The following is a 61,046-nucleotide window of genomic DNA, read 5'->3' as shown; positions in this document are numbered from 1 at the left end:
CTTAAGAAAGATATTCAGTACATCAGAATAGAAGTGAAATAGGGTCCTAGGCTAAATTTTTTTATCTTATTGTTTGGTTTTTCTTTAAATCAAGGAATTGGTTGTGAGTATCGACAAGTGAAATCGCCAGGCTCAATCCGAGAGACTGTTGATACTAGTTTACTGGAATTGTATTGATCCGACATGTGGTTTTTGATGTCCTGTGAACTGGTATTCTTTTTTATAAGTTCTTGTTGATTATGAGACTGATAAATCGTGAACGAATTGGATTTTTTTACATGTTTTGGAAATTTTACAGTTGAATTATATTGAATTATAGCTTTAGAAGACAATTCAGCATGCATGCAACTCGAAAGGCATCATGGCAGGGTAGTATATTTGGAGTAGCTACTTGACCCTATCATGATGCCTTTCGAGTTGCGAAAGAAACTGAGAGGTGAATGCGCTGTTTGGGATTTTATTATATTTGATAATCTGTTGGAAAATCTTTAACCACAAAGATTAAACAAAGAAATTATTATATGTCATTTATACAAAATAATTCCAGCTTTGTTGGTGACTTTCAACAATGATACTTAGTTCATCTTAGTAGTATTTGTCAACTCTGCATTTCTAACCCCAATTTTTTCTCACAAGCATTTCATCGAACATCTATGCTTCACCTGAGATGACTTGTATCTAACATTACACCTTGAATCGTTGATGGTCCCGATAGTCCCTTGGTCGGTTCTTCTTTCAATGGACCCTTATTCAAGTCAACACCTCCACATAATTCAAAGTTAGATTAGAATTTTCCATACAACCCCGACTGAAAAGTTACGCTGGAAATAAGAAGAGAGAGAGAGAGAAGAGAGAAGCGAAAAAGGAAATTCGAGATCGAAAAGGAATTTGGGGTTTAGAATGAAATTAAGGACTGTGTTGCAAGTTTTAAAAGTTGAGGAACCTAAATACAAGTGCTTGAAAAGTTCAGTGACCATATTGCAAACGTACTAACAACAGTGTAATGGCGTCAAACGGTCGGTTACATCGGGGACCATATTACAAACAGACTAAATGTTGGGGGGATTGTATTGCAAACGTATTAAATGTTGGGGGACTATATTGCAAGTTTTAAAAGTTGGGGATCTAAATAAAAGCTTTAAAAAGTTTAATGACCAGTACTATACTTTACCCAATTAAAATTTGAACTCTAAAAATGAAAAATGACTAATTATTTTGATAATTTTATAATTTAGATCCTAATTTATTTATTATTGTCATTCTTCTTTCCTTTTAAGTATACTTTTACTAAATTTAAATCGCATGCTCTTAAACCATCATAAAATAATTATGTGCTTTTTATTCATCTTTTTAATAATAATTTTTTTATTTTTCAATTTAGCCCCTTAATTTTTCATGATTTATTTATTTATTCAATTCATCCTTCATTTTAAGTTTATTTTTTTACTAAATTTGAATCTCACGCTCTTATACCGCTATAGAATACCTAAGTATATTCAATTCTTATTTTTTACTAAAAATATACTCTCTTTTTTATTTAGTCCCTTAACTTAACATTTTACTCAATTTGGTCTTTTAATTGCAAATTCTTTTTTCCCATCAATTCTTCGACTCTTTTATATTCTCATCAATTCTTTACTCTCAAAATATCTTCTTTAAAATATAATATTGTAAATATATTTTATAATTTTAGATCTTATTTTATATACATTATAATGTTTAAAGAATATATATATATATATATATATATATATATATTATATGATTAGAGAAAATCAAAAAATTAGAATCAATCCTTACCATAATACTATAAATAATTATAATAAAATTTGTATAGGAACTCGAATAGCTATACTCAAATTTCTTAAACTCAACTTGATTTGAAAAAATTCCAAGTTAAGTTCGTGTCACAAAATATGACTCGTCAATTTAAATAACTCAAAATTTTTTTGACTCGATTTCACTAAACTTGTTTGAATGTTCGCCCCTAGTTTCAACGACTATTGCATCAGGTGGATATTATTATTTGGTAACAAATAAATGGATTTCATCCATCCTTACTAATCTACTCTTGGTACCCGATGATAGAAAGAAATCCCCACAATAAAAAAGAAAAACCCTCAAATTACTTTAAAAAAAATTGTAACACTCCTTCCTCGTATTCATTTATTGAATACGAGTCGAAGATATCACACAATATATCCAATATACTATCAAATCTATTTCGATAAAATTTATCTCGTTTACTAATTTAGTTAAAAATAAACTTACCAAGAATTGATTAAAAACAATCTAATCATTTTTATTTTAAAAAGTCTTTTCTTTCAATATAAAACCTAAATGAATATTTACGAAACATACATGAATATTTATCAATTTCATTTAATACCCTCACCTGTAGCTGTAATGATTCTGATAAATCAAAATAAACTTTGTTTATACAATCGTATACCAAATATGTAACCTAGTCTTTCAAACAACCTAACATCAACTTATTATGCTAACTTTTAGAAGGTAATACAAAATAAAGCCAACCACTGAAAAACATATACATTGTCAACTAAGAAATCAAAATACATTAGGTAAGATGTAGTTACTGTGTTAGCTTGGAAAATTGATGCTTAGTTCCTCCTTTCTATAACACTATGATCAACCTTGACATTATGTAAAGACTCAAAATGTAACCTCATGAAAAGATTTAGACTTGTTCTTTTTTGTTCTCCTTACCTTGACCAAGCTTCAATGCTAATTTTCTTTTTGAAGCTCACGGCAGCAGCAGCAAATTAGAGAAAAAAAACTTGAAGTTCTTTTTTTTTATTTAGTCAATTTTACTATTAATACGTAAAATGAATTTAAAATTCTTTTTAATTTAAAATGATCATTTCGCTCCTAATCATTTCACTATTAATTTTTTTCATTCAAAGGCTGAAATTATACCAATAAATTAGTAGTTTACAATTTTGCCCTTATAAGTTTTCAAAATATCAATCATATCCTTTTTAATCCAACGGTTAAGATTTAACATGGAAATCATCTTAAATCCAATGGTTCACATTAAATCCTATTTTTAAACATAGGAAATAACTTCTTTGTCCTTGCTCTATTATCTAGCAAAATTTCTTAAAGTTTCGATTCAATCTGATTATCCGATTTTTTTCGAATTTTAACACTTTATAGCTTTTGACACAAATTTCATACAAAAAATCAGAGTATACCGGAAACGTCATTCATTGGGTAAAATATTCATTTACGGGGAAAATACATATTTTTCAAAAATTACCATTTAGTCTATGAACTTTGCCAATTTTATACTTTAGCCACCAAACTTTCACGTTATTCATTTTGGTCACTAGGCAAAAATTTTTGGGTATTACAAAATCAATTGAAATTTTTTTTTTTTTACATTTAATAAAACTTTTAAATTAATTTTTTTATTGATTAAATTCTTTAACCAATAATTTATATCATCGATTACTTTGTGATGATAACAATTAATATATAAATGATACTATAATAGAAGCATTAATTGAACTTTTTTAAAAGTTTGAAAACTTAATTATTTTATAAAATTCGAGGAATTAAATATTTAAAATCCAACAAGGTAAGTGAAGAATCTATTAAGTAGTCCCATGGTTAAAGGAAATATTATGTTTTCTTAAGGTTTTAAGTTAAAACAATTGTGTCTGCAAAGTATATATATCATTAATGATTACAAAATATTAATAACATATACTATATTGTAATCACTCAAAATTATTTTAAAAGACACTTAACCATTCAATAGAATTTAAGACCAAATATTAGTATAAATTGACATAAATACACGTGTAATGGAAATCTAAATTTTAATATATTAGTATAAAAAATATTTTTAAAATGTTAATAAATATTCTATTTATTTTCTAAAGTTAAATATATTTTAGAGTAAACTATACCATTATCACTCAACTAATTAGTTTTTTACTTTCACTATTGATGTTTTAATTTTGTCAATTGGACTAACTAACTATATAATTATTGTCAATCAAGCCACATGCCGTTAATAATTGACGAAAGTGTTGACATGACAGTTAAAAATTAGTATAATTATATATTTAGTCCCCAATAGTTATACATTCTATCAATTTGATACTAATTTTAATTTAATTTAATAAATCTAATCCTCTAATCAGATTATGACACATGTCATCATCGGATTGGATGAAAAATTAGTAATTGAAGAAGAAATCACAAGGAGGGGAGTTAGGAATCAAATTTATGTCATATGGTTTGTACATCATCACTCGTACCATTTAGCTAGACCCTATGCTTGGTTATAAAATGCAACATTTGGATTAGATATTATAACAAATAGCAGAAAAAATGAAAGTAAAAAATAATTTTAGTTTTAACTTAAGAAATAATTTTAAAATTTTAAAATAATTTCATATATATATTTAACTCAATTTAAGTTTTCTTAATATTTCATATATTTTTAATAAAAATAAATTAAGTTAAAGATATATAAAATCATTAATAAAAAATTAAAATTATTACTTAAGTTAAAAAATAATCATTAAAATTTTAATTTTTAAATAATCTTGAGTTAAAATATATATGTAATTATTATTTTTTTTAAAAATTGTTACTTAAGTTAAAAAGATTTAATTTGATGATTATATATATAAGTTATTGTTAACTTTATCAAATAATTTCATATATTTGTTAATAAAAATAAATTTAGTTATATATATATATATATATATGTGTGTGAGAGATTATTAAAAAATGTGAAAATTATTATTATTATTATTATTATTATTCCATTCATCAGAATATGTTATATTTTATATGTTGCATTTCATAACCAATTAGTGGTTTTAGTCCAGTGGTTTGGGTGTTAGTATATAACCCAATTGGTAATTTGACATCATATGATTGGGTGAAAAATAAAATAATTAAGTTAAAAAATTCTCCATTCATGGTGTGACATGTGTCACAATATGATTATATAATTTAATTTATTAAATTAAATAAAATTAGGATCAAATTGATATAGTGTATGACTGTTGAGGAATAAATATATAATTATATCAATTTTTCATCACCAATTAACGGCAAGTCGCTTGATTGAAAACAATTAAATAATTAGGTGATATAGTTGATAAAATTAAAAGATCGATGGTAAAAATAAAAGGTCTTAATACTTAAATGGTCATGGTATAGTTTACCCTATATTTTAAAAACAGTTATTATTCTCTTAAAAAAATCCATTTTTATCGTTATCCAATAAATTTAATCCCACGTGGGTAACAAATGGCACAGATCAGATACATAGCCCAGTCAAATATAGATATAAGGCCGATGGATGATCTTGTCGACTTTGCCGGTTAGATGAAAAACCCGTCAAACCCACCGGCTCCAGGAGTTTGATCATTTACATTATTCCTTTTCTTTTTCCTTTTCTTTTTCCTTTTCTTCTTTCCGCCGGGACGGGAAGAAAAGGGGAAAAAAAGGAGTAAATCAGGAAGGGTAGAGGAACGCTCGTAACGAGCAAAGGCCCAACGAGCACTGATGTTTTCCTTTGCCTCCCTTCTAACTCCAATTCGCATCTTGCTATGCGAAATCGTAATCCTTAACCGCTCTTTGAATTCCAAAGCCAAACAAGGCATTAAGCCGAAAGGCAGGGATATAAAAAGGGAAAATATGATACCGCGATCTGTCGAAACGGTCTTTTTCTCAAAGGATCGAGATTTTGGAAAACCACACCATTTTTAATTTATCTCTCAATTGATTAATTTTTAATTAAAAAGTAATATGATTTTAAAAAACCTCTCTTTTCGAAAATTTAGAAATTACTTTGTGATAAGAAAAATATATGGTTCGAAGAGTCGCCACCAATTTTTTATTAAGGTGTGATTGGACACCAAAAAATATTTTTTTGTCATTTTAAATAAAAAATTAATTTTAATTAAAACAATAAATGGAGGTCCGCGTTATCAGAAAATGAGTTCGGGAGTCGGTTACGCGTGGGGAAAGATTAGCACCCCACAGCGCCCAAAATCGATACCTAGTCGATTAATTAATGTCTTTGCAATGAAACTTACAAATTCGATTTTAACTTGATTTATGATCCCACAAAACAACAACATGAATTTTACAATATTCAAAAAGCACCAAAACAGATTAAAATTACCTACCTTTTAGAAAGATAAAGAATATTCAATTATTTAAAAATATCGAGACCATATCTTAGATGAGGTATAACAACATTTTCTCGATAAATTTAAATAGCCGAACATTTCTTTTTCTTACATTCCCAAATTTTAAAGTGATGAATCAATTTGTAGGTGTTACTAATGGAATATACTTCTAATTTGAAATCGTCAAAAGCGGATATCTAATACGTTAAGACAACCCACTTAAAACAATTTTAAATTAAAAGGGTATTACCCTTAATCAATTATGTAATAATGTCAAGTTATGCACGTGAAGATAACATGTGAAAATTATTGTAAAAAATGTCATACGATTTGTAAATTAATCACTTGTATACTCACATATGTAAACATATCAATATGCAAAATAATATAACTAATTAAATAAAACCCTAATCATGGAGTAACACATATATCAAAACATTTAATGCTTCCATACAAAATATATATAATAAGATTGTATACATAATATTAAATGCAAAGTCACTTTAGCACACATAATTAGTATATTACACGTGGAGAACACTTAATGATTCCATACAAAACATATATATAATAAGATTTTATATATAATATTAAATGTAAAGCCACTTTAGCACAATAATTAGTGTATTACACGTGATATAAGACATAAGGCATCATTTGTACAACAAGCATTTATATATATATAGAATATATATAAAAAGTCCTAAATAAACATAGATTTACACATATATTAATTATAATATGATGTACATGTACAATAATTAGTAAACACGAAATAAACTATATGCACAACATGTATGTAAATTTATTTTATATAAATATTAAGTCACATGTAAACCACCATAAGTCATGACACAGAAAAAATGCAAGTGACCAAAATATAAATTAACATAATTACCAACATTGAAATAAAAAATAAATCCCTAAACATGTATAGGATTATAATGGAAAAAATTCAAAATGACAAACCAAATGTAAAAACAAACAAAAAAATAACTTGACTCCAACCAGGGATCAAAATAAAATATGCGTAAAATATGAATATGAAATTAAAAGTTCATGAAACATGTATTTTGAGGACTAAAACTTAATTATTTCCAAATAAAAGCCTATATAAATAACCAATATATAAAAAGCTACAAAACTACTTAATTAAGACACCAAAAAGCTGAAATAAAATGAAAAAAGAATATGATAACAGTACTTAAAGCATAAATGCACGTGAACTTTCAATAAACATTTAATATAAAAAACTTATTTTAAACTAATTTCATCCTAAACCTAAACTAAGACACCCAACAACCTTTCATTTCTTCTCTAATATGCGGCAGATTCTCCCTCTCTCCCCGTTTTAATTTTTTTTATTTGTTACTTTGTTTCTATATGAATCATACCGGTGGCCATGAACCACCATGACCACCACCCTACGCCACCCCAACGAGGGACCATTCTCCTTCGAAACAAACCAAAATACCAATCCTAAACCCCTATTTTCTCTAAACCGAACCTTTAAACTTTCAAAATCCCTCATAACCGCAACCTAACACAAAGAATGCACCTTGAACACTTCGACGAACGCTTGGTCATCGGTGAGAGCCTTAAATCCGAGGTAAACTCTTTTTTTCCTTATTTTTCTCTCTTGTTCTTCGATTTTTTTTATTATGCTCGAAATAAAAATAAAAAATAAGAACAAAATACATGAATTTTTTTTATGTTTTATTGCTTTCGTGTTTTGGAAAATATACTGAAAAGAGAACCCCCTCTTTCTGTTACAATGAAAATTCCCCCTAGTTGATCTAAAAATTTCTACCTTTTTTCAAACTATTTTTCACCCCACTTGTCTGATGAAAAAGCCTCACCCATACAAATTGTTTCCTTCCTTTTATTGTGATGAATCCCTGTTGAAAACCGAGAACCCCTTTAAAATGTAATCCTTCCTCCTCTTGTTTTCCGAATCAGCCCCATTTATAACATATTTTTGGTTGCTTAGTATTGGCTCTTCCACTAATGCCCGAATAATGGTGTTTGAGTAGGATTTTAGTGATATTTTAGTAGGATTTTAGTGGCATTTCGGGTGTTTATTTGTAATGGTTTCTCCACTAGATTTGATCATGTTTAAAAATTTATTTAGTGGATTTGGTTTGGTTGATATTGATTTGGTTGTTTTCAACACATGCAATGACGACATGTGACTTCAATGGTCGGCGTTCACTGTTTGCAGCTGATCGACGTTCACTATTGCGGCGGTTGGTGTCACTGGCGGTGCTAGAAACTATTTAGGGTTAAAACCCTAATTTAGTTTAGATCTAATAAGCTTGGGTTGGTTTATGGTTTTGGGTCTGGACCCGGTTTGCTTCGGGTCGGGTCTTGCTGTATTGGATCTGGCATCTGGGTTGTTGATCCGGGCTCCTGATCTGCTGGGTTTTGGTGTAGTGGTGGGTCTTGTTGTAATGTGGGCCTGCAAACATTGTAACCAAAATTAATAATAATAATAATAATAATAATAATAATAATATCAATTTTTTTGGACCCGAAAAAAAAAACGGTTGTCTACAGTTGTCCCTCTTTGCACATTCTTGTGTTAACAAGAATAGGGCAAAGATGAAAAAGACAACCAGTTTTTGTCCGGTTCTCTTTTTTAGCATTTAATTTAAATATCATTCATTGTAAAATGTTGATCCCTCGAGTGATACGTTGCTGATTCATCTCCACTTATGATGAATCATGATCTTTACTGAAATCTTTGCTGATCTCTGGAATTCCTGTCAAATATAAAAATATGAAATGAATGCAAAGAAATTTGTTCAAAGAAGAACTATCTCAGGTGATATAAAATTTGTTTTAAGAGTCGTCGCTGATTCAAAATGTCATGAATCAAGCAACGGAAATGTTGAAAACATTCTACCCGAAGGTTTTATGAATGGCCCGAAGGACTTATCATCTTGCTCGAAAGGCTTTCAGATGACCCGAAGGATTTAAGCATCATGCTCAAAAGACTTACTGATGACCCAAAGGATTTAAAAATCAAGAAACCCCCGAAGGCTTAGTTTCTTAAAATCTCATTTGAAAACATCCTGCACTGAAGGTCTTATGGATGGCCCAAAGGACTTACAAATCAAGAAACCCCCGAAGGCTTAGTTTCTTAAATTTCATTTGAAAACATCATGCACTGATGGTCTTATAGATGGCCCGAAGGACTTACAAATCAAGAAACCCCCGAAGGCTTAGTTTCTTAAATCTCATTAGAAAACATCCTGCACTGAAGGTCTTATGGATAGCCCGAAGGACTTACGCATCATGCTCGAAAGACTTACTGATGGCCCAAAGGACTTACTCATCAAGAAACCCCTAAAAATCAAGCTCAGTTTCTTACTTGTCACCAAGGAACCCCTATATATCACGTTGGCCCCTTAAGTGTTCATCAAGGAACCCCTACATATCACGATGATCCCTTAAGCTTGTCATCAAGGAACCCCTACATATCACGTTGGTCTCTCAAGCTTGTCATCAAGGAACCCCTATATATCACGTTGGTCCCTCAAGCTTGTCATCAAAGAACCCCTACATATCACGATGGTCCCTCAAGCTTAGTTTCTTATAAAAATTCATTGAAAATCGGTATCAAGAAACCCCTGAAAATTAGGCTTAGTTTCTTAAAAAAAATCTTTTGAAAACATCATGTTGTTTGGGTAATGTGACCCCACATCAAAGTAATTATTCTTCTTGGATTGGGCTCCTCAATTCTTGAGATTCTGCCAATCGAAATATAATTCCCTTCATTCAAGGCTTGAATTCTGTCTTTTTCTTCTCTTCTTTTCTTGGAAAATCTATTAAAAAAATATGCTTTGATGCATGAAATATAAATGCAACATGTAATGCATGACTTTTTTATATGCAAATGATGTTCTTATGAATGCAAAAATGTTGATGCAATCTTCATTTGACTTCAAAATGGTAAACTCGGTCTTCCTTCACTTAGTCAAAATGTCATTTCAAGTTGGCATTCTGATGAACCATCTAATCCACTTGCATCTTTGTGTTTTCTTTGTTTTATTAAAGTCTCAAAAGAAATGTTTCATTTGTGGAACTCTTGTCGTAGTCAGAATTATGATCTTGATGCCCCATTTTGTCCTGGATACATCACCTTTCTTTGCTTGGACTTGTCAATAAAGCTTTCATCTTTGAAAAGAGAATTGATCATCTTTGAAAAATATAGATGTAGATATGCTAAACTCAACAGAGATTAATTAGGAGAGCAGATTTTGTTCTAATTTGACTCTTGAAACACATCACAAGGAATATTTATCCTAATTCCTTTCATATCTCCATATCTAATCAAATCTCGAACAAGACTATTTGGACCATATCATGTCGAGGTGTATAACAACAACCTATCGTTCAACCTTAGTTGGCTCCACTAGTTTCTTGTTGTTAAAATCTCAGCTCCCCTTCTGTGGAAAAAAAATCTTCATCATATCTCACTTATAACCTTGGGGTTGAAGAAGTCAAACTTTATCTCAGATCAACAAATGGAAATACCATATGATCGCAACATTGGTTCAACACCATAATCATTGGTTCCTAAAACATTTGATAACACATTAATCCTTTCCTGTGGCTTCTGCCCAGATTTCTCAATCAGTGATGCTCTTTGCGTAGTGTTCAGAACTTTTGTAGGATGTCACTTAAGAACAAAACTCAGTGGGAATATAAGTGGGACGCTTTGGTTTGCCAACATCGAATTACCAGAATAATGCAACTGTATGATGAACAAAACAATTATGTATAGTCAGCTCCACTATCATTGTTTCACTATTTTCATTCTTCATACCTTTCTGTCTCATTGGAAATATTTTGCTCAAATCAATGATCTTTCCATAAGATGATATAGGCCTTCAGCATGCCCCAACATTTGTTGATATGAACGTTCAAAATGTATTCAAAATTGTTTCTTGCTAATATGAGCCTTCAAAATGCCTCAACATGAGCTTTCCAAAATGCCCCACATGGATCATGTTTGTCTAAAATGGGAATTCAAAATACTCCAATATTTTATTTCTAGTTGAAATGGACTTTCAAAATATCCCAACCTTTTCATGCTGGTCTGAGCCTTTAAGATGCCCCACATGAATTACTTTTGTCTCTTCATGCTGATGTGACCCTTCAAGATGCCCCACATGGATTACTTCTATCTTTTTCATGCTGATGTGAGCCTTCAAGATGCCCCCACGTGGATTACTTCTATCTTTTCATGCTGATGCGAGCCTTCAAGATACCCACATGGATAATATGGACCTTCAAAAATATTTCCAACCTTCAAGTCAAAAGGCTCACTCTCAATGTCCATTGAATTTGAATCTCATGATTCCCACGAGGTACAACTTTGATAATGCACCATTTATGGATCATTGTAGCTCTATTTGTGCTCAAATCTGTTTATCTTGAATACTTTCATTATGGTGTTACTGAACAACAATTAAGTAACTTAAAAGATTCTCTTCATGTTGTCATAAACTTAAGAAGTGGTCAATCCTTCTAACAGAAATGTCTGAGATATGTGCATCTTCTGAATAAGGTGATCATCTTCTTTTTGACTGGTCGCATTCTTGCCTTTTTACTATACACTGGGATATATACTCCTTTTGAATGAGATAATCATCCCCTTCTTATCAGGTTGTTGATAATGTCACAAGAGAGTGTTACAAGTTCTCTCCTCCAGCCCTCCTAATCTTCCGTACCACTTGCTTTTAAGAGTGTGAAGTGCTTCATCATTTTGGCATCACCTATTATTTTTTCTCCAAGAAACAGCTTATAAGATATCCATCACTCAAGAAATCAACTTGTTTATTTGCTCCGGTCCAAATATCTCAAAGAGACGTCTTTAATGAGGACCAAATGGTTATGAACTTGGTTCATAGATCATTCCAGATCATTCCTTGGCATGCACTCTTTAACAAATGAACACGAGTGTCATGGTTTTTGGCTACTTAGGATTTCATACACTTTAAAAGATCAATTTAAAGTAATACCAAGAAATCTTTTGTGTACTTTCGAACTATGTTAATCTACTTATAAGACACTTATAAATGCATAGAGTTGGGGTTTGAAATGATAAAATTGGAATTTTACAAAATCATGGCAATCATAATAAAAATCAAGAAATAAAGTCAAATGCCTCAAGCATCACCAACATGAATGTTCCTGAACCAATCAACTTGATACAATTTGGAGCGCTGAGGTAAGCTTCTATCTAGAAGAACGTAAATGTTGCCAAAATAGCTCCTTTCAAAACCTCAGACTCTGGAGGGTGTTTTACTTGTCTGGTGCCTATCAAAATGCATTCGAGCTACCCTTTTAGATTTTCACCTCAATTCCCTCTTTTAGCTTTAAAACGATCTTGGTGGATTATCGTTTTGAGCCCCTTTTCGATCTTCCTCATTCTTTTTATTACTTATTCTTTCTTTTTTTCTTTTTTTTTTCTTTTTTTTCTTTTTTTCTTTTTTTTTTTTTTTTTTTTTTTTTCTTTTTTTTCTTTTTTCTTTTTTCCTTTTTTTCCTTTTTTCCTTTTTTTTTTTTTTTTCCTTTTTTCCTTTTTTTTCTCTTTTTTTTCTTACTTTTTTAGTGTAATATTTCTAATCAAAATTATTGGGCCACTCAACTTATCTTCATCGATCTCTATCAAAAATAACACTTCTCTGGAAAAGGCCTTATTGACAACCTGTGGTCCTCGCTCCCTTAGGTACCTATTTCTCACGGGAATCTTTATGAATTGGCAAGATCTTTTCAATCACTAGATCACCTTCTCAAAACTTTTAATCTCGCTTTGTTTGCTTCAAACACATCTGTCCCTGGCGAATAGCTTCTGAGCACTTTCTTCAATGAGGTTGAAATGATTGCGTTGAGCTTGGGCTCATTCAACTTGGTCTTATCTTTATCTATGTCAAAACTTGAAGTAACAAATCTTAATCATGGCGGGTAAGGCTAAATAGAAGCATAATGGTCCTTTGTTCAAACACATACTGACGTTTGACATGCATTCATGATGAAAGACGATTTCTTATGAGAATTCTCATTATCTTCCTCACTTAATTCCAACCATATCCTATATACGGCCACTCTTATCCTCATAGTGCAAACCTCAAATTCCATTAGTGCTAAAGAACTATAATCTACTAACAAAAAAAATAGTATACCTTTTTGGAGAAATTAACACTGTCTCAATTCCTGTCCGATGGCTTATCAGAATAAAGCCATCAGGACTCGTTATCTTATTCAAATTTTTCCATAGTGGATATGTAATGCCCCAAAAATTTATTTAAGGATTAAATTGAAAAGATTTAAAAATATGAGGATTTATTAAATTAAATAATGAAAGATGAGGATGAATAGGATTCATAGCTTAGACTAAATTGTAAGAGATGATGATTAAAAAGATATTTTGGTCATTTGGATTAAATTGAATTTAATATTCAATTAGTGGGGAATTAAGATAAGAGATAAGATGAAGAGGGGAATAGGAAGTCAACCATTTCATCTTCTTCTCTTCTTGCCGTGGAAAACTCTCCCCTTCAGCTCAAAGGTAAGTTTTCAATTTAATGGTTATTTCCTTTGATTTTTTATGGGGATTGAAGCTTTGTGTACTATGGAAGCTAAAGGAAGGTTTAAATGAGATTAAAATTAAGTTATTGATGAGATATTAGAGATTAAAGATAATGGGTTTTTGAGTGACATGATGAAATATGAAGGTGTATGAATGTTTTATGGTAGATTTGACTTGTCATCAAGTTAATTAAGAAATATGAAGTGTTAGAATTGGATTTAGAACATGTTGAAAATTGGGTATGATTCTTGAATCTCATGTAGAAGATAAGATTTTGAGGTTAAGGATATGATAAATGTGCATAAATGAGTTTAAATGAAGGTATTTGAGTTAAGGGTATGAAAGGGTTTGAAATATGGAGCATTTAAGCTGGAATGAAGTGAATTTCGTACTCAAAATATAAATTCTGGGCAAGGTGCATCGATGCATAAGTAGTGCATCGATGCACACCTAAATAAATAAACATCGAATGCACTGAGTGTATCGATGCACAGGTAGTGTATCGATGCACTCCCTTAAGATAAAAACATCAAATGCATATAGTGCATTGATGCGTAGGCTGTGTACCGATGCACTAGTGAGAGGATGCATCGATACACTATAAAATGTACCGATGCATACATTAAATAAATGAATGAAAATAGCTTTTCTTTTAGTTTAAGAAATTAAAGATTTCAAATATACTAATAAGTGATATTGAATGTGTCTTTAATGGATGCTTGAATAGATCAAAATCAAGCTTCTGAGTCTATCAAAACGAAAGGCAAAGACAAAGTAGCTGAGTAATCGGAATTGCGTATTGGAAATAATAATAAGGTGAACTAGGTGAGTGAATTTAATTACGTACGTACATGTGATAGTAGTTAAAATAGCATAATCTATTGATGTGTGTATAGTGATTACCGAATGGCACTTTGTGTGCTAGAATGATAAGGAAATCATACTGAGTGTATGGATTTCCATATGGAGCACTGAGTGTTCTAAATGATAAGTAAATCATATTAAAATTATGGATTTCCAGATAGGGCATATTATGTGCTAAAATGGTAAGGGAATCATACTGAGTGTATGGGTTTCCAAATAAAGCACTAAGGGTGCTAAATGATAAGGAAATCATATTGAAAATATGGATTTTCAGATAGGGCATATTATGTGTTAAAATGGTAACAAAATCATACTAATGGTATGGATTTTCGAATAAGGAACTTTGTGTGCTAAAATGAAAAATGAAGCATACTAAGCGTATGATTTTCCAGATAGAGCATTGATAGTGCTAATATTAAAAGAAATTACATGAATTGTATGAATTTCCTATGGAATGTATGGATTCCAATAATGATTGATAAATGAGTTATTGGCATCGGTAATGCAGATTATAGTATATTCATTGGAATTAAAGATTCCTTGGAGAGTAATTATTAGAAGATAATTTGTATGTAGAAATGTTATTCGTGATTAATTATGCCTCACTAAGTAATACTTAACGTGTGTTTATTTCGCGCGTAGGTTGAATACAGCTTGTAAGGAGATATTTGGATATTCAATCAAGGTCGCCTCATCAGTAACTGTATGACATAATGAACTATTTTAGTTATATTTTAGTCGGCATGTAATAGATTTTAGTAAAAATGTTTTAAATGAATTTAAACGTATTTATGTAAATGATAGTTGTATAGTGATGCACGGTTAAATTTTTATGAGTTTTATGCATGTTTGCAGAAATTACTGTAGCAATACTGTAGCAGTGTATCGATGCATTGTAGCAGTGCATCGATACACATTTTTTATTCGAAATTTTGGTGCATCGATGCACTATTCACGGTACTATGGCAGTGCATCAGTACAGTCATTGTTCATTGTATATTGTTCACTATTCATTTAAAAAAATAATTAGTTTTAAATTTGTTATAACGAAGCATAATGCATATAATATGATATTATCATAATATCATTTACCATTTTAAAGTAAATAATTCTAAATCATTTTTGAAGTGGAGATGGTTTTAGAAATTCAGGTGACATCTATAATCTGCATATGTATAATTATACAGATTATGGGTGTTATATTTATTGGTATCAGAGCTACAGGTTTAGTCGATTCTAGGACTAAACCGAATTTGTTTTGAGTTAAAAAGGAGTTTACATGCCACTAAAATGTCATGGTTACTGATAGGTTATAAAAAGAATATAATAGATGTCTCTCCTTACTAACTTAAGTAATATTTGAATGTATGTTATAATAGATGTTGGATTTTATGAATTCGAGAAGAGCGGCTGGACAAGAGATTAGAGATGGATTAGGTAGCGAAAGTTATGAAGAGAATAGTGAACATTCGATCCCATCGGAGAATGCAAGCGTACAGGTACCTCAGGGTATGCATGTTCCGGAGTTTGGTGCTTTTATGCAAGCTCTAGATGCTATCCTATAACGAATCCAACCTTCTCCGACTCCCCCTGCTCCTTCAGTACCAAGGATGTTAATTCCAAAGGAGTTAAAAAGTTTGGGAGCTTCTGAATTTAAAGGAGAAGAAAGTGAGGGTTTGATGGACGCAGACTTATGGTTGACTGATGTTAAGGTGATGTTGGAGAGTCTACAGTGCCCCGATCATGAAAATTTGGGTGGAGCAGTATCATTACTCAGAGAATCAGCTCGAGTATGGTGGACAAATACGACGATGTATGCGTCGCCCGAACAAGTGAACTGGAAGTTCTTTCTGGACGAATTTAAAAACAAGTATATTGGGGAGTAATTTATGAGATCGATGTTGTTGAAATTTCTAAACTTGAAACAAGGCGATCGAGCAGTGCATGAGTATGAAGCTGAATACAACAAACTTATATGATATGCTACCGAAATAATACCTAATGAAAAAGCTCGTCGGGATTGGTTTATTGAGGGCTTGAGGCCTAAGTTGAAAGAAATGATGTTGGCCTTAAACTTGTCCAGTTTACAAGAGGTTATAAACAGTGCAAAGGTCATTGAAAGAGCTCAAGAGGAGACATTAGCAGCAAATCAGAGTATTTCGACGGGGAAAAAAATCAGAACGTCTTCATTTGCACAGTATGCAAAAAAGGGCAAGGGCTCAGGTTCTCAATTCACAAATAGAACTGATTATTTTGTAGCTTCACGGAAAACTAAACAGTCTCATTCCTATGCTGTTAGCTCAGGAGGAGATCATAGAAAGAAATTTATGCCAGACGTGTGGTAAGTCACACGGGAGAGCATGTAGGTTGCTTTCTGGTACTTGTTTCAATTGTTGTGAATATGATCACTTTTCTCGAAATTGCCTGAAGAAGTATGGTGATAAATCCGTACAATATGAGAGATCTGTGGCAGCACCTAATAGAAGCAGAGGAAGAGGAAAATCAGGCGGTCAATCTGAGGCTAGCCAGAGACAAGAAACTCGGGGAGTGGCCCGGGTATATAATATAAAGACTAAAGATGATTGTGATGATCCGGAGATTATAACAGGTACATTTCATCTTTTCGATGATCCTATTTTTGTTCTAGTTGACCCTGGTTCGACACACTCATATATTAGTACCAGGTTGATTAAAACTCGAGAAATTCCTTTAGAACCAATCTATAGTGAAATAATAGCAGTAAACCCTCTGGGGCATAGTGCAAGGGTAACTAGAGTATGTAGAAAATGTCCAATTAAGATTCAAGGGGTTGTATTCTTAGCAAACTTAATGGAGTTACCTTTTGATGAATTTGAAATCATTATGGGCATGGATTGGTTGTTTTCGCATCATAGATGGGTGGATTGTCATAAGAAGCGATTATTTTTTAAAGATGTGAAAGGCTCCGAAATGGTAGTGATTATTGAAAAAGCGAAATCACCCTCCCGTGTGATATCAGCCATGACGGCTAAGAAAATGATACAAAAGGCTGTGTAGTTTTTCTAGCTAATGTGGTAGATACTCGAATACTGAAAGTGATGTTAAAGGATATTCCTACAGTTAAGGAATTTCCAAAGGTATTTCCGGAAGAGTTACCGAGTTTACCTCCAGATTGCGAAGTGGAATTTAGAATTGAAGTTCATCCGGGTACTGAACCTGTTTCTATGGCTCTGTATAGAATGGCTCCAACGGAGTTAAAAGAATTAAAAGCACAATTGCAGGAGTTGCTGGATAAGGAATTTATCAGACCCAGTGTTTCTCCTTGGGGAGCACCTGTGTTATTTGTGAAAAAGAAAGATGGTTCTATGAGGTTATATATTGACTATCGTCAATTAAATAAGGTGACGATAATGAATAAGTATCCTCTTTCGAGGATTGATGACTTGTTTGATCAATTGAAAGGTACATCAGTATTCTCAAAGATAGATATGAGATCGGGATATCATCAGTTAAAGATTGAAAGAGATGATATCTCTAAGACGGCTTTTCAAACTCGGTACAAACATTATGAATTTGTGGTAATGCCATTTGGATTGACGAATGCTCCTACAACATTTATGGACTTAATGAACAGATTGTTTCAACTATTTTTGGATCAATTTGTAGTAGTGTTTATAAATGATATCTTGGTTTATTCCAAATCAAAGGAAGATCATGATACTCATCTTGAGTAGACCTTCAGATACTTCGTGATAAAAAGTTATATGCCAAATTGTCCAAATGCAAATTTTGGTTATCTAAGATTTCTTTTCTCGGTCATATAGTGTCGGCAGAAGGCATTAGAGTGGATCCTAAAATATTCAAGCCATAGTAGATTGGCAATCTCCAAAAAATATTACAGAAGTTCAGAGTTTCTTGGGACTTACTGGTTATTATAGAAGATTTGTGAAGAAATTTTGAATGTTATCTTTGCCACTAACCAAACTGTTGCGAAAAGATGTGCCATTTGTTTGGACAGAGAAATGCCAAGAAAGCTTTGAGATGCTAAAAAGAATTGTAACCGAAGCTCCAGTGCTTGTGCAACCTGAGTCGGGTAAATAGTATATAGTTTATAGTGATTCATCCCATAATGGATTGGGTTGTGTGCTGATGGAAGAAGGAAAGGTTATGGCTTAGGCCTCCAGACAATTGAAGAATCATGAGTGAAATTACCTGACGCATGATTTAGAATTGGCTGCAGTGGTTTTCGCTCTAAAAATTTGGCGACATTATTTGTATGGTGAGCGTTGTTATTACACGGACCATAAAAGTCTAAAATATTTATTAACTCAAAAATAGTTGAATTTAAGGCAACGAAGATGGATTGAACTTCTAAAGGATTATGATTTAGTTATTGAATATCATCCGGGAAAGGCTAATGTGGTAGCAGATGCACTTAGTCGAAAGACTTTTGCAGCTCTAAGGGCTTTAGATACACATGTGTCATTTAATGATGATGGTGTTTTAATTGCTGAATTAAAATTAAAGCCGATATTTCTAGATCGAATTAAAGAGCTATAAGGTCGAGATAAGAAATGTTTAATGAGGTTGAAGCAAGTTGAAAATGAGGAAATTAACGATTTTGAAATAAGGGATAATGGATGTTTATATTATCAAGGAAGACTTTTGTATGCCCAAGGATGAGGAATTGAGGAAAAACATTCTTTGCGAGGAGCATTACAGTCCGTTGACGATGCATCTCGGTGGAAATAAGATGTATCAATACTTAAAGAGTCGCTATTGGTGGCCAGGTATGAAAAGAGTTGTAACCGAGTTTGTAGCAAAATGTTTGACATGTCAATAAGTGAAAGCTGAACATCAAGTACCTTCCGGACTACTACAACCAATGTCTATTCCTGAATGGAAGTGGGAGTGAGTTATAATGGATTTTATTTCGGGGTTACCTTTGTCACCAGGTAAAAAGGACTCAATATGGGTAATTGTAGATCGATTGACCAAAACAGCTCCTTTCATTCCAGTTCGAGTAGATTAATCGATGGATAAATATGTTGAAATGTATATAAAAGAAATAGTTAGATTGCATGGAGTGCCGATATCGATAGTGTCTGATCGAGACCCAAGGTTTACCTCAAGATTCTGGAAATCTTTACATGGGGCATTGGGTACTCGATTGAATTTTAGTACAGCTTTTCATCCGCAGAAAGATGGGCAATCAGAGAGAGCTATTCAGATATTAGAGGATATGCTGAGGGCATGTGTAATTGAGTTTATGGGATCATGGGAAAAATATTTGCCTTTAGCGGAATTTGCGTATAACAATAGTTATCAATAAGGTATTAAGATGGCTCCATATGAAGCTCTGTATGGGAGAAAATGCAGAACACCATTAAATTGGTTTGAATTAAAAGATTGAGATCTGGTTGGGCCAGATTTGATGAAAGATATGGAGGATAAAGTGAAAATTATCCAGAGTAATTTAAAGATAGCTTCGGATCGACAGAAGTCGTATGCAGATTTGAAAAGGAAAGAAATAGATCATCAAGTGGGAGACAAAGTGTTTTTTTAAAGTATCACCTTGGAAGAAAGTATTACGTTTTGGGCAAAAAGGAAAACTGAGTTCGAGATTTATTGGACCGTATGAGATATTGAAAAAGATTGGACCTGTGGCTTATCAATTAGCCTTACCACCGGACATGGATAAGATCCACAAATGTTTTTCATGTATCAATGCTTAGAAGGTACATATCAGATCCTGCGCATATTATCACTCCTGAGGAGATAGAGATTCGACCAGACTTGATTTATGAGGAAGAATCGATACGAATTTTGGCAAAGAAAATCAAGGAATTACGTAACAAAAGGATTCTGCTAGTCAAAGTGCTTTGGCAGAATCACAAATTGAAAGAGGCTACCTGCGAAAGGGAGGAGGATATGGAAAAATAGTTTCCACATCTTTTTAATTCAGGTACTCCTTTAAAATTCGAGGATGAATTTTATTAAGGGGAGAGAATTGTAATGCCCAAAAAAAAATTTAAGGATTAAATTGAAAAGATTTAAAAATACAAGGATTTATTAAACTAAATAATGAAAGATGAGGATGAATAGGATTCATATCTTAGACTAAATTGTAAGAGATGATGATTAAAAGGATATTCAATTAGTGGGGAATTAAGATAAGAGATAAGATGAAGACGGGAATAGGAAGTCAACCCTTTCATCTTCTTCTATTCTTGCCGTGGAAAACTCTCCCCTTCATCTCAAAGGTAAGTTTTCGATTTAATGGTTATTTCCTTTTATTTTTTATGGGGATTGAAGCTTTGTACTATGGAAGCTAAAGGAAGGTTTAAATGAGATTAAAACTTAGTTATTGATGAGATATTAGAGATTAAAGATAATGGGTTTTTGAGTGACATGATGAAATATAAAGGTGTATGGATGTTTTATGGTAGATATGACTTGTCATCAAGTTAATTAAGAAATATGAAGTGTTAGAATTGGATTTAGAACATGTTAAAAATTGGGTATGATTCTTGAATCTCGTGTAGAAGATAAGATTTTGAGGTTAAGGATATGGTAAATGTGCATAAATGAGTTTAAATGAAGGTATTTGAGTTAAGGGTATGAACGGGGTTGAAATATGGAGCATTTAAGCTGGAATGAAGTGAATTTCGTACTCAAAATGTAAATTCTGGGCAAGGTGCATCGATGCATAAGTGGTGCATCGATGCATAAGTAGTGCATCGATGCACACCTAAATAAATAAACATCGAATGCACTAAGTGTATCGATACACAGGTAGTGTATCGATGCAATCCCTTAAGATGAAAACATCGAATGCATATAGTGCATCAATGCGTAGGTGTGTACCGATGCACCAGTGAGAGGATGCATCGATACACTATAAAATGTACTGATGAATACATCAAATAAATGAATGAAAATAGCCTTTATTTTAGTTTAAGAAATTAAAGATTTCAAATATACTAATAAGTGATATTGAATGTGTCTTTAATGGATGCTTGAATAGATCGAAATCAAGCTCCCGAGTCTAGCAAAACAAAAGGCAAAGACAAAGTAGCTGAGTAATCGGAATTGCGTATTGGAAATAATAGCAAGGTGAACCAGGTGAGTGCATTTAATTACGTACGTACATGTGATAGTAGTTAAAATAGCATAATCTATTGATGTATGTATAGTGATTACCGAATGGCACTTTATGTGCTAGAATGATAAGGAAATCATACTGAGTGTATGGATTTCCATATGGAGCACTAAGTGTGCTAAATGATAAGGAAATCATATTGAAATTATGGATTTCCAGATAGGGAATATTATGTGCTAAAATGGTAAGGGAATCATACTGAGTGTATGAGTTTCCAGATAAAGCACTAAGGGTGCTAAATGATAAGGAAATCATATTGAAAATATGGATTTTCAGATAGGGCATATTATGTGCTAAAATGGTAACAAAATCATACTAATGGTATGGATTTTCGAATAGGGCACTTTGTGTGCTAAAATGAAAAGAGAAGCATACTAAGTGTATGGTTTTCCAGATAGAGCACTGATAGTGCTAATATTAAAAGGAAATTACATGACTTGTATGAATTTCCTATGGAATGTATGGATTCCAATAATGATTGATAAATGAGTTATTGACATCAGTAATGCAGATTATAGTATATTCATTGGAATTAAAGATTCCTTGGAGTGTAAATATTAGAAGATAATTTGTATGTAGAAATGTTATTCGTGATTAATTATTCCTCACTAAGTAATACTAAGTATGTTATTTCACGCGTAGGTTGAATACAGCTTGTAAGGAGATATTTGGATATTCAGTCAAGGTCGCCTCATCACTAACCGTATGACATAATGAACTGTTTTAGTTATATTTTAGTCGACATGTAATAGATTTTAATAAAAATGTTTCAAATGAATTTAAACGTATTTATGTAAATGATAGTTGTATAGTGATGCACGGTTAAATTTTTATGAGCTTTACGCATGTTTGCAGAAATTACTGTAGCAGTGCATCGATACATATTTTTTATTTGAAATTTTGGTGCATCGATGCACTGTTCACGGTACTGTAGCAGTGCATAGGTACAATCATTATTCACTGTTCATTTTAAAAAAATAATTAGTTTTAAATTTGTTATAACGAAGCATAATGCATATGATATGATATTATCATAATATCATTTACCATTTTAAAGTAAATAATTATAAATCATTTTTGAAGTGGAGATGGTTTTAGAAATTTAGGTGACATCTATAATTTGCATAGGTATAATTATATGGATTATGGGTGTTACAGGATATGCACAACAGAAACTCAGGGATTCATAATCGTCTGGTGCACTACTAGACGGAAAATCTGCTTTGTCACTTTCTTTTAATGCTTTTCAGGCTCACATACATAGTGTCAGACAATATTTTCTATCGCCAGTTTGTTTGTAAAAGTTAGTGACTCTTTCAATCACATTAGGGAACAAGTTTAGATGTTCACCAAGTAGTAAGGAAACATGTATTGTCTGTATCTTCGAGCAACTCATGACTTCTGGATCAACGATTATCAGGTCTCGTGATTGGCGAGCTTCTTGCCCCTAGTACTAGATGAGTCTCCTATTCTTCCTGCCTTTTTACGTTGCCACCCTCCGTATATTTTAATGAACTTCCAAAGGTCGTTAAAATAGAGGATTAATAATCTATTATGAACTTGTGTACTACCACCTCTCAATCCTGTCATGCTTGATAAAACTGGGAAAAGATGATCTTCACGAAGTATTGAAAATCTTTAACTATCTCTTTTCTCCTTTATTCTCAGACCCGAAATCTCAACTTTTTATCCGCTAGATAAGACCTGATTACTTTACATTTCCACCAGCCTCAATAATTCATTAAAAACCTCGTATTCTGCCTTTTTTCACTCATAGGTTTCTACTAAACACAAGCCACTCGAAATTTATCTCATTATTAGAATCCAGAAACATTTATGTTATTAACGATTGAGACACCTGCCAAGAAATTTTGGAGCGAATATATACATTTGAAAACATTAATAAATGTTTGTATGGGATGGAAAAAAGAATACTAATAATAATAGAAATGTCGAAAATGATAAAGAATGTAAATAATGAGAATGTATAAAATGATTGCCCCTTGAAAAATAAATGAAAACATATTTAATTGCCGAAAAGTACAATTAACATAGCATCCCTTACAAAAAATTCCTTAATGCTCGCGGGCAAAAGCATAAGAGATAATTCCAAATATTACTCTAAACTTCATCTAAAAACTACAATAAGATCCTTCATAGTCCGATTGTTTGATGGAAAACAAGGCGAGATACCAATCACAAATTTTATTCTCGTCGCCTTCAAGCATCCTGTTCTAGATCCTCAATTGGATCTTCTTCCTTAGTTATATCCAACAACTGTGATTCAGTGTTAACATTCCCAAACTGGAAAGTATTCTTTGTATTCTCTTAAAGACTACATTCTCTTTTCAGGTTGGCATTTCTCTATTCTCTCTACCCTTTCAACTCTTTCTCCCTACCTTTTCAGCTCTTTCTCCCTTGATTGGAAATTGGACCCAAATTTAGATCAAAATCAATTTTCCTTGGTGACGATGGTTTTGGCCTGATTCTAAGCATTTATTGCAGTTGTGATTAGTGGAGTATTCGTCAGACTCTCTAAACTGTCCAGAGCCCCACTTATCATCAAGAAATCTGATATAGGTGTTTGAGGAGTTTCTAGGGTTGCATCTGCCCAAATCATTCTTAAACATGTGGGCCAGTCACAGATTACATCCATTGGAGCCCTTTTGTTTTGATTTTCTTTCCCATCTTCTTGCGCCACGTGTTCTCCATCGGATTTGGCTACACTAATATCTGTTGGAACAACGATTTCCGAGCATTGAGCCATAACCCCTTTCTCTTCTACCTTGTACCTTTGAATCTCTTGTTCTAAAAGGATCCTGGAACTTTCCCTCAAGGTTGCTAGGAACTTTAGCTAAACAATATGGGGCTCCAGTCTGTTTTATCCAGGGAACCTCTTTATAGGTCCACTTCTAATTCAGAAGTTATTGTGGCTGGGCACATCGCGGTGTAATCAATCTGGATGTGGGAATTTTCGAATGCAATTCTTCACACAAAAAGTGGAAGAGAGGGAACTGAAAACCCTGCACTTTTTTTCCTCATCTATTCCCCATGAGTAGAGGATACTTAGCGATGACATGAGAGATTGATCATTCTTAGCTTTCTTGACCAGCACTCGGTCCTATTCTATGCGCTTCCTCTTTGAGTAAATCTTATCTTATTGATTCATTGTTAGTCCTTTTTCGACCACATCTGATTTTTGGAGTTGGCTTGAGATATCTTGCTCTTTAATAGGTTCTCGATTACCTATCAGTGTCATTTCGACTGCCACTGTCATTCATAATCCCATTCAAAGCCTTTACATCAAAATCTTCTAATGTCTTCTCTTCATGGATCAAAACATTTACCATTTCTATTAATTTGGTCATCTGTCCTCTTGATTTATTCTGGAACCTTTTTGTTTCGTCAATAATTTCTTGTTGGGTCCTTACGAGTTGTTCCTGAATTCTCTCAATCTTACTAACTCATGTTAATATCTCATTCATTATTTTCTATTTTTCCATAAACACACCCCGAGTAACTTTAATTTGCTTTCAGAGCTTTTGTCACAGTATCCTTCACGAGTTACTCTCACGTTTTCATGATTGATGCATGTAAAAATGCTTAAATTAAAGTAATACAAATGCAAATGTGCATGCAAAAGGTGTCACTCCAGAGTGATCATCTTAAAACAACTTTCATTGAACATAAAGGTTTTGATACATTAAACAACTTTACACATAAGGAATGACTTTAACTCCTAAATTCTCTATCTCTCTCAAAAGCCAAGTTAATTTCCACTCATTTTCGGGTGTTGAGTTGTCCATCTGGCCCAATTCTCTTGCAAAGCCAACTAGATCAATCAACTTGTGAGCCAAATGGCTTGCTTGAATCATAGCTTCTGGGGTATTTCCTTGCAATTCTTTCTCCAGTGTTCAGCGTCTTTTTTCATTTTAGTGACCCATGTTGTCCACTCTTCTGGGGTATTTCCTATACTTACATTTTTAAAGGCTAGACTGATCATTTGAAAACCATTACGCATGACTTCCATCTCTCTATTCAGTTTATTGTTTTTATTCCTCAAATGACGAACTTGAGTTTCAACCTTTAGTAAATATTCTTCCTCTTAGATGCCCCTACTGATATCATTACCTTTGAACACTTTTGGCTCCACCTTAACAGGACAATCAGTCACCAAACCTAGTCAACCTTTTATTTCGAACTCCAAAACTTCATGATCCGAAAGATGTTGGACTCGATGTTTGAAGGCGGTGCAATTCTCAATGGAATGTCCTTAAGCCCCGGCATGATACTCACAACGAACATTGACATCATACCAATTTGGATACGGAGGCTGCAAAGGCTTCATATAATGCAGGGCCACCTCCCGGGTCTCTAAACACTTATCAAACAACTCCTTATATAATATAGGGATATAATCAAAGCGATAGCCACCTCTCGGCTTGAATTGAACTGGAGTCTTCAGGTTTATTTCTTTAACGCTGTAAGTATACTCTCAAATGCCCATGAGTTCTAATTGTATGGTTTCTTTTCATCTTTCTGGTCTTCTACAGTTGTCACCATTTTCTTGGGGTCTCCAGACAACTTGTTGATACGAATGGTGATTGTGCGTAATTTCTCATATTTATTAGAATTATCTTGTTCTAAAGTAACCCTTTGTGTACTTGACATCATATGACTGTTTTTATCGAGCTCAATCTTTTCTTTTACAGAAGTCTCTTTTTCTTTGGCCAAAGCAGTTATTCTATCCATCATCTTGGACATTTGTTCCCTTATCTCCTTTATCTCATTTTGCTCTTCGTTGGACATATGATCCTCGAGCACATAGCTCTCCTTTATTCTCGGAGTTTCCTCAGAATGCCATTACTTAGATGTGTTATAGTTTACTTGATCATGAAACCCTTTGTTCATCATGAAAACCTTTTAATGTGATGACCACTCACAAATCAACACCTTGATTATGCCATGAACATGTGATGCAAGCAAAAAGGAAAAAATAACATATAAACTAGTTAGTACGAAAAATGATAATAAGATAACAAGAATTATTATAGAAGCAAATAAGTTAATAAGCAAATTCAAAACGAGAATGCGAATGAAAAATGCAAATGCATAAGGTGTTAATTCCAAAAATGACCACCATATAACAACCTTCATTTAGACAACAAGATTACATTACACCATGCAGTCAAAATAAAATTATGATTCTTCATTTTTTTTATTTCCTTGAGTTGTACTCCTAAGTTGTCAGTGTACTTTATCACACTTAATGACGTCGAATGTTGAATCTGAGATCTTCATTTTTACTTCAATGTAAAGTGGTCTTCATATCTTTGTGAATGGTCTTCTCGTCCTTGGTATGAATGTATCTATCTCTTAAGGGAATATCTCCATCTTGATGCCTTTAAAAGTGGTCTTTGATCAACTTCAAACTTCTTCATTCATCGGATGTTTTTCTTTATGGATCGGTCTTCAATCAGTTTCAGATTTCTTCAGTCATCGGATGTCCCTCTTCATGAATTGTTCTTCAATCAGTTTCAAATTTCTTCATTCATTGGATGTTCTTCTTCATGAATCATTTAAATGTCTTTGAATCTCCTGATTTTAACTACATGGTTTAGAATTTCTTGTCTCAATATGACTGGTCTTCTTATTAGTCAATCACTTGCGAATTAACACCTCGGATGATATGAAGATGCAAATGCAATAAAATCATAATAAAATAGGCACAGGAAAAAAATGGGCTAGTCCACATAAGATAAACACCAAGATAATAAATATTGTAAACATCAAATAAAACCTACCTTCACATGCTGGCTACCCAATCATGCTTTAGTAGATCCTACCCCAAACAGGATTTCTACCCACATTCTTTGTTTATCCTAACCTCATGTCATCTAGTTCGCATGCTTATTCGAAAAATTAAAAGATAACACCAAGATAATAAATATTGTAAACACAATAAACCTACCTTCACATGCTGGCTACCCAATCATGCTTTAGTAGATCCTACCCCAAACAGGATTTCTACCCACATTCTTTGTTTATCCTAACCTCATGTCATCTAGTTCGCATGCTTATTCGAAAAATTAAACCTAACTGCATGATCTCTAGTTCGCATACATTTATTCGAGAAATTAAAATTTCACTAAAGAATGCTCAAATAAGCTTTTCCTTGTGTACTCTCCTCACAAAATCATATGGTATGGCCAAGGCCGTATCTGGGTTCTACGTTTACTACATGATGGGTTCGGTTCTAAAGTAAGGGGTCCTAGAATCGTCATTTGCCCGTGCCCCCTTGGGCTACTAAACCCTCAATCATGGCCCATCACAGGCTTTCGGATCGAGTTCAATTCAAGGGGACACACTTCCTTATGTCATTGCGGAGGTGAAAATCTCACGAGGATCATAAGGCGTGAGCCCAATGAGCGTTTCATTATCCCGCAAGGAGGTGAAAACCACACGAGGGAGTAGTTTCTTACTCCTACTTAAATAGGACGAAGCGGGGTTTTAGCTCATGTTATGCAAATACAGTTGTGCAGTGTGTGAGGAAAAGAGAAAACAAAGCAAACAACACTGAATAGAAAACTCGAGACCCTGAACAATTATTTAATCTAAAAACATTAACAAACATATCAGTACAACTATTTAGTGGTTAAGCAAATTAGAGTCAAAATGCAAACAAAACTTATTTAAAACCAAACAAGGGATAAAAAACCAAATTACAACGAACTTGTAATTTTATTTGCAAAGACAATTTATTAATCGACTAATGGCCTGACTCTCTAAAAGTCCCCAGCGGAGTCGTCAAGCTATCGAAATGACATTTTTCTCAAAGGAGCGAGATTTTGGAAAACCACACCATTTTTAATTTACCTCTCAATTTGATTAATTTTTAATTAAAAAGTAATGTGATTTTAGAAAACCTCTCGTTTCGAAAATTTGGAAATTACTTTATGATAAGAAAAACATACGGTTTGAAGAGTCGCCACCAATATTTGATTAGGATGTGATTGGACACCCAAAAACCTTTTTTGTCATTCTAAATAAAATAACAATTTTAATTAAAACAACAAATGGAGGTCCGCATTATCAGAAAATGAGTTCAAGAGTCGGTTACGCGACACAATGCCCAAAATCGGTACCTAGTCAATTAATTAATGTCCTTGAAAAGAAACTTACAAATTCGATTTTAACTTGATTTATGATCCCCAACAAAACAACAACATGAATTTTACAATATTCAAAAGCACCAAAACAGATTAAAATTACCCTACCTTTTAGAAAGATAAATAATATTCAATTATTTAAAAATATCGAGACCAGATCTTAGATGAGGTATAATAACCTTTTCTCGACAAATTTAAATGGCCAAACATTTCTTTTTCTTACATTCCCAAATTTTAAAGCGATGAATCAATTTTTAGGTGTTACTAATGGAATATACTTCTAATTTGAAATAGTCAAAAGCATATATCTAATATGTTAAGACAACCCACTTAAAACAATTTTAAATTAAAAGGGCATTACCCTTAATCCAATTATGTAATAATGTCGAGTTATGCACGTGAAGATAACATGCGAAAATTAATGTAAAAAATGTCATACGATTTGTAAATTAATCACTTGTATACTTGCACATATGTAAACATATCAATATGCAAAATAATATAACTAATTAAATAAAACCCTAATCATGGAGTAACACATATATCAAAACATTTAATGCTTCCATACAAAACATATATAATAAGATTGTATATATAATATTAAATGCAAAGTCACTTTAGCACACATAATTAGTATATTACATGTGGAGAACACTTAATGATTCCATACAAAACATATATATAATAAGATTTTATATATAATATTAAATGTAAAGCCACTTAGCACATAATTAGTTACAATGATACAAGACATAAGACATCATTTGTACACAGCATTTATATATATAGAATATATAAAAACAAATCCTAAATAAACATAGATTTACACATATATTAATTATAATATGATGTACATTACAACAATTAGTAAACATGAAATAAACTATATGCACAACATGTATGTAAATTTATTTTATATAATATTAAGTCACATGTAACCACCATAAGTCATGACATGAAAAAATGCAAGTGACCAAAATATAAATAACATAATTACCAACATTGAAATAAAAATAAATCCCTAAACATGTATAGGATTATAATGGAAAAAAATTCAAAATGACAAACCAAATAAAAACAAACAAAATAACTTGACTCCAACCAGGGATCAAAATAAAATATGCGTAAAATATGAAGATGAAATTAAAAGTTCATGAAACATGTATTTTATGGACTAAAACTTAATTATTTCCAAATAAAAGCCTATATAAATAACCAATATATAAAAAGCTACAAAACTACTTAATTAAGACACCAAAAAGATGAAATAAAATGAAAAAGAATATGATAACAATACTTAAAGCATAAATGCACGTGAACTTTCAATAAACATTTAATATAAAAAACTTATTTTAAACTAATTTCATCCTAAACCTAAACTAAGACACCCAACAACCTTTCCTTTCTTCTCTAATATGCGGCAGATTCTCCCTCTCTCCCCATTTAATTTTTTTTATTTGTTACTTTGTTTCTATATGAATCATACCAGTGGCCAAGAACCACCATGACCACCACCCTACGCTACCCCGACGAGGGAGGGACCATTCTCCTTCGAAACAAACCAAAATACCGATCCTAAACCCCTATTTTCTCTAAACCGAACCTTTAAACTTTCAAAATCCCTCCTAACCGCAACCTAACACAAAGAATGCACCTTGAACACTTCGACGAACGATTGGTCACCGGTGAGAGCCTTAAATCCGAGGTAAACTCTTTTTTTCCTTATTTTTCTCTCTCGTTCTTCGATTTTTTTTTATTTTTTATTTTGTTCGAAATCAAAATAAAAAAATAAGAACAAAATACCTGAAATTTTTTTATGTTTTATTACTTTCGTGTTTTGGAAAATATACCGAAAAGGGAACCCCCTCTTTCTGTTACAATGAAAATTCCCCCTAGTTGATCTACAAATTTTCTGCCTTTTCTCAAACTATTTTTTTGTCTGATGAAAAACCCCAACCCTTACAGATTGTTTCCTTCCTTTTATTGTAATGAATCCCATGTTGAAAACCGAGAACATCTTGAAAATGTAATCCTTCCTCCTCTTGTTTTCTGAATCACCCCCCATTTATAACATATTTTTGGTTGCTCAATATTGGCTCTTCCACTAGTGCCCAAATAATGGTGTTTGAGTGGGATTTTAGTGGCATTTCGAGTGTTTATTTGTAATGGTTTCTCCACTAGATTTGATTTTGTTTAAAAATTTATTCAGTGGGTTTGGTTTGGTTGATACTGATTTGGTTGTTTTTAACACATACAATGACGGCAGGTGACTTCAATGGTCGGTGTTCACTGTTGCAGCTGCTCGACGTTCACTGTTACGGCGGTTGGTGTCACTGGCGGTGCTGGAAACCATTTAGGGTTAAAACCCTAATTTAGTTTGGGTCTGATAAGCTTGGGTTGGTTTGTGGTTTTGGGTATGGACTCAGTTTGCTTCGGTCAGTTTGTGGGATTTGGGTTTGGTTGCTTCGGGTCGGTTTGTGGGTCTCGGGTCTTACTGTATTGGATCTGGCATCTAGGTTGTTTATCTGGGCTCCTGATCTACTGGGTTTTGGTGTAGTGGTGGGTCTTGTTGTAATGTGGGCATGCAAACATTGTAACCAAAATTATTATTATTAATAATTCTAATAATAATAATAATAATAATATTATATCAATTTTTTTTGGACCCGGATAAAAACATTGTCTACACGATCCAATTTAACAGAGTTGTTAAGGGAGTATCAGATTCGATCTAAGCACGATTGGGCATCTGTTTCGTTTTTCGCGTCAACCTCCAATCCCACATCTTCTAGGTAAACCTAATTTCATGATTTGCTTTTTCATTGTTTAACTCTTTTTTTTCCTTTTTTTTTTAAAAAAAAAGTTTTACTGTTTTGAACATAAGGTAGGGGAATTTGGAATTTTTTTCATGGTTTTGATTGGATATCTTCATGTGTTACGAGCTCTCTGTGAAATGTTTTCGCTCGAGCCTCTATGGAAGCGTTACCAATTTACTTACATAAGATATGCTTTTATAGTAGAGTTTGGTTAAAATTTTCAGCTTTAGCGATTCTGACATATTTTTAAGTTTCTTCTGAAGTTGTATCTTGCATTTTATTTTCTCAATCAATTGTCATGCTAAGAATTGCAGGAAAATTTCCTTGAAAGATTCTTCTACTAGTTAAATTATTGGTTTGATAATACATTAAAAGTTTGGATGGTCAAAGAAAAAGAAATTGATTTTGGATTTTCATATGAACTGCTATTTAGTCTTGATGATGTCCATCAGAAATTTTGAAATGAGAGAAAGAAAATTAATTGTTGATTCATTTTAATTTTCATCAGAAATAGAAATTAGGTGGCTGAAAGAAGCCTGTAGCGGGGATGGGGATAAAATTAGAGGATTTTTCTTGCTTAAAAAAGGGATGAGTGTTAGTTTAGATTAATACTGCACAACTATTTAAATTAAATTTTTAATACTGTTATACTGCTATTTTGTTGCTAACCTTTGTTTTTGTACTTTTATTTCTGTAATTTATATTTTTCAAATGACCGAGCTGGGAGTTTGATTCTGTAAACAAACTGTATGATGGTAGTAGTATATGTTAATGCTTAGTTCTTGTCATTCACTCAGCTATTATGATTGCGTATCGTGTGTGTCTCGAGTTTCTTCCAAGCTTCCATGAAGTATCTGTAAGAGCATAATGCACCAATTGCTTTCCAATCTGATGGCAATTGGTGCATTATGCAACTGTCTGGATTCTCTCAAATTATGTGGCCGAATATGGCCTTGGTTTGCCCTAAAAAACTCTTGATCGGAGCAGATCTAGAGAAATACCTTCGGGTATTTCGAATGTTTCGTCGGCACGTAGCGTCTCCGGTCACCGCGTGGTTTCCTCGGTAAGTTCTTTCTCCTTCCTTTCTTTCTGTTTTGTTTGCTGCTGAGGGTTGTTGTTATTTTTTTTTCTATGTTTTCTGTTGTCTGTTCGGTATCTCTTCGTTGCTCTCTCTGGTCTGTTGGTTGCTGTCTCCTCTTTCTGTTTGTTCGTCGTTGTTGTGGTCTCTTGTTCTCCGTTGCTCTTTGTCTCCTTTCTTTTTTGTAGGTGAGCCGAGACTTTATAGCTTCGATGAAGCTCTTGTCGGACCGGTCCCAGAGGGGTTTCTCGGTGAGTCACCATAGCTATGGTGGTGACTCACCATAGAGCTCGACGTGGGCGGATGTTATCATGGAAGCAAAACTTTTGGAGTCTTCTATTGGTGGCGTCGTGGCAGCGGCAAAGCAACGTGGAGGTGATGGCAGCAACAGCGGCGGCCGCAACAGCGGCGGCCGCAACAGCGGCGCCGCTTGGTCCCTAGGGTATCATAACCCTAGGGTTTCTTGTTGGAGAGCTTTAGACCGTTGGATCTGGCCAGATCCAACGGTGGATGACATTGGCGGCTAGATGATGATATGTAAACCCTAACTAAGTTTAGGGTTATACATTTGGGCTCTATAGGGCTAGGTGGGTCGTCTGGATTGGATCCAGACATGGGCCTCCATGTTTGGGCTTGTAATTGATATTTTTGGGCTTGTAACAATATTTGTATTTATTTAATAATAATAATAATAAAATAATAAAGTATATTAATAATAACAATAATAATAATAATAATTTTAAAAATAATAATTTAAGTAAAATGAAAAATTAGTGTTTACAGCTGCCCACTCTTTGCTCATTTTTGTGTTAACAAGAATAGAGCAAAGACGAAAAAACAATAATTTTTCATTTGGTGGGATGGAAATGTTTGAAAACACCATGCACTGAAGGTCTTACAGATGACCCGAAGGCTTTGAAAACATCATGCACTGAAGGGCTTACAGATGACCCGAAGGTTTTGAAAACATCTAGCACTGAAGGGCTTACAAATGACCCGAAGGTTTTGAAAACATCAAGCACTGAAGGGCTTACAGATGACCCGAAGGTTTTAAAAAAATCAAGCACTGAAGGACTTACAGATGATCCGAAGGTTTTGAAGACATCAAGCACTGAAGGACTTACAGATGACCCGAAGGTTTTAAAGACATCATGCACTGAAGGGCTTACAGATGACCCGAAGGTTTTGAAAACATCAAGCACTGAAGGACTTACAGATGACCCAAAGGTTTTAAAAACATCAAGCACTGAAGGACTTACAGATGGCCCGAAGGCTTTGAAAACATCAAAAAGCTCCCGAAGGTTTTTTGGAAACATCATGCACTGTAGGACTTACAGATGACCCTAAGGCTTTGAAAACATCAAAAAGCTCCCGAATGCTTTTTGGAAACATCATGCACTGTAAGACTTACAGATGTAGGAAATAGTTTAATAAGTAAAAAAACTAAGGAAATCGTTTTCTTACTTTTCAACAATTTCATTTTAGAAAAGATAAAATGAGAAACTATGGAAATAGTTTTCTCATTATTTTTCAAAATAACAACATAAAAAAGCTCCCGAAGGCTTTTTGGAAACATCATGCACTGCAGGACATACAGATGTGGGAAATAGTTTACTAAGTAAAAAAACTAAGGAAATCGTTTTCTTACTTTTCAACAATTTCATTTTTAGAAAAGATTGAATGAGAAACTATGGAAATCGTTTTCTCATTATTTTTCAAAATAACATGTTGATTGGGTAACATGCCCCAATCTCAAGATAATGCTCATTTTTTTGGATTGCGTCCATCTCTTCTTCAGATGTTTGTATGATTCCTGTATTTGTGGTTTTGAATACCTTCTTCGTGTAAGGTATTTTTTACCATGAATCTTCTTGTTCTTCCGAAGATCTGTAAAACTTCATGTTTGAATGCACTCAGATGTATCAATGTAATGCATTGTCTATTGTGTAAATGATATTCTTATGAATGCATGAATGTTGATGCAATCTTCATTTAACTTCAAAGTGGTGAACTTGGTCTTCCTTCACTTCATCATTTATTGCCAGGGTTACCTCTCGATATCAGTGTGGAAACTTATGCTATCAAACTTTCATTTCTGTAGAATCATCTGATCAACTTGTATCTTTGCGTCTTCTTAACTTCATTTAAGTCTCAGAAGAAATGTTTCATTTATGGAACTCTTGTCGTAGTCAAAATTATGACCATGATGCCCCATTTTCTTTGGTAACACCGGCTTTCTTTGTCTAGACTTATGTAGAAATCCAATAAAGCTTTCATCTTTGAAAAGAGAATATATCATCTTTGAAGAGTGTAGATGTAGATATGCTTGACTCAGCAGGGATTAATTAGGAGAGTAGAGTCTGTTCTAATTTAACTCTTGAAACACATCACAAGGAAAATTTATTCTAATTCCTTTCATGTCTCCACATATAATAAGATCTCGAATAAGGCAACTTGGACCATATCATGTCGAGATGTTTAATAACAACCTGCCGTTCAACCTTAGTTGGCTCCACTAGTTTCTTGTTTAAAATTTCAGCTCTCCTTTTGTGGAAAGAAATCTTCATTATATCTTATTTCTAATCTTAGGGTTGAAGAAGACAGACTTCATCTTGTATTAATAAAGGAAAACCATATGATAACAACATTGGTTCAACACCATAATCACTGGTTCATAAAATATTTGACAACACATTCTTCATCTCCTGTGGCTTCTACTCGAATTGTTGGTCAATGAAGCTCTTTGCATGGTGTTCAAAGCTTTTATATGATGTCACAAGACCACTTGAGAACAAAACTCAATGGGAATACAAGTGAAATGCTGGTGTGACCAAAAAGTTGATCAAATTCTCAAGATATGCTAGTGATGAATTGAATGAGAGATACCAATTGATCTTGATATTGTCTCAGGCAAGGGTAAGTGTGATATTGATCACGTTTTCTTCTGTAATGAGCATTGTAGAAATTAGAAACACCTCAGCTATAGGATCCATGTACAGAAAGATATCCGTGGATTTCTTGCTGTTGGGGATAAAACGTACACGATAAAACCCAAAATAGATAAAAATTCAGTTCAGCCTGGCTGGCAATGATAGCCCAGTAATAGCGGGAATAACAGTAATGTAAGTGAGTCGAGTCTCCCTTTCCAATATCATCGATTAAGCGAAAACTATTGTGAAAACAGCTTTGTAATCCCAACAGTATGGTTGAAACTAACTGCCATGAATCTCAAAGAAATATTTCCAATCATCACCGACACACATAATACAAAATTCAAAGCTGAGATCTTGAGGAACTGAACCCTGGATCGAGTAGTCTACCTGGGGATCATCTTTATTCATGCAATCATGATGTAGTTTATCAAAGAACACATTGTCATGTGACACATGGTTTAAGAAGATTGGGTATTTAAAACCATACTTGCTGAGTATATATTTGTTCAACAACAGGACCCTAATGCAACTGCATGATGAACGAAGCAATATAGTCAGCTCGACTGTCACTGTTTTATCATTTTCATTCTTCATATCTTTCTGTCTCATTGGAAATATTTTCTCAAATCAATGATCTTTAACACATGATGATATGGGCCTTCAGCATATCCCAACATTACTAAAAAAATGCATCAACAGTCCTAATTCTGATTGAAAGGGGCTTTTAGCATACCCCAACATTGGTTTCTTGTTAATGTGAGCTTTCAAAATGCCCAAATATTCATACTGGCGTGGGCCCTCAGAATGCCCCACATGAATCATTTCTGTCTGAAATGGGCTTTCGATATGCCCCAACATTTGCTAATACAAACGTTCAAAATACAACAATATTCCTGATTCTATTTGAAAGGGGCTTTCAGCATGCCCCAGTATTTGCTTCTTGTTAATCTGAGACTTCAAAATACCTCATATGGATCTGTCTGAAGTAACCTTCAAAATGTCCCAACATTCTATTTCTGGTTGAAATGAGCCTCCAAGAATACCCAAAATGACCCACTATTCTATTTTTGTTTGAAATGGGTTTTCAAGATGTCCCGCATGAATCTGTCTGAATTGGACCTTTAGAATGCCCCCAACCTTCTAAACTGTAAGGCTTACTTCCAATGTTTGTTTGATTTCAATACCGTGATCCCCACGAGGTTCAATTTTGACAATGTACTGTTGTGGGTACTTGTAGCTTTATTCATGCCTCAAATATGTTTATCTTGAATACTCTCATTCTGGTGTCACTAAACAGCAGTTGTCAAGTAACTTGAGGAAATATCTTCATGTTGTCACAAACTTAAGAAGTGCTCAATCATTCTGACGGAAATGACAGAGATATGTGTCTTTTGAATGAGGTGACTATTTTCTGTATCTGGAGGGATCTAGTCAGACAGAGCAGTAAAAATAGCTTGGTAATCTGTTCCAGGCTGACACAGTGGATTATTATCTTTCAGTGAAGGCCATCTCTGAAGTATACTTTTCCATAGGAGAGAAAGCAATTTATGCAAACAGTAATCTGATGCACTGGCAAGACTACATATACAATGGTACATGCTCTTTGAAAAATCCACACCCATGCAACATGTTGATTCTGATAACAAATCATCTGATTATGAAGTGATCTTTCAGGATGATTTCACAGATATTGATAGTTCTTTCTGATACCAAGGGAATCCTGAATTCTGATTCTGATTAGGAGAATAAACTGTTATACTTGACAAAAATGGGATTCTCAGAGGCTGAGGCTTCAATAACCATGGAGAGATGTGGTCTAAATTCATCAATTGCAGAATTGACAGATTTTATATGTGCTGATCAAATGCCTAAGGCTACTGACACACTTCTTATGGTAGAAGATAAGAAGTCATTATGCAATGATCCCAATTACAAGCAAAGGCCAAACTTGGGATATGATTTTTGAAAAGGAAGAAGTAGAGGAAGCTCGAAAAGAAGCTTCTTAATGAAGACGATCATGCAGTTCATCTTTCAATTCCAATGATTGGTTCTGGGGTTCCTACCAAACCAGATCAGATAACTCAAAGAACACTTCCAGAAGATGCTATTAGGTCTCCTTATTTCTACTATGAGAACGTGGCACTTGCTCCAATTAGTGTTTGGACCGAAATGTCACGGTACTCATACGATGCAGAGCCAAAATTTGTAGATTCAAAGTATTTTTGTGTTGCTTCACATAAAAGGGAATACGTTCATAATCTGCCCATTGAGAATAGATTTCCTCTTATTATGCTTCTTCCACGCACCATACATGATGCTTTTCTATTGACAAAGAAATGGTGACCTTCCTGGGATCCAAGAACCAAGTTGAACTGTTTACAAATGTGTACAGGAAGTCCCAAATTGACAGAAAGGATTCGTAAGGCTCTTGAAACTTCTCTGATGATGAGCCACCTTCGAGTATTCAAAAGTATGTTCTTGATGAGTGCCGAAAATGGAATCCGATATAAGTTAGAAGGCATAAAGTTGTTCCGCTTAAATCTGATGAGGTAGAAATGCTTCTAGGTTTCCCTAAAAACCATACACGAGGAGTAGAATCTGCTAGAGACATGTTCCCTAGTAGTATCAATGTCTTGTCTTTTTTCTCTAGGATCAGTGATGCATAGGTTACCTTCTATTGTCTTGGCATACCTTTGAAAACAGATGTGCAAGAACTGAATGGTGATCAGTTGGAGCAATTGATGAGTAAATTTGGCGAATTTGACCTTGTCGTCGATGGCATCCAATGTAACAACCTTAATGGAACAAATAAACATCATCAGGATGAACTAGAAGATTTTTATTGGTGCATTTTCTTGCAATGACTGCTACAGTGACTTCCTCTTCTGCTGCTCCAAAATACGCACTACTATATCCCACTCTTCCCTAACCATGGAAAGGTTTAGCTGGTGGTAAAACTGGTTATCTCAACTTTTGGAATCTTGTAACCAATGTTACCCTATATAAAAGGCCTATAAGGGTAGATTCTGTTCCAATGTCTTATTCTGTGCCATAAGTCCTCAAATTCAAATTCAGCAATCTTCTGAAGGACATAATGAATATCATCTTGACAAAGAAAGTGATCGGCATAGAAGAAGTAGCAATGATGTATCAAGACTTGAGCCAGTATCACAGTATAATCAGAGTGCAAGTAGTGACTTGTTCATTCCCATAATACATCTTAATGGGACTTATAGCTCTGTGATGTAATCTTCTAGAGAACAAGGATTGATGGCTGGGGAAAATAATTTGTCTGGTGATGCTTATCGCTATCAGCATGAAATAAGCGATAATCTTTCCTGATGGATTGCTAATGATGTCACTGGAGAGCGCCACAAGTTCAATTCTCCAGACTTTCTGGCTTCTTGGACCACTTGCTTTCAAGAAAGTGAAATGTTTCATCATTCTGGCCTCGTTCATTCTTTTTCTACAACAGAGGTAGAATAAGCAACAATTGCTTCAAGGACCTTCCTCATTTGAGACTGTCCTGTTTGAAAATGTTTTTCCTCCTTTCTTTATCGAAGAATGAAAGAATTTTGCAAAGTAATGCCCTTCTCAGGTTCACAATAGAATCAAATCATAAGCATGAATTCAAAGAATATCAAAAGAATTAAAAATTCTTTAATGTTTGGAAATTATAACTCTTTGACAAGTATCAAAATTTGGATTGGTTTCAGGATGGCTTTCCTATTTTCTATGGTTACATCTATTTAAGATGTAACTCCTCTCTCTCTTTGTGAACTTTGTCACATGCCTCACTTTAAGGACTTGGTATTTTAACCGGATACGTACAAAATGATGCAACTAGGATTGCCAATTACTAGACCTTCAAGAGTCTTTCCATTTCAATTCTCTGGAATCTTTCATTTAGACTCATCTAATCAAAGTAGTGCGAAAATATCGGTCTAAAAATGAAATTTTTGGGTGCTTGTGTGAAGCTGACTATAACAGGTGTTTCGTAACTCCCTTAGTCATTTGTTAACACATTTGCCATTTTGGCTAGCTGAATTCAGCTTTATTGTATATAATAATATAATCACCTTTATCAGGTTAATTGAAACTTATCCATAAAGCCGGGGCTATTAACCAATTGCTCTAGAGGGACAAATTTATTGCATATAATAGTATAATAGACTAGCTAAATATTATCCATAAAGCCAGAGTGATTAACCAATTGCTCTAGAGGGACAACTCAATCTTTATTGTATAATAATATAACATGGGTGTTCAAATCCAATTTCTTAAGCTTGTTAAGAAGAACCTGTTATAGTCTAGGTGTTTTGGTGGAATTCAGAAAATCTCTTTGTTAGAATTCAATTCTCAAGAAACTGACTTAAACTAGATTTACCTATTTGTGAAGATTACGTTCATCATTGAACGTCATCAATAGAAAAATACTCTAGTCGGTTTTGTAATGTAATACACCAATGATGCCCCATGTTGTACGCTCCTATATATAAATACCAAGCCTTTTTGTAATTCCTTTCAATAGGAGAAGGTTATCTCATATTTGTAATAGGATAGTGTTTGGGTGTATTTCATCTGAGGTAAGGTCAATGGTCCTTGTTTTTCTGGTTTTCAAACCTGATATTCTGTCAAAGATTATAACTCTAATCATGAAGAGCTTTTTAATCCAGTTGATATTCAAAGAACTACAAGATTGCAAATTTGACTGAATGCTCATAACCATAAAAGCAATACACATTTATTTATTGCACAAAAGGTGGAGAAAGGAACAAAAGAACAAGTTCAAACAAGATGCTGAAAATAGAAAGTACTATAGAGGTAGATAACACTTCCACTTGTTTATGCATCATGCCTCATTATTCCTATAATGTTGGGTATGTAATAGGATCAGGGTTCTTTTCTTCATTCCCCCCCATTTCTTGATCATTTCTTGTGTCAAAACCCCTTTGTCAACAAGCATCTCAATTTCTTTTAACAGTGGCCTACAATTGCCTGTAGAATTCCCCTTTACCCCCAAGTGGAAATTACAAACACTATTTTGATCATAGCTATGAGCAGAAGGGTTTGATGTCACTTTAGTTGGTCTTGGTGTAATGTATTGACCTTTAACCAAATGAGGATACAAGTCTGAAATGGAAGTTTGGAACATTTCCAAAGTTTTTCTTGATCGCATGACTTTCTTTGGTCGATCCGAACAGTTACTCGCTCTTTTTCTTTTGCAATTGCGAGGACTCTGGATGCGACACTCATTCACATGATCAGCTTTTGCTTTTTGATCCGTCGGGCTCCTAGATGTGACTTTTGAGTTTTCATCATTGATTACATTCTCAATTAAATCTCCACTTGTCACAAGATTCTCAAATTCCTTCGTCGGGTTTGCCTGCATTAACTCGAAGAAAGGCGCTGGAAGGGAATCACGAAACATATGTGATATTTCTTCTTCTAATATGGGAGGTTGAACTTGTGCTGCCACTCCTCTCCATCTTAAGGCGTATTCTTGAAATCTTTCATTGGTTTTCTTCTTTACTCTTCGAAGATCCATACGTGTTAGAGCTAAGCCTTTAACATACCGATATTGTTCCAAAAATGCATCAGCTAGATCAACCCATCTCTTGATCTGTTCTTGGGTCAACTGATTGTACCAGACTACTGCTGGGCCAATAAGGCTATCATGGAAAGAGTGAATTAACAGATCATCAGAACTTAAATATCCTTCCATTTTCTGCAAAACATTCTCAAATGGATTAAGGGACAACTGGTGCCATCATATTTTTCAAATTTTTGCATTTTGAATTCATGGGGAATAATCAAGTCTGGACCCAAGCTGAGTTCTCTTGCTTCTAATTCTTTGTGGGAGGCATCAACACTTTTCATATTTCTGATTGTTTCATCCATCTTCTTGAATCTTTCCTCATACTGTGAATAATTAATGAGGCTATTCTTTGGGTTCAATTGGGATGCCCCAGAGTATGTTATCTTTCTCGACTCTTCAATATGATAGCATGGTTGCTCTTTATCAATTATCTCTTCTTTATTAGATGTCAAACACTGAATAATTTGATTTGATCCATCTGGTACTGAATCTGATGTTTCTTTCCTTATATCCTGATATAACCCTGTCAATTGTTCTGGCCACTGATCTTGTAGTCCCTCATAAGATTGCTCCATTGTTTTCATGATGATGGTAAAGTAAAATGAATGAATGACCTTGGTTTTACTGTTACAAAACCTTTCATTAATTACTTACATGTTTTTATATTTAATGTATATAACAATACTTTAAATAAAAAAAATGTAATGTAAATGCGAAAATGCATAAATGCCAAAAATAAAAATGCAAAATGTGCAATTCAAAGATATAAAAAGTAAGAATACAAAATGAAAATGCACAGATACAAAATGTAAATGCATGTATGAAAAGGTATTACTCAAGAGTGATCATCTTAGAACAGATTTCATTGAACACAAAAGCTTCGGTACATCAAACAAAACTTTTACATGTAGGGGATAGCTTTCACTCCTAACTTCTCTATTTCCCTTAAAAGCCAAACTAACTTCCACTCATGCTCAGGTGTGGAGTTCTCAATCTGCTTTAATTCTCTCGTGAAACTAGCTAAGTCCACCAGCTTATGAACCACATTGTTTGCTTGAGCAGCGGCTTCCTTCATGATATTGTCTTTGTCCTTCATCTTTTGCATTAACTCTCGAAGTTGTAAACAATATTGTTCATTTTTTCTTGTGAGAGAATCTTTATGTTCAAGAAGTTCTCTTACAAGATCTTCATAATCATCTACACATTTCTTCAATGTTTTGTTCTTGGCCATAGTGGCTTTTAATTCAATATCTATCTCAAGCTGATGAATCTGATATGATGCTTCCATGTTGGTCATAGCACTATTTAACCTTTGATTTTCGACTTGACATCTTTTCAATTAACTAACAGACGTATTGCATCTTTCTTCTGCAACTCGTGAATTATGATAAAACTTCTTGGCTCGTCCTTCATGTATGTTACAGTTCTTCTTCAGTTTGGTGACCCCTGTTATCCACTCTTCTGGGGTGTTCCCTATACCAGCATTTTGAAAGGCTTGACTGACCTTCTGGAAATCTTCCTGTATACTTTCCATTTCGGTGCTCAATTTATCGTTTTGATCATTCAAATGATGTATTTGAGCCTCGAACCTCAGCAAATCTTCTTCTTTCTAGGCGCCCCTATTGATACTCTTACCTTGAAGACTTTTGGTATTAATCTAGCAGGATCTTTGGTTACCAAACTAGGTCGATCATTTACCATAAACTACAAGATTCCCTGATCCAAAAGACTTTGGACTCGACGTTTGAAGGCAAGACAATTTTCAATGGTATGTCCTTGAGCTCCGGCATGATATTTACAATAAACGTTGAAGTTATACCAATTCGGATACGGAGGTTGGAACGGTTTTATGTAATATGGAGCTACTTCTCGTGCTTCAAGTAACTTTTCATACAACTCTTTATATGATATAGGTATAGCATCAACATGAGAACCACCTTTTATCTTGGATTGAACCTGAGTTTTAGACGTTGGGAGTAGACTAAACTTTGATGATTTCAGGTTACATGATTTCTTCTCTTCTCTGGGAGCTTTTACAATTGTCATCATTTCTTTGGTATCTCCAGATGACTTGTGAATACGAATGATGATTGTCTGTAACTTCTCCAATTGATTAGGATCAAAAGTCCCTTGCATATATGAAATTGCAAGATTATGTTTATTGATCTCTATATCTTTTTATGCATGAATCTCTTTTCCTTTGGTCAAAACAGATATTCTTTCTATCATCTTGGACATCTGCTCTCTTATTTCTCGTATCTCCTCTTTCTCCTTAATGGACACATGATCTTTAGGTGCATAGCTCTCCTCTATCTTTGGAGTTTCCTCAGGATGCCATTCCATGATTACGCCATATTTTGTTCGATCATAAAACTTTTTGTCCATTTATGATTTCTTTCCAATTTAATGAACAGTCTTTCAAGTCAGCACCTTTTGGTTATGCTATGATCATGCAATGCAAACGAAAGAAATCAATATAAACAAGTTAGAGCAAAACAAAATGTATGAAAAATAAATTGGTTAGTACCAAGAAAGATTATATCTATCAAGGTATATAATATATCCTAACCTCATGCTTTTTAGTTCCATGCTTTGTTTTAAAAACAATAACCTAACTGCATGATTACTAGTTCGCATGCATTTATTCATAGAGAAAAATAATAAATTAAAAGCTAAAGCTTATTTCTCCTTTGTGTACACTTACGACAGAGGTTCAGTACTGTCTTAGATCAGGAGAATTTCTAGGGTTCATTATATGCAGTGTTTTGGTTCTAGGAGTAAAGGTACTCAAATTGTCCTTGTTGATGCCCCCTTGGGCTGTCAAACCCTCAATCCTAGTCCATTATAGACTTAAGCGGATCGAGTTCAATTCGAGGGGACACATTTCTCTATGCCTGACACGGAGAATAAATTCTCATGAAGACATAGAGCATATGAACCCCGAAAGCTACTTGCTAGGTCTGACACAGAGAATAAATTCTCACGAAGACCTCGCTTTCACTCCCACTTAAAAGGGACAAGCTTGATTATAGAGCTTTATGTTATGCAATGCAAGTGTTGTGTGTGAGGAGAAATGTTCAAACCTCTAACAGAAAAATAAATAATGAAATAAAATGCTTGCAAATAAAATGAAATAATATATATAAATACTATGAAAATAATAAGTATATATAAAAAAATTGAAAAGAAAGAATTATAAATTAAATATATGAATTTTTAATTTATAATTAATAGAGACAATTTATAATTGATTTTAAAAGCTTGAAAAAGTCCCCAGCGGAGTCGCCAAGCTGTCGTAACCAGTTTTCGTCCGGGCACGAATTTTTTACTTGGCGGGAAAAATGATGTGAATAAAAGGGTTTTTTTTAAAATAATTTGGGAGTCGCCATCGGCCTTTTGGGTCAGGTAGGTCGAATACCTAAAGATTATCTTTTAAAAGAGTTTTTAAGAAAACATCAGTTAAAAGATAAACTGATCTGCGTTTTAAAAAAAATTTGTTCTTTTTAATAATAAAAAGGGATTCGTGGTCGGTTACGTTTAGGGAAGATTAACACCCCTACAACGCCCAAAATTAGTACTTTTTAATTATAAATTGTCTCTATTATTAGAAATTTAAAAATTCAAAATATATTTAATTTATAATATTATTATTTCAAAATTATAATTATGAAAAAAAATATTAACTTATATATATTTATAAATAAAATATTTATTTATTTAGAAATATCAGAAAATGACTTCTAGGTGCCTTAAGACAACTCTTTTCTTCGATATTATAAATAAATAAATAATTAAAACAATTAATATAATTTATAAAATAGGATATTTATTTATTTAAAAATATTAGAAAATGACTTCCAGGTGTTTTAAGACAGCTCTTTTCTTAGATATTAAAAAATAAATACATATCAAAATATGTTTATTTTTCTTAAAAGTAATTTATAAAATTAAATTTATAAATAGGATTTTTATTTAATAAACAAATAGAATAAATAAATAAATATTATATATATATTTATATAACTTAATAATAATAATAAAATAATCATGAAGATAATAATTTAAACATATATCAAAAGTAATAATAAACTAAAATAATAATAATTAAAATGAAAGAAATTAAAAGTAATAATATTAAAAACTATAGGATCATATTCATAAATATATTAACTTAAAATGTAAAAATAATAAACCTTATGGTTAAAATCAAGATTATATAAAATTTAATGATCAAATTATAAAATATAAATAATTAAGAGACATGGTTAGAATTATCATAAAATATAAATACTAGTAGTGTAATTAGCCATTAATTATTTAATCGGTTATTAAAATAGAAATATTAAAATTATTAGGGACTAAATGCATTATTTATCCTAAATATATAAATACACATATCAGTGACTAATTTATAATAAACTAAAATTCAAAGATATAATTAAAACGTATAAAAATTAAGTTTAATGATCAAAATGAAAGTTTACAAAACTTAGAGGTTAGCGGGCATGGTTTACCTACGTGAGAAATTACGCAGGGGTCCCTCCCCAAAACAGCGTCGTTTGGGGAGGGATTTATATACCCTAAATCGGCTGAGAAAGGCTCCAAGCCTCTCATTCTCTCTTTTCTTCTTCTCTCTCTTCTGGAGAGAGATATATCATCTCTCTCGTTTCTCTCCGGCTTCCCTCGCCTGAGGGAAATTCAGAGATGTTGACCACCGTGCTCCGGTGGTAACCACCGCCGCCGGCTACTATATACGGTGGTCAGATTTTACATAAAGACCCCAAAATAAAGCCCAGAACCTCCCAAGGCCGAATATGGCCTTGGTTTGCCCTAAAAAACTCTTGATCGAAGCATATCTAGAGAAATACCTTCGGGTATTTCGAATGTTTCATCGGCACGTAGCGTCTCCGGTTACCGCATGGTTTCCTCGGTAAGTTCTTTCTCTTTCTTTCTTTCTGTTTTGTTTGCTGCTGAGGGTTGTTGTTATTTTTTTTCTATTTTCTGTTGTCTGTTCGGTATCTCTTCGTTGCTCTCTCTGGTCTATTGGTTGTTGTCTCCTCTTTCTGTTTGTTCGTCGTTGTTGTGGTCTCTTGTTCTCCGTTGCTCTCTGTCTCCTTTCTTTTTTGCAGGTGAGCCGAGACTTTATAGCTTCGATGAAGCTCTTGTCGGACCGGTCCCAGAGGGGTTTCTCGGTGAGTCACCATAGCTATGGTGGTGACTCACCATAGATCTCGACGTGGGCGGATGTTATCATGGAAGCAAAACTTCTGGAGTCTTCTGTTGGTGGCGTCGTGGCAGCGGCGGAGCAACGTGGAGGTGATGGCAGCAACAGCGGCGGCCGCTTGGTCCCTAGGGTATCATAACCCTAGGGTTTCTTGTTGGAGAGCTTTGGACCGTTGGATCTGGCCAGATCCAACGGTGGATGACATTGGCGGCTAGATGATGATATGTAAACCCTAACTAAGTTTAGGGTTACACATTTGGGCTCTATAGGGCTAGTTGGGTCGTCTGGATTGGATCCAGACCTAGGCCTCCATGTTTGGGCTCTTGTAACTGATATTTTTGGGCTTGTAACAATATTTGTATTTATTTAATAATAATAATAATAAATAATAAAAATAATAATGTATATTAATAATAACAATAATAATAATAATAATTTTAAAAATAATAATTTAAGTAAAATAAAAAAATTAGTGTTTACAGCTGCCCCTCCTGTTTCAAACTTCCCCCAAGTTATTGAAGTTCTATATTTTTTTTGCGTTTTGTACCGGACATTTTTGTGAAATTTATTTTGGCTTACTTTATTAACAGTGTTCTCTGGTGGCCATCTGGAAGACATGATAAGTTGATCAGCATTGATGATGAAAATCTTTTCTTATGGACTTTAGATTGCTCAAAAAAGGCTGCCCAGATTAGGTTCTGCATTGATTTTCTCCTTATCATCAATGGTCATTGTACTAGCATCTAGGTTTTATTTTACATTTGTGATAGTGAATAAACACTGGAATACCTTCTTCAAAGACACAACTGACATAAATTTGTAATCGGTTGCATTGTTTACTCACTCTCTGTTTCTTTTTCGTTTTTTCCTTTCTTTTTTTTTATTTTCTGTATCTGAATATATTCGATATATTCAGTGTCTGATATTAAATTTTGTGGCAATTCGAAACTTTGCATTTATCTAACCTGGCAGAAACATTGACTACATATTAGTGTAGTTATCGTAAACAAAAAAATCCAAATGCATATCTATGTTACATGGACTCAACACTTTAGGGAGCCATACCCATGTTGACACAACATGGGTGCTGACACAATTTGTGTCAGACTCGTTGCTGTGTAGTTCAACACAGCAGCCAACCTCACAGAGGTGGTTCTTGGTGGCGAGGGATGTTTTGAGGTTTAAAAGCTGTGAGGAGGATGAGCAAGTGGTAAAATGAAAATAGGATACGGAGAAAATATGAGTGGACTTTGGTGAAAATACAGCATTAGTTAAATCGATGATGATGTGTCTGGCCCTTAGATTCAGTGTCGGATGTCTGAACCTGAGTCCATATAACATTGATTGCTTATATAGTAGTTGATGCTTATTCCGATCTTATTGTGGAAATCTAGGCGCAATCTAAGCAATCATCTGGTATGCTTCATTACTTATCTGGTGGTGCATGGGATCAACATGACATAAATGCTGTTGCGACAACTTGTGAATCATCAGTCCAGTTTTGGGATCTACGTACAATGAAGTATGTTGTCCCTGTGTATCTTTGTTTCCTGATTAGGTCTGAACTGTTTAATTATTATGATGTTGTTGGTCATTTAATTTGGTGTTCTATGTCCCTTTTGATTTTACTTATTTTTCTAAATGCATGGGCCAAAATTCAAATAGATGCTATTTCATCACCTGCCTTCCTCTAACCGTAGAAAAGAGGACACGGGAGGAATAATGTTGTAGCCTGTTCCTTTAACTATTTAGTTTCTTTGCAGATCAGTTTTCTTAGAATGTTTACCTGGATATAGTTTGTTGATTGCACTTAAGAGTTATGAGGTGTCTGATAACAATTTTATATAATCACAGGAAGACAAATGCAATTGAGTGTGCCCATATCCGCAATGCTAACTATGATATGAAGAACAATCATATACTTGTAAGGATTTAGCTTGAATAATTTATTATTTAAAATCATATTTTACTGATCATTTGCATTATTGCTTTTGTATTAGCCTTTTGGTTGTTTCTATTCCAGCTTTGGTTTTTAGAATGCCTTTTGAGGGGTATGAGTTGGCATGTTAAATCGTTTTTTCTATCAAACAGAACTTTCTTATTTCTATAACTATGTGAAGCCAAGATCTTACACCTGTTATGCCTAGATAATATGTGTTCACCGATATTATAAATTACGATTGTCAATGTGATGTGGTGAGGATGAGAAACTGTGAGTATTTTTTTTTTTAACTTTTTGAAAATGAAATTGGGAGGATTTACTGGTCTATTAAACTCTTCTTTCATTTTGGTCAAAGCTGTGGCCAAACACGTAATGCCTGTCGAAAATCTGCTCTGCACACATGTACACTAACAAATCTTGTTTAATCATACACAACTTGAAGAGTCTGAAGTTGTATCTCAATTTTAAGCACATAGATAAACCATCAGTGCAAATGTTCATCACAATTTCTCAAAGGAAGTTTATCTATTTTGGACCACTCTTTATAATTTTTTCACTGGTATGTAGGATTTGATGGGATGAGTTGATCCTTTGTATTTTGTCAATCATAAGAGACTCTCACTTGTAAATAAGAGTTGCTGAAATCAGTAAAAGAATGGTCAACAATATAGAAATGTTGATTGCGATGTGATTTGTGAATGAACTTATTTAAGTCAGATGGTATTTCTACTGTTTAATACTTCTAAGTTATTATTGTCACTTTTATTACAGGTCACTGCAGAAGATGAATCTGGGATACACATATGGGATATTAGAAAGCCCAAAAGTCCTGTCAAAGATCTTCCTGGACATACGCACTTGTACTCTTATGGGTCTTTTCTAATTTTTAGTAACTTCACTCTTTCTGTTTTCGCACTTAATTGATTTATAATAAATCTCCAACATTTGAGTTTATGTTGAGTTGGTCCTGTGCCACTAGAAAGAAATGGGGATATTTAAGTTCATTGATTGTGACATGTTTAATAATGTTTGCAGGACATGGGCTGTCACTTGTAACCCTGAGTATGATGGTCTCTCTCTCTCTCTCTCTCTCTCTCTCTCACCGAACGTTCATTTTAACTAGATTGTCTCCTAGGTCTAAGCATTAGGCTCTCGGTTGGACTAAATTGATTATGAATATTCATCTGAATCAACTAGGCTTAGAAATATCCTTAGATCTAAGACACGATAAAATAAATTGCAAATTGTTGTTTGTTGGTATATTTCGAAAATTCTTTCTCGACAAGAATTTCACATCTGCAGAGTGCTGGCACCGACTCAACTGTTAACTTGTGGATGGCTCCTACATCCGCCGAAGATGAGGCAACCTCTGAAAGGTTGTTTTGTTATCCCTTCTCTGGAGATTTATACAACTTTGTGCTTAATTGGTTGATCTTCACTGATATTTTTTCGTTTTAATTCTGTTTTGGTAACAGCATAGCTGAATCACCCACTCAGCAGGCTGACCCGCTGCTTAATTCTTACAGTGATTATGAAGATAGTGTTTATGGTAACCAGTCCTAACTCCTACCTCTGCTCTATACCATGCTTTTAAAAAATGATAATATAATAAATGCAAAAACCATATATGTTCTCAGGCCTAACTTGGAGTAGTCGCGAACCTTGGATATTTGCTTCTCTATCCTATGATGGCAGGGTAAGAACTATATGCAACTCAGGAAGGTAGAATAAACATATAACCATCCATTAGTGTAAGACTAACAGTTGGGTTGTTTCATTTAATCCAGGTGGTGGTAGAATCAGTTAAGCCATTCCTTTCAAGAAAATGAAGGTGTTATTTGTTGTCCCAATGGGCTATTCTTTTGGAGAGCTTGTTTCCAAACAGTGGTCAAAGTGATGAAATATTTGCCGACTTATTACAGGTTGACATTAAGAGGGGTTGGCTCGCAAGTTGAGTGTTTCATGAGTTATTGCTGGCCAACCAGTGTATTCTTTTCTGGTCATGAACATTGGAATTTTTTCATTTTTCTTTTCAGCTACTCCTACATGTTTCATTTTATGAATGTTTCTTCTGGAATTGTACACCAGAACAAGATGAGCTACATAGCTACTGCAGTTGGAAACCCAGAAATTGAAAACGAAATGCAATTTATTTAAAAACAGAGTGCCGCTTACAAGTTACGGCCACTTAAAGCAAGTAGCACAAGGACATAAACAGTTAAACACAGACACATAGTATTACATGAATCAGCCGACTGGTACAAGAGGAAAGTAAAACCTCAATCCACAGACGTATTTCCACCATCTTGTGTCTTGCCAAGATTCTCACGGATCTTTCCTCCTTCTTGGCTCCCACTCTGGACCTTCTGGCCCATATTCGCTGCCGTGTCCGGCGTCAGCCACTTCATCTGCAGCTTTTGAGACACAAAGCCCCTCCTTCCACGAAGAAAATTCGCAATCCAGGACAAGGATGAAAGTCCGGTGATCCCAAAAGCTCCGGATGTCAAGAACCCGGCTACTGAACCGGCAATGAGAAGAGCAGCAGGGACCAAAACAGGGCTGAAAATCAGGAAAATTGGCGCCGCGATAGCAAGGGCTGTGAGGGATCCAATAAAGCTCAAACCAGATAGAAAGAGAAGGGTGGCACCGATAGGGAGGAGGGTGACAATTGTAAGAACTTTTGAAGTGGAGGGACCATTTTCATGGAAGCGATTCTTCATGTTATCTGTTCGGTGGAGTTGCCGATGCTCAGCCATGGCTTTAGAGGTTGGTTTTGTTTGTTTTTTATTGGTTGTCACCGAGATCGAAGAGTTAGGGGATGAGTTGATGAGTAGTGAATTTGAGGGAACGAAGGGGGTGACGCGTGGAGTTGGGTGACAGTTGTTTGATAGACTGTAATGTGGTCTGCATGAATGTTTTTTTTTTTTTTTGTGTGTTCTGCCATTCCATTCTCATCTGGTTTTATATTTTTCAATCCGAAAATATACTGTCCAATCTTCTCTTGATCAAGTATTAATTGTTTGATTACCAGTGTCTGACTGCCCAACTATTTACGTAATAGTAAGACTCGTTATAATTATACATAAATATTAATTGTTACTTTCATTTATATATTGTATTGATCAAGGATTGTAGTCATATCATGTGAATTTATTATTTTATAATTATAATTGTATATATATATTGGGATAAATCAAGAATTTCAATAAATAGAATGTAGTCAAACTACAATAGATAACCAGAAGGCAGCCTCAATTAAAAAAGCCCCACTCAACACATAGCCTGTTATTCACATTATCACCATTATCTATACAAGTATTATTTAGCTTGATACGAACTATATTCTTCATATGCTCAATTATGACATCACCTGAATGAATATCACTCTTAAACTGTCTAAAGTTACATTCTTCTCATATGCTCTACAAAAAACTAGTCCAAACAAACTTCAAAATACGAACAATAAGCAACCTACCTCTTAAATGCTTAGTTGCCCAAAACACAATCTACTTCAACTTATGTATCTCAGTTAAAAGCTGCAGGTCCTCGTGATCCCCTGCCAAACATTACAAGAATGACACTCGGCAAATAAGTGATCTTCTGAATCATTCTCTTCCCCACACAAACCACAAATTTCATTCGAAACAATTCCAACTCATTTAGAAAAAATCACTTAAAAATAATTGTATATATTACATTAAGTAATATACAATTGTATATTTAGAAAGTTGTTTCATTTACTTTTTATATATTACATTTATTTTGAAAATAATCACTTGTATATAAATACAACATTAAGTAATATATTTATTTTTTTAGAAAAATCGATATATGTCAGTAATCAATAAACCCTAAGGTAAGAGTCCAATTGCTACTTGCTACCCATTTGTAACATGGCATATGTCCATCCTAACCAAAGAACTTGGGCGGTTGGGCCTGGTTTTGTTAACACTACTTTTGCATGTTGAATGATGCTTTTGTTGGGGTGTTTATTTTGTTTGCAATCAATTGATGCATGACTTTGGATTTCCGGGTGCGACGTATAAATGATTTGATTTTTTTTGTCCTCCCGGTTCCAATATACATAATTTTATATTAAAAAGAATAAAATAAAAAATATTTATATCATATAAAAATTTTAGAATTTTAGAGGGCTGATTTCTCCTCCAGCCTCTCCTTGATCTGCATCTTAAAAAGAATGGTTCTGTCGATGGAGGAAAAAAAGTAAATTATACATCAAGTCATTCAATTATTAGGAAAGTTAAAAGTGAGTCATTAATTTTAAAAATTATAAACAAGTCACTTAATTATTCTAGTGTTACAAGCATATCATTTTATTGTTAAAAATGAAACGAATATTATTTTTTAATTACAATCAGATCACTCAACTGTACCCAAAACATTAAATATGTTATATACTTAGCGAAAAATGGTATATTTGTAACAATCAATCAATTGAGTGATTCGTTTATAATTTTTTTAAATTCAATTGCCCATTTATAATTTTACTAATAATTGAGGGACATGAGATGTAATGCCAACGAAAAGAGGAATCAACACTTTGTGCTCTCTTATGATTAACCAATACTAGTTTAGTTAATTATGTATCAAGTCCTTACCCTCATATATAAAGTCACTCCTCCAAACAGCATTCTCAATCATAATTAATACTCAACGGCATGTACATATACATAATTTTATACTAGGAGAATAAATTTATGAAATTTCGAAAGATTAAATTTATAAAATTTGAGAATACGGAAAAATATTATCAATATATAAAGTAAAATTATATAAATATTTGAAGGTTTTAATAGAATTAATCAGGCAGAAGAACAATTCTTTAAACCCTCATAATCTCGTTTGTATTTAGTTATAATATGTATGAGACCATCATCATTACATTTTTCAGCTTTTTAATATACCAAATAATTTATGTGCAAACTAAAGAATAAAGAAATGTACAAAAACCAAAGTTACCCATATACGTATCTTTTGTATGCGCCGTGTCTCAAATTCCTCGTGCTTTGACTTAATTATTTTTTTAATTAAGTTTAATTTTTTTAAAACTATAGTAAAACTTTTAACATTCTCAAGCCTTCTTTTTAATTAAGAAACTCTAATGCAGGTGAGGTTCAAACAAAAGATGCCATGCGAGCAACATGATTAATATTAGGGTAAATAATACAAATGGTCCCCCAACTATAAGATATTATTTTGAGTCTCCCAACTATTAAAAGTTACAAAATAATCACTCGTTTATAGGGAGTTGCTTTTTTGAGTCTCCCGACTATTAAAAGTTACAAAATAATCACTCCTTTATAGGGAGTTGCTTTTGTTGAATCTCTCGACTATTAAAGTTACAAAATAGTCACCTAACTATTTATTATGTTTCAAACTCGTCATTTTCTATTACAAAATTGATGGTAGTTTGAGTTTGATGTTAACCTGCTGACTGAAATATGATAAAATTTGATCTCATAATCTCAAACGACTATCATATCTCAGTCAGCATGTTAACATCCAACTTAGATGACTGTTAATTTTTTAACGGAAAATAATGAGTTTGGAACGTAACGAATAAGCGAGTGATCATTTTATAACTTTTAATAGTTGAAGGATTCAATAAAATAGTATCCTATAGTCGAAGGATCATTTATATACTTTACCCTTCATATTAATAAGGGTTGACCCCCGACAGATTTTTTAAAATCTTCCATTTTTTTATGTTAGATTCAAAGTTTAAATTTACATTTTTTTTAAAAGAACATAGTTTTACTTTTCGAGAGGGAAATGAATTATTTCAGAACCATAATTAAATATTAGAAAGAATTAGATTATTTAATTTTTAAAAAATTTTAAGAAATAAAAATTAATTAATTTAGTATTTAATTTACAGAATTTTAAGTATCATTAAATTAAAAATTAAGACCCCGCTCATACTTTAATTCGGCCACTGAATTATTTAGTTTAACTCGAAAATTTGTGTAGACAAAAACTAATATAATATTAATTAAAATTAAAATAATGTATAAATTAATGGGTTATGAAGTAATTAATGAAGCATATATTTTTAATTAATTCCATCGTTGAGTTAATTATAAACTAAAAGAATTCAGAAAGTGATCTCTTACAAACGGCGGCCAATATCTCTTTATTCTCGATGATTTGTTGAAAATGGATTTATTGGAAGCTTGTGCGTTGTCTTTTACATTCCATCAAAGATTTATCAGTGATACAATAATAAACACTTGTAAATATGAGATTTATAAACAAAGGGTAAATACACAAATAGTCCCCGACTATATCGTACTATTTTGTTGACTCCATCTAATATTAAAAAATATAAAATAATCCTCCAACTATAGATATTGTTTTGTTGAGTCCTCGACTATTAAAAATTACAAAATGACCACTTGAATATTCATTATGTTCTAAACTAATAATTTTTCGTTAAAAAATTAACGATCTTCTGAGCTGGACGTTAACATGCTAACCGAGATATGATAGTCGTTTGAGATTATGATTTCATATTTTATCATATCTTAATCAACATGTTAAAGTTCATCTTAAAACAACACAATTTTTTTAATGAAATAGGACGAGTTTAGAACATAATAAATAGTTAAGTGATCGTTTTGTAACTTTTAATAGTCGAGGGACTCAAGAAAGTAACACCTGTAGTCCAGGAACTATTTTATAACTTTTAATAATCAGTGATTCAATAAAACAATATGTTATAATCAATGGACCATTTGTGTACTTTACCCATAAATAAATCATCGCTGAATAAAATAAATATTATTAAAGAGTTTATAAATAAATATTTTCAATTTGGTTTAAAAAGTGATTATAATTACAATTTTATAATCTAGCTAACAAATAATCTAAAATTCAAGGATCCCTAAGATCCTAAAGAAGAACGAAACAACTGGCCATCTTTTGTCACAGCAGCGATGCCGCTGGAGACATTGGTTACTGTTGTTAAACTACTGAAGGAGCGAGGAATTATATATTCTTATTATCACGTATATTACAAGTGATTTAACCGTGATAAATCTACTGATAATGAATAATTACCCTGTATGAAATTGTGTAATTTTTTTAATAATGTGTCATTGGAGTAATCTCTAACAATTTAGAAACCTGGAAGACAAATTCAGCAGGTGATTGAAGAGCGAAAACCCATGTTCCGAAATCCAAAATGTGTTCAGTAACCTGGAAAAAACATACAATCTCCATGGGGCAGTGCAATGCAGGAAGGGAAAGAAGAGCAAAACCCAGATTCCCAAATCCCAACAAATGCTCAGTGTCTTGGAAAATCAAGAACATCCAACCTAAAAGATACAAATGATGAGACCCTCCCCGTCCGGAAACAACATCTGTAAGAGTTCCTTCTGTGGATTAGGGGGGGGGGGCATACGCTGTTGGCTTCATCAATTGGTCCCGCACACCCTGTATTTCTTTGTCCTTTCCCAATTTTTAAATCCACTGTCATCTTTCACCTGCTCTTTGCTTCTTTTTTTTTAACGTTTTGCAGAGAGATTGATGGGGTAAGGTTTTTGATGGATTCTCGATTCAGTAATCACTTTTTCATTCTTCAGCTCAGCCGCAGATAAGCTTTACTCCCAATAAACTTCAACTTCAGAAGAGAAAAAAGAAGAAAAAAAAGCCATACTGATCTCAGTACCTTCTGAAACACAACAGTACCACCACAGGTCCAACTATCGCACTCATTTCTCCAATTAGTCATCTTATTATTACTTACTATTTCTTCGTAAATCATAATAGTATAACATGGTGATGCTTAAAATGAGGCCAAAAGACTAAAAATAGTGGAGGCGATGAATTGGAGGACAAAGGACGTGAACTGCCAGACCCCATATGAGTGAATGATAGAGATCCAAAAACACATGAGAGGAGGACACTCTTAAGTTTTTCTGCATTAGTATAGTATCTTATCATCTTCATGTGTCTGTAGATATACAGATGCATTATAGTAGTAATAAAATATGTTCTTAAAAGTTTTAAGAGGAGAGAGGGAGAGAGAGAGAGAGATGACAAAAAGTGGGAGTAACAGAGATAATGATTGTGATGATCGATCAATCGTCGTGTTTTTAATGAATCCAAGCGTGTGGCTGTGAATGAAATGAATTAGACAGCCGAAGAAATTAAGGAAATTTTCCAAAGTCAAGACACTTTAAACCTTAATTAATTCTGTCTAAATGTTGAAAACAACAACTTAGTTAATCCTGAGAAAAAAAGTGGAGACCCCTACCTTTCCGTTTTTAAGAGCATGGCTTATATAATTTTGATAACGACATATGCTTTCGATTTCCTGTTGCTGACCTCTCAAAAACCTAGAATCTTATGGTGCATGTATTGTTGTTCTGTAAAAACTAAAAACCCTAAGCTTCCTACGTTTCTGGTTTTCTTCCCTGTGGCTTTAGAGATCTGTTTCCATACAAATATATACAGGAAGAAAACAAAATTATGAGAGAGAGAGTGTTGAGGGCTTTTGTCTATGAGAACATACTGTTTTAGTGTAGTAAATGTTGGGGGAATCCTAGTTCTTAATAGTGAAATAATGGCTGGTGAAAGAAAAGCTGAAAGAAATCCTTCTCCGTGCAAACAAGAAGAAAAATAATGCTTTTTCATATGGAATCCAATGACGACAGTAACTGTGACTCACTCACTGTTTGAAACACCTGTCGCCATGGAAATGGGAGGTGTGGAGCTATAGCTGCTGGGTCTCACCAGCTAGGAAAGAACTAGTGGAACTCACAGCGCCCCTTTCCCTTCCTTTTTTACTACAAACCTAGCTAGTTGAAGTTTAATTAGGTTTTAATAAGATTAATCAAAAAGCAGAAAAAAAAAGCTGCGTCACCAACTGCTCTATATACGTAGGTATATGTCATTTTAATATTAAGAAAAGTACATGCTATTGCAGGAAAGTCAGCCGGCATATGTTAAAAACATGTATCAATGAATTAGATGATGTTATATGATAAAACATGTACAGATTCATGTACATACACTGCATCAAACTCGAATCCATGTACAGGAGAAAATAATGGTTAGTTTCTTCTTCCAACTTGGGGTTGAATTATGGACATTTGAGACCTGCGGCGATGAATGAGTACTTAGTGAATAAAATCCGGAGAGAAAGTAAACCCGGTGGTCCTCAAGAACAAAGTAGAAAGGTAAGAGAATCCTCTTTAAAGTTGGACCTTAACACTTAAAACTATTTCATTTCATTTATTCTTTAAGCATAACAATGACAGAAAGGGAAGAGCAGCTCCACATGCATCCATGCCTAGAGCTACTTCTGCACAAATGACGCAACCAAAGGCTTAACTGCCATATATATAAATATATATATATATGGCTTATATTACCCTTATTTAGGTTCAAATTACCACACCACATAAATATATATAGTACAATGCAGATTGCAGACTTTAAAACCCCCGGTATTAGCAGGACAACAATAGAGTCTCACTGCTCCCACCATGACCAAGACAAACAATGAACACTAGAGAAGCTAAGCGACGTCTCTAGCTCGGACATAGGAAAGTCCTGAAGATAGAGGCTAGCCATAGATCAAACCTTCACTTAAAAATGTAAAAGAAACACTCCATATGTCTCGATATAGGAAACCCTAAATGGAGCATAATACGCTCTGGAATTGTCTTGGCTGTTTACATACCGCCTTCTCCTCCTCCATCGTTGATATCAACTGAAGAGGCATCGTTCCAAGGGAAAGAATAAGGAAGAGCACTGGGGACCTGATAGAATCCTCCTCCTTCATTGCCAATATTCCTTCTGTTAAACTCGGGTAGCCTGGTACGGGGAGTGAGGGGTTGAAATGAGCTTGTCCCCGGTGCTTGAGGCAAGGCTGTGGGGATGTCGTTGCAGGCGAAGCGGATCAAGTCGGCATTAGCTGTGTCAAGTTCTTTCTGTAGCCTTTGGACTTGTCTCTGCAGGAATGTGATGGCTCCAACGCAACCGTAAACTGGATCTCTTACTCTCGCCTCAGCTTCATAGGCGAGGGAGTTCACCGCGTCCTCTCTTTGGTGAGGGAGGAGCTCGTTGAGGAGCTTGGTCACGTTGCTCGCTCCAAAGATCTTGTGAACATTCACAAATTTTTGGGGCTCCTCCGGTGGAAAGTAAGGTGCAAAGATGCATCCCGGCAAGCATTTCCTCCTCAATAATTTGCAGGCAGCACAGGGTGAATTGTAAGAGCTGGAAGAAGCCATTTTCACTGCTGTGTATAGATCAACAAGAACCAGTTTTCGTCAGCACATATTTTTTTAGTTCTTTAATAGTAGCATTCTGAAAAGGTTTTGACTTTTGAGACACTATATTATCATTTACACTTATGTATTTTTTTCATGATATTTTCAGTTTTTTCCTTTCTTTTTCGTAATGAACTTGGGGTTGGGGTTCACTCTTCAAGAATCTGTCTATAGTTACTATGGTTTTCCTGAACGTATCTTGTGTATGATTCAGTATCGCTACAATCTAACCAGCTGATTTACCAAAGGAAATTAGTCCAAAACTTTTGAAATTTAAAAGAAAAGAAAATCATAAGGCCGCCTTTCTGACACTCTCAGAGACAAACAACAGGAGAACCTTTTGAAAATACATGCAAAGCAACTACACATAAGCTCTTAACTCTTTGAACATTAATTATCACTGATTTATTTTACGCAGACATAGCTGCCTTCCTTTTCTGTTCCTTCTTTGCTAAGTTCTTGTACGTTTAGAGGGAAAAAAGAAGGTTCAATTCAAGAACTGGACCTTCATGATCAACACAAGGATCTGTGCCTTCCACCATTAATTTTGGTTCCTAAGTTTGTCTTTTCTTTTACATATAATATCCATAATTAACTTGTAGTACTGCAAATTTGGTTGCATGAGTAGCTGTAAAGCCATAGGATCCTTTCCAGCAATCCAATGAAGGATGGGATCTGATCTGAGAAGTGCAAAAATTAACGAAGACAAGATTAAACCTTTCATAGGTATATTTAAGGTATATTTGAACATAAGCAAAGCCCTAAAACTAGAGCCTTTAGCTATTAGCTATTTCGCTTAGCTTGCCTTGCCAACAAAACAAAAACAAAAACAAAAATGAAGAAAGCAGCAGCAAGACATATATAAATGTACACTAAACTTGGATCTGTGGTTTATGATCAGAGGAATAAAAAAGGGAGTACCTTTTCCCCTTAAATGAATGAGCTGTGTGTGTTTGAGGAGGATGTTGGTTTGCTCTCCTACCAAGACAAGGGCAGCCTTGGGCAGTGGAAAACTGCTGATAAATAAACCTAAACAACCCCAGAAGATTTTATTGCTGCTGCCAAAGAGGGATGGGGGAAACCCTAATTGGATAAAGAGAAGGTGAAAAGCAAGATGATCAGTGAGAAAATGGAAGGGGAAGGCAGAGAGCATTTAATGGATGGGGATGGAATGGAGCAAAAAGACAAAGGTGATGAAAATGGGAAGGGTACACTAAGGAATGACCATGACCTTGCATCTAATAATAATATCAGGGGATGTGGGGATGTCTCTTATTTCTCTCTTTTTCCCCCTCTCTTTTCTCATGCATCAGTTCATACTTGACATATATTCCCTAATGCAAAATAACAATTATTATGGAGAATTCTACGCATTAACATTTGGGAAAGGAAAAACAGTGATAAATATATGTACCATTGCTTCTACATGCATACTTAGGAATGAGGCCGATTCTCAATCCGCCTATTGTTGTTTTCATTCTCATCTTTAGTTGCCAAGCACTTTTCATAAATTTTGGTGTTGGTTGTCGTTGCTAATATTTTTTAAAATTTTTATCTCACATCTTTATTTTTCTTTTGTTTCTAATAACTTTGTCTTTATAGTAAATTTTTTCTGTATTTAAGACACATTTTTTTTATGACATGATTTTTTTATCTTTATGACTCTTTTTCTCTGTTTTTTTACACATTTTCTATTTTTTTTTCGGTCATTTGATTTTCTTGTATTTTACTTTTCTCATGGTTGGATTTGGGATCATCGCGACTGATCAAGATATCGTTCATTTGTTATCCTATTGATCTTCCATGTTTTGGACACTCAAACTGATTTGAATACGTAGTCTGCATTCGTAAATAGTTTTCTCATGATGTTTAGTATAATTTGCATCTGTTAGTGGTCTTTAGTAGTTTAATCTCATATTGTGATTCGTTTACCGTGATAATTAGATTTGTTTGTATATAACTTTTATTCGAATTTTTTGGATGATTTTTTCACATTTTCCTTATATGGTATTTATATATTCTTAGGTTTCTAATTTCTTGTATCAATGATTATATAAGAATATCCTAACTATATATTTATTTATATTCTAGTTGTAAACATTCATTATAATTATAAATATTTTTCTTATAAAATTAATTACTTCTATTTTTAAAAATAAAGAATGAGGCGGATTCTCAAAATATGGGAAACAATCACCAC

General features: G+C 33.7%; 3 protein-coding genes across 4 annotated transcripts; 1 reads left to right on the top strand and 2 right to left on the bottom strand.

The window, feature by feature from the left end:
* Positions 1–32,719: 32,719 nt before the first annotated feature.
* Positions 32,720–50,443, top strand: LOC120130023 (WD repeat-containing protein DWA2-like). Its single transcript, XM_039147378.1, has 13 exons — positions 32,720–32,779; positions 33,039–33,101; positions 46,512–46,574; positions 46,681–46,736; positions 47,128–47,296; positions 48,001–48,128; positions 48,461–48,530; positions 49,320–49,408; positions 49,584–49,628; positions 49,850–49,924; positions 50,024–50,097; positions 50,186–50,244; positions 50,336–50,443. Exons 1-13 carry the CDS (start codon positions 32,720–32,722, stop codon positions 50,375–50,377), a joined length of 993 nt encoding a protein of 330 aa, XP_039003309.1. The 3' UTR covers positions 50,378–50,443.
* A 262-nt stretch (positions 50,444–50,705) lies between these two features.
* Positions 50,706–51,505, bottom strand: LOC120130048 (oleosin 16.4 kDa-like). The gene has a single exon (XM_039147396.1). It carries the CDS (start codon positions 51,302–51,304, stop codon positions 50,828–50,830), a length of 477 nt encoding a protein of 158 aa, XP_039003327.1. The 5' UTR covers positions 51,305–51,505; the 3' UTR covers positions 50,706–50,827.
* Positions 51,506–58,241: 6,736 nt separating this feature from the next.
* LOC120130046 (protein LATERAL ORGAN BOUNDARIES-like) lies at positions 58,242–59,938 on the bottom strand. Of its 2 annotated transcripts, none has more exons than XM_039147394.1 (2): positions 59,768–59,938; positions 58,242–58,815 (listed from the first exon to the last, which is right to left on the bottom strand). In XM_039147394.1, exon 2 carries the CDS (start codon positions 58,805–58,807, stop codon positions 58,250–58,252), a length of 558 nt encoding a protein of 185 aa, XP_039003325.1. In that variant the 5' UTR covers positions 58,808–58,815; positions 59,768–59,938; the 3' UTR covers positions 58,242–58,249. The 2 variants fall into 2 exon arrangements, with proteins under 2 accessions (XP_039003325.1, XP_039003326.1); XM_039147395.1 differs by having other exon boundaries at positions 58,242–58,812.
* Positions 59,939–61,046: the final 1,108 nt, after the last annotated feature.

The sequence above is a fragment of the Hibiscus syriacus genome, unplaced genomic scaffold, assembly GCF_006381635.1.
Source record: "Hibiscus syriacus cultivar Baekdansim isolate YM2019G1 unplaced genomic scaffold, ASM638163v2 tig00110505_pilon, whole genome shotgun sequence".
Taxonomy (NCBI): Eukaryota; Viridiplantae; Streptophyta; class Magnoliopsida; order Malvales; family Malvaceae; genus Hibiscus; species Hibiscus syriacus.
Note: the sequence above shows the minus strand (reverse complement) of the source record. Positions and strands in the feature narration are given on the sequence as shown.

Bases quoted from the DNA above. Each gene is read 5' to 3' on its own strand.
- LOC120130046 (XM_039147394.1), bottom strand. From the start codon at position 58,807: ATGGCTTCTTCCAGCTCTTACAATTCACCCTGTGCTGCCTGCAAATTA.
- LOC120130023 (XM_039147378.1), top strand. From the start codon at position 32,720: ATGGCCTTGGTTTGCCCTAAAAAACTCTTGATCGGAGCAGATCTAGAG. The intron at 48,129-48,460 runs GTATGTTGTCCC...ATATAATCACAG, and splicing joins TGGGATCTACGTACAATGAA to GAAGACAAATGCAATTGAGT. The intron at 49,629-49,849 runs CTCTCTCTCTCT...TTCACATCTGCA, and splicing joins GAGTATGATGGTCTCTCTCT to GAGTGCTGGCACCGACTCAA.
- LOC120130048 (XM_039147396.1), bottom strand. From the start codon at position 51,304: ATGGCTGAGCATCGGCAACTCCACCGAACAGATAACATGAAGAATCGC.